Below are 72089 nucleotides of genomic sequence, written 5' to 3' on the forward strand. Positions count from 1 at the left end.
ATTTAGGCCAGTAATAAAATATTAATACATTTATATTATTGAGATGTCCATATCAATTTTTAAGTTGCAGAACAAAGCAGTTCACTATGGTAATAAGGAAAAGGAAATGCATGACATAGCCATAAATAAATATAGGTAAATTATAAGCATTTTTTAATTGAACACAGAATGTTTAAAAATTTACATGTTCTTTTAACATCTCACTTTCTTTGGTCTACTTGCACAGTTCTTCAACAGATTCAGTGGTCTTCTGTATTTAGGTAGAAAGAACAATATAGCTGTTGATAATATGGCAACACACCACAGCAGTGTATATTGCTTTATTTACACAATCAAAATTGCTTTCTAGAAAAAAATTTGGGGGGATTTGGGATGGTTTAATCATCTACCATTTTTCATGCTTAATAGAACAGAGAGAAAACAGATTTGTTCATGGAACATATATTGTATGAATTTTATGTGAATCTGTTATGATTCATTAGCTAAATTATCTTTTGAATATGAACAGAAAAGTGAGCTTGGGACATTGCTGCTACAAAGATTGTTATGAGAATAAATGACCACCAAAAAAATGAACACGATTTCAGAACTGAGATATAAGCCTCCTTCAGTCCATTAACTTAGGTGATTCAAATCCAACATGTACTCACCCTCGAAATGTATCTCGGACTCCATTTTATTCCAAACTACAAGACTGAGAACAATTGTGGTGCCTTGAATGCTGAAAGAGAAGTAATGAACAGACATTATTCTTTTGAGTATATATAGAGGCCTCTGTCAATATAATACATGTTCAAAGAAGTCACTTGTTTCAATACATGTATTACAAAAAGGTGCTCCCCAGTGTGGCTTCCCTACTTCCCCTTCAATGTACATTCAGAGATCTTGCTGGTATGCCAGAATAATCACATGAGCACATGTGAAATATACATGGATACCAATGACATTTGCCCACTCTCACCTCCAGTAAAAAAACCCCACCCACCCCCATACAAACAGAAAAAGAAGTTCCAGATGTTGAACCTCTTCATAAAAATCCAGTCCTTTTACCTCCAAAAGGCTCACTCTAGTGGTGAAACTTACTTACTCTAAGGAGTAATTCCAATTTTCTCTCTCCTCTCCCAAAGCTTGCACTGCTCCTGAGCTAACTGTGGGCAAAGAATTCTCGAGTGGAAAACTCTTTAAAGGAGTCTTTACAGCAAATGTTCACTACATTGTATTACTTGAATTATAGGAACAAAGAATCACTTATCAGGAAAGACCTCATTCTGTTTAGTACTGTACCAACAAAAAACAACAACAACAACAACAACAACAAATCAAAAAAGTGAAACCAAACTAAACAAACAACAAAAAAATCACAAAAAAATGAAAAAAAAAAAGCCAAAATCAACAACACTAGCATGAGATGGATTTTTTCTATGCAAAAGAAAGAATAAAGAAACAAAGAGGTGAAAAAGTAAGATGATTTACATGGGATTATACAACAGGTCAATAATATAACAAGGAATAATTGACAGAATAATTTAGCAAGATATAGCTCATAGAAGCCTCACAAAGTTCAGTGGAGACAACTGAAAAATCCTGCACTTCAATTTGAATAACCCATCCCAAAATACAGTCTGCATGAAAAGCAGCTTAACACATAGGGAACTGAGGGTCGTGGTAGACAGAAAATTGAACCATAGTTTTTCAGTAGGTCAAAGTTATTGTTTTTCCAAAATACTGTGAATATTCTGGAGTAATTCTGATTTTTTGAATGTTCTTTGGATTGAGAAATGAAATACTCTGCAACATACAGATACCTTCACTTGCAGAACAGGGCCTTTTCACCAAACTAAGAAGTCAGAATCTGTCTTATTCTACCATACCTCAAGGACTTTTCACTTGGCTAGTTCTCCAATACATGTAACCTACCAAATCTCTTAAATTTTTTGTGTCTCTTGCCTAAGTTTTTTGTTTGTTTGCTTGTTTGCTTGTTTTTCAGTAGACAGCTGTTTCTCTTTTGCTTTTAAGGAAACTCCTATTTTTCAGGGAATAGCTTCTGAAGAGATTATGAAGAAAAAAGTATTTCTCCAGTAATAAAGACTTTTCTTTTTTTTGTAAATTCTTGCTAGACAGTATCTAGTGAGGACCTAATAGAACTGTGTACATCTATCTGGATCATGAATACATAGATCCTTTTTCTTGACTCTTTAACACAGAATAGTACGCAACAGAAACACTGAAAAAGGCATGCATGAGAAAGAGATGGTAGAATTTTGATAATTTAGACTTTTCTTGCTCACTACTAACAAGTATCAGTGTACGACTATAAGGGCACATTCACATATAGGGCAAAAAGATCTTAAAATTTTCAAAAATCATTTTTCACCTGTGTTTGACCCAAACAGCAATGCATAGGTAGTCAAAATCAATTAAACTACTGCTACTGGTAATAATAATAATAATAATAATAATAATAATAATAATAATCTCTGTAAATAAAAAATATTCTTTTTGCAGTATAATAAAATGTAATTAGAAACAAATGAGGAAAATCAAATACTTTTGCATATAAATTAACCATACTTTTTTATTGGACCTTATCTCCTCCAAGAACATTTTGGAAGGCAAAAGTGGATAAGCAAGTACTTCTAAAGATCAGTAAACATGATGTATATTCTGAGAAATGCAGTATGAATCAGTCTACCTGACAAAGGTTGAGATGATAGTATAAGATACATGAAAGTGGAGAAAAAAGTCTGTTTTCAAAAAAACTCCAACAAACCCTTTAATATTTTACCAGTACAATCATTCATGAGTTTATAGCTGAAGAATAGATTGGATTCTCAGCTTTCTTGAATAGTGTATAACCTTCTTCATCACAGAGATGAAAGTGAGTATTACTGCAATATAATGTATTAATATTTTCACCTGGTTTGTGTGATATAAATGACCACAAAAGCTGACAATATGGTCTGCTGTCCTGAATACTAGAAATAGGGAAAATCTTCCATAGGTCCGATTTTCTCTGTTGCATCCAGTTTTGGCAGCCAGTCCCTAATCAGGGGGTAACAGACTGGACACCTAATGTAATCTGTGTGGACTAAAGAAACATACCGTATACATGAAGGCTGGTATTTATTGTTAGTCTTAACTAAATCACTATGGCTTATTCTTAATAATGAAACAGTTAAAAATAATATACACAAACTTGTTAGTATCTACTCTTTTTTTCTGGTCTCATGCTTACTCTTTCCAACATGTTTTTACAAGAAATCATTAGAACCCGCATTTTTTTCACTGGGAGGGAGTGGTGGTGTTGGTGGGGTGTCTTCCTCTTCACTTTATGGTTTGGTCCACTTGTCTCTAATACATTTTCTACTATTGAGAGCATCTTATTAATTCTTTGCCCTCAATTTTGAAATATATTAGAATGTCCTATATATGCTATATATTACATATGTTGAAGATCTTTCCATTCTTTTGTTCTCCCTAAAGCATCTTACAGCCACCATCCAAGGTTGCATTCCTTTAGTCTTGGACTAACCACTGATCAGTTCCTTATAGCCCTGAGGAGTCCCTTATCATCTTCTGCTTATATTTTCAGGGTCTGTATTAAAATCTTGTAGCTGAACTTTTGAGGGGCCCTGTTATAAGCCCCTGTTTTACTTCAACAGCTTCTGTGTTGTGCATTACTTATAAACTAAAGTTTTGTTACCAGAATTTAGGAAGGTCTTTAATTGTTCGCTTGGGTATGGAAACACACACATGTATATAAATACACAGACACATTGAAATAATGCTGTCATGACCATTTGTAGACAGAATCTACAAATTATGACAATATCAATAGCATGCTATCAAAATAACTTTGAAACAGTGATTGTTTCATTCCCCTTCATTGTCAAGATATACATCTTCTATAGGTTACTAATGGTTATAAGGAGAAAAAAAATCTGCAACTGACTCTCATAGTTAATTAATAATTACAAAGTAACAGACAGTAATGGGTGGAATAAAAGAATTTTAGGCACAGGAACATCACTAAGCAAATCCATTTGGTCTTCAGTGGGGTATTTGTTACAGTACTAGACAGGAAACTAAGATGGATTAATTATGTACATGTCGTGGTTTAACCTCAGTCAGCAACTAAGCACCACGCAGCTGTTCACTCACTTCCACCCCACCCACCACCTGAAAGCAGGACAGTACCCTAGCTAAAAATCATGACAACAGCTTTTGCATCTGTTGTAAAAAGATACATTCAGTGGGAGAAAGTATGTAATGATGTACTTATCAGACTTTGTCCTTGAGACTGAACTCATTCATGCTTTTAACTGACAAATTTAAAAAACAAACAAACAAACAAACAAACACCAAAAAACCCAAGAAAAAAGTAAACGAAAAAAGAAAACAAGAGAAAAGAAAAAGGAAAAAAGAAAAAAGAAAGTGAGCTAATGATGGGAAATTTGAACTACCAATACAGAGAAGAATTGGAATATTATGCAAGAAGAACTGAGTGGCCTTGTATATACACATAGCAGACATAAAATGCTACAGTATAAAATATAAGGTCACGTATTTAGTAAGGACAGACCAAATACACTAGTAAGGAACTTGTTTTCCTATTAAGGACAAAGAAGAATGAGAAAAACTAATGTTTTCATTTGTCATGTTTGTGAATCACCAACACAATAAGGCCATGAAATAGCCAAATAAAAGCTCAAGCTCAATATATGTTAGGTGAGGTATTTCCAAGATGCTGCCCAAAATGCTAGAAAGGTTCAGTTTACAGACTAAGGGGTCTACCTTTAGGTGCTGACACATAGAAGCTTTGCCCATAAATGTTTAAGCTCATGTTGTAGACAATGAGCATCTAGCTAATAGATACAGTAGAGTCCAAAGAGTAATTCAACTCGAAATGGGCAAGATTCAGTTGTATCTATTAATATTTGAGATGCTCTAGAGGATTTGAGACTTCCACGGAAGACTGGCAAATATGAATAAGGGCTCCTGAAAGACCTAGTTCTTTCCAAAGCAGCTGAAAGCAGTGCCTCAGGCACTAGCACATCGCAAATGACACTAGTTGTTAATGTTTAGGTGAATGATTTGTGCTTTAATAGTTTAGTTTAGCTTGAGTCAATTGTTAGGATCCAGTGATTGCATTAACTATATCTCCATTCACTATAATGGGAGCTAGATAGGTGGTTCACCTTCGTATAGACACCTATATTTACATGTGTTATTCTGAAGCTGATTACCACACAGTCTACTTTTGGTGACCATGATAAAAACTAATTCACTCCACAACATCCACAGAGAAGGTCATCATAAGAATGAGCAAGAGAATGAAGAGCTTCTTTCAGATAAGAAAAATCGGGAAAAAACAGCTTTGGAAAGACACTGCTATGACTTTCAGATGGTGCATGAAAAGAGGGAAATTTATTATTTAGGATGAAGAACAGTATTGGCAGAAGAACAGAGAGGTATATTTTGGTCATGAAAAAAAGGGAATTTCCTATCAAAGGAAAGTGTGCAACAATGACATGCTGGCGTACTGTGAATAGGCAACTGATATAATTTTTAGATTGAGTTTGATTACATATGAATATATGTCTTGATACTGCAAGTTGTTGACCAAAAAAGTAACTTCCAGTCCCCTCTCCAGTGTGAGTGAACTGAAGATTTAAAACCTTTTTCCCACCTAAATGATTAGTCATAAGGGTTTGTCTAACCTTCACAGAAACTGACATCAGGAAACCTGCTGAGAATTTTATTACTGAGATCACTGGAGTCACTATGGCACTTGCATTTTGGAGGGCTTTGACAGCTTAAAATTTACCAGGAGAAAAATGGTCATATCTGTGGCAATCTTTTTACATTGACCTGCTGTTTGAACAAAATCCTTCTATTAGTCAAATTTGTGGGTAATTCAGTTAATAAGTAAATTGGTTTTAAATTAAATGTTTTTAAAATCGGCTTATCACTGACTGTGCTCAGATGGTAAAATGTTAATATGAAGTTAGTGCAGCTTAGACATCTATTACTGAGATCATTCTGACTGGTGTCCAATTCAATGACACTTACAGGTTAATGTTAATTCAGAATTAATCACTGAAGTAACACAAGGTCATGCATTGAATGAGTTCGTTAAAATGAACAACTAGGATGCTACTCCTAAGCACTCAGCAAGTCTTTGGATGACCCTTCACTAGGTTAATGTTGCCATCTATTATACACTACATTCTATACTGGTTTCTCTTTTACGGCATGCTTCATTATGAAATTCATTTTCTGTCTATGATTTTACATTAACCTTAACTGTATCTGTGAAACTGTCAGCATTCAAAACAATTACCTTTTTGTTCTGTACTGAAGATAAGTTAGCAATTGCAATTGGTTGGTATTTTGACCAGCTTACGCCAATGAGATTTCTCAAACAACAAATATTGTTAGGCAAAATGGAATTTTATCAGTAATGGTGTAGTGACTGTTATGATGAATTATTCCTTTGATTCTCATCATTTTAGCATTGTCTTTAATGAAGCAGTTCAACGTGGAAAAACAAAGAAGAATGATATAGTCTGCTTTGTAAAATTTCTAATCAAAGAACTCCCTATCAATTATGCTTTAAGGATAATGAATCCTCCGGAAGAAGTGTGTTTTGAGTTATTTAGGGCATAGGCCAGGACCAGGCATGGTCTTTTTATTCTGTGTTTCTGCATTGTAACAGGATCCAGCTCCACAAAGATGGCTTTTAGGTGTCAGTTCAGTACAAATGCTGAGCAAAAATTGTAACAATATAACATTTTATACACATTGACTGACACCGGCCCCCTCCCCCCCATTATTTTCAAAACAACTGTCTATCCTTTACCAAATGAACAGCACAGGTTTTTAAACTTTCTCTTAATAGTAGACCAGAGTTTACCCTACTCTGTGTGATGTTAGGCTGTTAATGTACTGGAGAGTGAGTGGAGTAGATACTAAACCATGTTCTGTCTATAAGATTTATTTGGTACTTAAAACTTATTATTTATTAGCATACTCATGGGAACTTTGCTTCAACAGCTACTTCTTTTAGAAAATATGGGATATGCATCCATCTTATACAAAGAGAATAGAAAAAATATTGAAATGTAAGAATTAAAAGGTTCATGTTCTGAGATTCAAAAGAGAGTTAATGAAAAGAGACCAAAACCACAGGCATAGAAAAAGTAACAGAGATAGAAAAACAACATTCTCAAATTTACCTTCACACTGCTTAATTGTTCTCCCTTAATTTTCTATATTTTTCTAGCTTTTTATTGGCTGCACAATGGTCAGCCTTCCTTTGCTTTTCAGTGAAGAAGCTTTCAGCCTTTTAGTTTTTCAGTTTTCTTTTGGTTTAGATTTGCACCTGCTTTATTAGTAGAGCAATTAAGCATTTTAAAAGTGAAGTATTTGCCTTTGAGGTATCTTCTTATAGACAAATAAGGAAAAAAACCAAACCTTTTAAGAGAGAAGAAAATGTTTAACACTTTGTGAAAGTTTATTTAGATAGCACTTTGGAGGATTCACCTGGCTTAATTTTGTGATCTTAATTAGAAGCCTTGCATAAACTAGGCTCCTTCAACAGTTAATGGTGTCCTAATATTATTCTTTTAATGATTTTTAATATTAAAAGATGGAATTAATGCCTTTTTGTGTTACTTAGAGCCAGTTTTCCCACTATATAAGTCTCTGGGAAAAATATGTTTATTTAAAAGCACAGATTTGCAGTAATGAGACAACATAAAATACCCAAAGGGGAGTACTCTGTCTTTATGTAGATTTTTAAAAAAGAAAAAAACAGTTAATATGAACCTTGATCCTCCCTTCTAACAAGAAGCTGAAGATCTTAATCTTTGATGAGATTTCTGAGTCACAGATTGTGAATTAGCAAAGGTTGTAACCTATATCCTTCCCTCAGATGTCTAAATTCAGAGATGAATGGGATTTTAGCTATTTTGAAACCTAATACCGTTTTTCTTTCTCCATTCACAATATAAGCTTTGTTTGTCCTTCCTGGGTACCTATCCAATCCCAGGCACTGTAAGAACATCTTGTGCCCCAGGAACCTGTAACCATTCTGGGTTATAAAGCATGAGAGTGTATCCATTAATTTAACGTGTTAAAGATTTTATCAAGGGACATGGTATTAGTTCATTGAGTCAAAAATCTTTCTCAAGGTCATATACTAGCTCTTACTTTCCTCTTTTCCCGCAGCATCATGCTTAAAAATGTAAACCTAGATGTAAAAATTTAAAATTAATTCTAGTGTGATGTTTGTTATTACTGTATACATTGTTTTTATGTGTGAGGGAGAGAGAAAAGCTTATAACCATGCAATATTTTTTTCTGTTTTGTATTTCTGCTACTAGCAGCTGCTGCTTATGCTGTAAAAAGGTGCCCTGGTAAAGAAGATAATACTGTATATCTCAGTGGATTTTTTTGAATGAATATGTTTAGACAGATAGATATGAATATGCATGCACATTATAATTAAATCTCAAGGAAATAAGGTTTCATCTGAAAATCTTCATAAATGGAAACTCTAAGTCAAATATTATTTTAATCATTGTAAACATTTTCAGACACTGTTTTAAGTTTAATTACAAGTGTAGCCTGAAACAATGTCATTAACACAATTACTATCTGTGCTTTACATATCTTGACCCTAAGAAATAATGGAGAGTTATCACCAGAATTTAACAGTACTAATCACTATTAGTTAGCTTATACTGCATAGCTTAAGGAAAAACAAAAAATCCCCAAAGATAAAGTAATCCCACATCACAAAAGTCCTCTAGGAAGGTTCAGCCATAAAATTCAGTGCTTTTGGCATTTATAAATTATTTGGTTCATTATAACAAAAACAGTTTGATATTTGCAAACACTACAAAATTCCCATGTCTGATTGGACCAAGTTCATAAGATTGCCAGGGTTTGTATGTTCTTTCCAGAACAGTCTTTTAATTTTTCATGTCTAAGACAGAGTATAGATACAATAGTTTTTTTCACCAAAGAATCACAGTGCTAGTCTTATGTCAGCCACACTGCCATCATGAGTTATGCTAAAGTAACACCAGCCACCTTGCCTTGCATGTGACTGCTTGAACTAGCATGCATGCATATTCACGTTTTTTTAAAGGTTACTACACCATTACGATATTTGGTGCATGTTGGTTGATTATGCCAATTATTTGAAAATATTATATGTGATATTGTATGGGCAATGTGAATTCTGTTTTTTATGACTTGGAAAATGCATGTGTTTCTTCTTACAGAATCATAGCATCATAGAATCATGGAATCATAGAATCATTTACATTCAAAAAGACCCTTAAGATCATCGAGTTCAACTATTAACCTTACACTACCAAGTCTACCACTAAACCATGTCCCTAAGCGCCACCTCTACACATCTTTTAAATACCTCCAGGGATATACATAGCTTATATTTAAAATATAAATAGATTATATTTATTAATGTATTTCTTCAAAACATATTTACAGATGAAAATGAAATAGACTAGAAAAACACTGAGAAAAGACTGGGTTTCAAAAACAAAGTCCTTGATGATTCAGGAATGATTTAACTCCTTATTACCAGAAAGTTGCACTGCTGTCATCCTTTTCTCAAGTCCCACGTCATCTTTTTTAACAAGATAATTACAGCACAGGGTGCAGAGATATGACAGTGTTACCATTTGCAAAGCTGCAATTAAGTCTGAGTTAACCTGTTTTTATAATCCCTTCATCTCAGTTATTTTTTCTCCTCATTTCATCTCACTGGACTGAAAAGACTCATACTGATTCCCAGCCCCAGTATTATCTATTTGTCTCAATTTTATTTTTTATGAAACTTTCTAAAAAAGGTTGTGCTGGTTTTGAATAGCAAACTTGACTGAAATGAAGTTTGTCACAGAATCACAAAAGATTTAGGTTGTAAGGTACATCTGAAGGTTGTCTAGTCCAAACCTGTGCTTGAAGCAGCATTAGCTTCACATTTAGATCAGGTTGGTCAGGGCCTTGACTCATGAAATTTGGAGTATCTCCAAGGATAGAGGGTACACAGGCTCTCCAGGGAACCTCTTCCAGTGCTTAACCACTCTAAATGTGAAGCATAATCTAGTAACATCCAGTCTGAACTTCCCTTGCTGAAGCTTGCGATTGTGGTCTTTTGACCTGCTGTGTGTCTGTCTCTGTGAAGAGACTGGCTCCACCTTCTCTATAGCCCCATTCAGGTAGTGGAAGATGGCAGTTAGATGCCCTGTTAGCAGCCTTTTCTCCAGGCTAAACAAACTCAGTTCCCTCAGCATTACCTCATACATCATATTTCCCAGATGGTCTCTCTCCATTTTTTTGACATCTCTCTTCTACTGGACAGAAACTACCCCAAGCTGAACAGAGGATCCCAGACCATTGAACAGGGGAAAATCAATCACTTTCTGAACCTGCTGTCTACCCTCTTGTGAATGCAGCCTGGTGTGCAATTAGCCCTCATTGCTCTCCTGACTCTGGTTCAGTTTGTTGCCAAGAGGACTCTCAGAGGCCTCTCACTGAGTGCAAAAAAGAACAGTTCCTCTATGCAAAGGCAAGAATTTATTGTTAATTTAATAAGTAAAGTCTTAACATCAAAGAATTATTGTCAGTACAGTTACAATGACACTAACAGTTCAAATAATATACAGTTAAAATTATAAGTGCACAAGCTGTTTACTAACTACCCCTTTTTCTGATGTCATGTTCATTGGACCAGATGATCCTCGAGGTCCCTTTCAGCCTGGTGTTCTATGATTCTATGACCCTTCCACTGCCTTCTGACACCCAAAGGTGGGGTGTGGATGTGGTGCCTTCAATCTGTGTGCATGGGGAGGTGTTCAGGGGAGTCATCAGCGTCTCAAGTCTTCTGCTGGAAGTATGATGCTGACAGTTTCATTCTCTTACCTTCCGATCCACTTTTCTGTGTTTATTGACATGTTTAAATCCTTGCTCTTCCTTCACTGCTCTGCATCTAAATTTACTATTACGTGTTTCACATGTGTTGGATACTGGTTCTTTGTTCCCCGTGTTCCCCTCTCCAAACTGGTTTTACCCGGCTCCCAAGCCTTTACTCCTTTGATGGCAAATAACTGACCAGTAAATGATGACTTGTTTACTGGCATCCTCTATGTTAACCAGTGCAAGTGTTTTCAAGGCCTTTGAGATCATCCTACACCTTTAAACCTCTATGCTACATTTTATTCCAGGGTCACACACAGTTCATTCTACACAGAATGAATGTACCTGTATACATATCTATGTGTACGTACGTGTATATGCATACCTAAATAAAAATAACAATAGCAAGTAGTTTTTCAGTGTAGAATGAACTGTCTGTGACCCTAGATAAATACACATATATACATATATATGTATGTATACATATCCCAATATTACATCAGTTATACCAAGCCAAGCAAAAATTAAAATAAAGTAAACAATAGTCACTTAGCCATTTGATGATTGTTATTACAAGCTACAGAAATCTCCAAGCAGCACAAATCCAGAGTAAACCTAGGGGCCTGGGCCTGCTACAAGCAATGCCAACATCTTATTTCCTGGGGCTACAAGGACACAAAACCCTACCTGTAATCTCTACTCTTTTCATAAAGAAAAAATTTATTTATTTGCAATTTCTGGACACCTAAAAATTATTATATTCTCTTAATTTAATATGGTATCAAGTACCCTGGTCGAAACATGCCCAGATTCATAATCATAGACATTTAGGCCATATCCTTGTTAGGCTGTTGTCTCTGTGACACGTGAGGAGTCACTGGGTAGAAATCTGGCTGGGTTTCTGATTCCCTTTTCTTCTAAAGGAAAAATAGTTGCCTACAGGTTTTTTCTTTCCAAATCGGCTTTTTTCTGTCTTATTGTCAAATATAACTGACCGTACACATTAAAGGCATATAGATGTCTGTTTAGAAAGCTGAACTTCAACAGGTAAGCACTATCAGCTCTTTTGGACAGTTTATCTGCAGTTTCCCATAATGTCTGATAAATGAAAAGTGTGATATAAAGTCTAGATGGACTTCAGTTACAAAGCTAGATATTTATGTTACTGAAATGTCTCTTAGAGCCAGCTGAATTACTAACGCACAAGTTTCAAGCTGTGGTAGCATGCTGCTGCTGCTACTTTGTTCACTTGTATTGTTAGAGGACATCAAAGCTGTAATTGAGAAGACACCTCATCCTCATTTTAATGAGGAAGTCATCAGATTGGATAAAGTAAGTGTGGATATCAGATGCACGCACACACACAGAGACTAGAAAATTATTTTGGTTAATTTACTGTTTACATATCTTTAATTAAAATGCTATCTTTGCAAGACAAATGCTGAACATAATCCTGGGATTATGTGTTACTGATTCTTAGACTTGTTTCTTAATCCTTTTCCTTTATTTATTAAAGAGAAATGTTGATCTATTACTTTGTGACCTAGTAGTTGTTTATTTCACTAAGATGTCTTTGCTTCTCTAGAATCATAAAAATTAAAAAAACCCTTCTTTTTTGTCTGAAAGAAGGATAAGATGTGGGTGTAATATATTTTGCCAGATAAAAAGCCTTATACTTTCTCATTTGAAATTTCCATAAGCAAATAACTAAAATACAGTCTAGATGATATAATGAAGGAGAGGTGCAATTAACTGAGAAAACTCTATTCAAAGTCTAAGCAGCTGTTATAGGATATGTCAGATGGACTTCTACAGAGATCACTTTTGGTCCAGGTAAACTCAATATTTAAATTAGTAAAGTGGAAAAAAGGTTAATACTAAACATGGAAAGGTTACAGGAACTTCAGAAGGCATGACTGGAGATTATCATCATACTGAAAATTTAAACAATGTCTGAAATAAATAGGATGCAAATTAATAATTGCTACTGCAAAATACCCAGAGGACAAAAATCTAGGTTAAAAAAAAAATTAAAAATCTTATTTACCAACATAAAGGTCCCAGCTGGCCCATTGTTTTGGACAATTCTACATGAAAAAAAGATTTTGAAATTGAGCAGTTAGAATAAGTCCCAAATAAATAAAATAACAATGATTTACAAGTCTACAACACATGGTGTAGAGAAAGAATGAAGGGCCAAAATTAGTTTAGTCCAAAGAAGACTATAGGAATGTATGACAGAAGACTTTTTGTATATAAAAAGGAGAAAAAAAAAAATTCCAAAACAACAAACAAAACAGTTTGCTAGGTCTACTGGGAATAAAATAAGAAACAATGTGCTTTTGTTCAGTAAAATGGTTCTATGATACTAATGTTTTAATTTTTTTTTAACAATTTTTTCTATGAAGGTTTAAGGATTTGAAGAAATGCTTTTTATAAATGTAACAGCTATAAACATTTTCTTCTTATTCTACTTTTTATCTGAAAGATTTCCTTGACCATTATATCAGTATTTCATTTTCCATAACTAGAACATACTTTTGGCTATCTTCCAGCTATTACCTCCTAACAAGCTGCATCTGTGTTTTACATAAAAAAGAAATACTGATTTTAAAGATTTCTAGGTGCGGGTTACAGGATTTTTCTTTTCCGCCTTTAAAAATAGAGACATCCAGAGATTCTTTTCAGTCAGATTGTACATATTTTTGAAGTTTTCTCTTTCTTTTTTTTTTTTTTAATAATACTACAGCTTAAATTACATAGATTTCATGACCTGATCATTTTCTATAACAATGAAAATTTTCAAGTAGAATTTGCAATTCCCAGGGTATGTCTTTACCAATATATGACTGTGTATTCATTCTTTTTACAGAATCAATTGCATACAACAACAAAAAAAATTGTGGACCTATATTTCTATTTGCATGTATAATAGTTGGTCTACGTTTGCTAGCTAATGAGACCAGACATTGTATATGGTTAGGAAAATTTAGCTTGTAATGGCAATGCTAGCTGCATCTGGGCTAGCTTAATGCAAGAGTAAAGTTTAAGTCTGTTCAATAAAATTCATACTCTGTGTTAAAGGTGAAAATTACTTGAATTCCAACCAACTTTTAAAGTTACATCAAAGAACTCAGAAAGGAGGTATTTTCTCAAATATAAACACTAAATAGCAAGGTGCACAAAGGTATTGACCCTTGAGTTTTAAAATCTCCAGATATAATACAGTCTTGAGTGAATTATGTTTTTATAGAAAGGGACTGACCTTTTCTAGAAAAACTGAAGTTAGAACACATATTAGTAAAAAGCAGTATCTCTCTTCAAGTTAGGAAGTAAGTATTCTGTTTTCAGTAAACTTAACAGTTACATAGTAAATATTTCAAAAGAAAAAGTTTAATGTTAGTGCTTTTAATCATTCATAGAAAAATATTTTTTGAATGTAATGGCATTAGGTTTTTTGTTACTATAATGAATACTTACATAACTAAAATCTTTTATTTTCCATCCCTAAAAACAAACCTTATCTTATTAAAATGTCACTTCTACTGAATTAACACAGTACTTTTTTCTTTATTTATATTAAATTCAACAGATGTTATTGAGTTGATTCCATTTTTTATATAAGATGATGACAATACAATTAGGATTTTTTCAAAACTGTAATTGTAAAATTGACCTTATTAAAATTCTGCTTCCTCCATAATTAAAAAAACCCTAATTACTTGTAGTAATTGGACCAGAAGTGACATTTTCAGTTCATTAATATTCCACAAATTGTTTTTGAAGATGTTCTTGCATGGTTAGTAGTCAGTCTTCAGCATTTCTCTTCGTTTCTTATTTAAAAGTCATCTGGAATAATAGTTTGCATTTTAATAAGACAAGTCTTTATGAATTGACTTTATTTATAAGGTTTTTAATTGCTAATTAATGTCTGAAAATATCTGTCTTCTGCAATATTTGTAAGACACGAAGTGAAAGGTGAATGTAGTAGAACAACAATTCACACATGCTGCATCACTCTAAATAAGCATGAAAGATACAATATTTCCCATCCATGAATTTTCATTATTCTTTCTAGAAATGTCAAAACCAGGTTTAATATGTCACGGTACTGTGCACCTGAATAAAGAAGTCAATTTATCTAACATCACAAAGTAGAGGCAAATCAAAATAATGATGTATGAATAATTTTATTAACCAGCAAAATACAACTGAGATCATTTCAAGGTGTATGCTGTTTATATTATTTGATGTAATCACATTTGAATTGATATCTTATATGTACTCTAATTCTCTTTATAGATCTTTGAATATATGTGTCTATATTTATAACCTTGAAATGTAATTCCTCTGATGTCCCCGGAACAGTCAGAGCTCAGACAAGCTCAGTCAGAGCTATGAAGAGATTTCCCTTCTGATAAGCCTGAACCATGAGCTGGAGTGATCACTTTTAAGGGTAAGTGTCAAATTGCCAATAAAAACTGTCAGATGAAGTCAAATGTGAAGTCATTTTGAGTGACATGTCTGCATCAGAAGTTGAACTGAAATGATTGTGCACTTTCCTATTGTCAGGCAAATAATCTTCATGTGATTTAGGGGTTTGTATTTCCATAAGTAGATATAAATTTTGGATTATTCTGCTTCTGTTTCTTACACTTCAATATCTTTAGATATTTAACCTGCATGTATCAACAGTGGAAATTCAGCTGCCTAGGAAACTGTAGCTTTTTCAGGAATTTGGGGAGCTTCCAAAGTGAGGTTGCATCCGTGAGAGAATTTTGAGGATGACAATATTGCACTGAAGGCCATTTTTTAAATGTATCCTTCAGAATCTCCTCCAAACTTTTTGTTTTCATGTCCCCTTTTTTCCCAGGGAGTCTTTACTCTTAGAACGTTGCTGTCAGGCCTTTTCAATTTCCCTTAATGCTTTTCCAGACAAAAAGTAGATAAACTCAGGAGATAAACATTTGTTTTTTATCTGGAGGAACCAATGTTGTATAGAACCTACTACTTCAATTAAAACATCACCAACAGTTAGCTGAATTTCTTAAACAGTCATTTCTAGTGTAGCCTGCCATCTCATACAAGCAGAAGCAGAGAGAGTTGACAGCATCCAGGACTAACCAACAGACATGCTGCAACTGAAAGGAAGATTTAGGGCTTGGCTGTTCTAGTTTCTTAGCTTTCAAAATACGACATTTATTAGAACTCAAATTCCAAGTGTGGTGATGTCCAGAGTACATCCACACCTTGCTAGAGGCATCCCAATCATTCTTCAAAGCTCCTGTGCTTTTCAGAAGAAATGTTGTACTTCCTATGCTCACAAGGCCCCTCCCACAGAAGTATTTTGAGTCTGCAGATGATTCAGTTCCTGGTTTAGCAGGTTACTCCATCTGCTAGTTTATAGCCAGTTGAAGAGCATCTTTTTTTTTTTTTTTTTAAATTACAATACCAAATCAACATTTTTCCAGGAATCTGCTGTTTCATTGCAGTTTCTTACAAAAGGGCTGCTAGACATTCCTGGCTACCAGTCACGGTCAGTAGCTTCCAGTAGAATATCAGAGAACGAGGTGTAAACATCACCCTTCAACCTTTGAAATTAATGTCCTGTGAAACAGAGGAGTCTCTGTTCATGCTACCACCATCCCCTCATTCAGGTAGGAATTCATATTCAAGTACTAAAATTGAAGTTCTCAGAAATTTCAGTATGTATGTGACACGCACAGATTTGAATGAGAATGAAACACCTGGATAGTGACTAGACACCCACATTTTGAAAATCTGAACACAATTTGTTTCCTTATTACATATAATTTTCTGACTATCTATTTAATATTCATGGTACTTTAAAAAAGCTCTTAGGTAAGCATATGTTATCACTAGCTTTTCAAGGGTTTATTTTGTTTGTAAAAAGCTGAAAATTCCTTGTTTTTCAAACTTCTCGTGTGTGCACAAGTCTCCCTTCTTTACAAGCACATTAATATAGTCAGCTCATTCTCTGCTTTAGTGAGCGAAATATCCTGGAGATATTTATTAGAATATTCAAACTGATTTGTATGCTGGTATAGTAACTCAGGGGCGGGGGGGGGGAGGGGAGGAGGGAAGGAAAAAAAAAAAGATATCTTCCTTAGCTCTATAGTCACAAAATGGGTCTAAAATTCTAATCCTGTCATGAAACAAGAGAATTACTTCTATCACAGTTTTGAAATAATAATGATTTTTCTTACACAGTTAATTTCCACAGCAATCAATTAAATTAATGATGCTGTGGTTTATGTGCAAGGTATATACTTAAAATTTAGAACTGCATGTTATTTGAATAACATGCAGAAGTAGCCTCTATACATTGCATGCACTGCTTTTGTTGGTAAGAAAAAAAAAATTAATCTACTGCGGTCCTCATACTCTATCAGGAAAAAGTGGGTAGATTTCATAGTCTTCATACTCTAATATTTGTATGACATTTAGAACCACATTTACAACCGGAACTTATGCTGGCATTTTAGAAAAGAAGTCTTAAGATAATAATATAAAGTCACTGAGAAACAAAACAATTAGACAGTATGTCCTAGAACCACTATTCTGTGGAATTAATATGAAAAATTGTGAACTGTGGAAATTATGATTTTCTCCCTTAATCCAATAAGGTAAGAGTGGTGGACTAAATCTTTGAAGGTTTTGAAGGCATAGAAGGAAGCCATAGTTCATCCCCTTATAGTTTCATGAAACACTCTGCTATTTTCAAATATTTTATTGAAATCAGATGTTGCCTAATTTTCTCTTTGTTTTAAAATATGTAAATGTAATATGTCTTACCCAAAAGGTAAGGCTTGCAAGATTTCTAATGCCTATGACTTTAAAGTGCCTGAGGAGAGGCTTATTTACTAGGTTTATAAAGGTTTAAAATAAATTATTAATAATAATAGCAGTAAAGGTAATGGTATGTCTGAAGATGCCTGACATTCTACTAAGAAGCTGGAATGAAAGTTACCCTGTGCAAACCCTGTGCCAAGCAAGAATCCAATTGCCCTTCATGACTGAAGATGTGCTGCTCATTGTAGCAGATCTCAGAATGGTGTTGCATTGCCTTTTTATCACTGTCCTCATTGATGCTTCTTTTTGTGCTACATCATTCTTTGAATCCCTTCCAAAGAACTTGGTAAGTGGGTCTAGTCCATTAGCTCAGATTTACTTTCACTTCTCTTTCTTAACTCATGTTTTTAATGTGTCAAATGCAGTCACAAGCAGTTTTTATTCTGGTCAGTCTCCTGTGACTCCTTTTAAAATTCTGCACTTTACAGAGTAGTTGCAGTTCTACATTCTTACCCATTTCCACTTTGTTATGAGTTATTTACTCTTTCCTCATAACATTTCCATTCTGCAACCCCTGGCCCCAGTTCCATGTAGATATTTTTAGTAATTCCAGATAATCCCTTTGCTTCTTCTTGTGGATGTTTCCATTAACCAACAGATTGCTGACTGGAAAATTATACTGGCCAATACCACACCAACTTGCACAGTGGTGGTCTGCTCTCCACACAGCTTTGGAAACAGAGCTTACACCCCTCTCTGCTTATATCTACTGCTCTACCAGTGTGAATGTATCTTTTATGAATCCATCCCTTTCTGTTGACAGCTGATCTTCAAACGCAGCAGGAAGATTGTCCGGCAAGATTGTCTGAAATAACACCTCAACCCACCTTAGCAAATATTTTCCGTTACTTGTAGGACACTGACCTGCTTCTCAAAGTACAGCATACAACTGATATAAGCAATTACAGCATATATAGTGTATTTCTTCACTACAATATAATTACAATTTACTGTATACATTTATCTTGTTTAGGTCTTTAATTATCCAAATTATTTGCCCATTTCTGTTACATTTTCCCACGAACTTCACTCTAACTGCCCATGGTACAGTACTATGAACTGCACAAACATACCTACTTGAATAGCTTTCTCCAATAAGGAGGTCAATAGGAATAGCACATACTGACCTGTAATTGAATGCAGGAGACTTACTGAAACTGATTAAGCTTCCCGAGTCACGCACAGGCAGCTATGCTCATACATTTCAACCATGCTGTAAGTGCACATCTCCCCTAATACTGACTTGCAGATTTAGCAGTCATGTCCTAGGTCAAAGAATACACTCATGATAGAGCAACCTGAAAGTGCCTGGCTGAATAATAATAATTACAATTAATAAAATACTTTGCACAAGGGATGGCTGATGGCATTGCCAATCTTTCAAAATATGTTGTAGTTGAAAAAGATTGCTTAGGTCTGCAAATCTCTTCTTCATCATGTAGATTAATACTTTAACTTAATTTAAAATGCAAAATCAAACTCAAAGCATGGGGCCAGAACCCATGAAGAAAAACACTATATATGCTGTAATTGCTTAAATCAGTTGTATGCTGTACTTAACTTCCCTGACTTTGAGAAGCAGGTCAGTTTCCTACAAGTAGTGGAAAATACTTGCTATGGTAAGTTGAGGTTTTATTTGAGACAGTCTTGCTGGACCTCCTGCTAGGTCTGAAGAACAGCTGTCAACATCTAATAGTCTGAGTTACAATAACAGCTGTGGTTTATTTCAACCTAAACTATTTCATTATATTTAGAGAAATGATGCAGAACTTTAATAAAGTAGGAAATTAAGGAAAAAAAATCCTGTTATTATATCAGGGTCTTGTAAAGACCCACACTTACAGTGACCAGATATCCTATGTAAATCTGAACTCTGTAGTGCCCCTCTGCCATAGAATTCAAGATATCTAAAAATAGTTAGTGAAGACTATTTGTCTCTCATGTAACTTATTCTGTTATCTATAGTGTGCTGTGCATTTCTTTACGACATCCTTCAAGTTTGCTCAAGCATCTTTTCAACCTGTGATTTTCAAAAGTAATTAAGTTTTGTATAACCTCAGTTTTGATGTAATACATTAGAGAGACCTGACAATTAGGCACCTTTGGATTCAATAGGAAGAGATGTCCCCTGTTACAACCAAACTATCTCAAAATCTTTCATTAAGCAAAAGTGAATTCATCATATATCTGGACCTAAGAATTTATTGTTAGTATAATTAATGTTTTAACAGTTAAATAGTCCAAATTATCTAATTAATACAGGAAACCATCATTAATAATGACAACAACCTCAGCTCACCTATGGCCAAAGTGAGCCCAGACCAGCACTGAGGCCTTGCTCTGTCTGGTCGGTGCAGACCCTGTGGCCTTTTACTAGAAATGTCAAAGATCATATTTACTGGGTTATATACACACAGAAATAATTCCCTTATATTTATGTGGCACTATGCTAAAGGTAATAGATTTTATATTACTCGTGTGTTTCAAGCCAATCTTTCCACACAATACAGTTGTAAGCCTGTAGCTATCTCTTTTTTGCATGATGTAGGCATGTCCTTTTCTTGGATAACAGACAAATGAAGTGTCCTGCTGTCTTGGAAATAGGCCGAATCTTTGATTAACATGAAACCTTTTACAATTACATATGCGTGTTGCAGACATATTTAGCTTCTAAGTTTCAGGGTTAAAAAAATTATATGCTTGGTATGTTATTATTTACACCCACTTCACCTCTTACAGTTTACTGAAGGTAAAATAATCCTCAACAGCGATTTATAGTATTTGCCATAAAAAGGAAGGTATAACATAATGGTAATGAGGAGGCTGTTGACTGTCCTTGCAGCAGGTTCTTTGCTCACACAGTAGGCATGTATTAGCACTTCCACACGGTCTCTCCACCATCATTATGGTTACATCCCATGCTCTGCAATGCCGGATATTTATCACTCATTTTCTTTAAGTTTGAAGTTCTAAGGGGAAAAAAATCATACTTAAAAAAGAAGTAATTTAAAAACATGAGAGATTCAAATTTATTACTGTAATAAATTTTAAAGACCTACTGTAATGTAGGTCTTCCATTTCCTGGATTAGTGTTAAAACATCTGTGCAATCATATGAAAGGTAGCTGTTCACTGTTTTGAGAGAACTTAGTGCTGCCCTTTTGTTAGCAAAACAGAGACATGATCAGAACATGACAGCATGGAACTTAGACTTCAGATCCATTTATATCAACCAGTAATTTCTGGCTACTGTGGTATCTCTCTCTTTACCTCTGCCCTCTGCCTTATGTCCACCTCTAGTCTTTATCATGCCTTTCCCTAAGTGGTTATAACATATAAAATAGTCAACAATGTGGAGATACATATGTATACACATACATATTTTACCAATTTTGTATGACAAATCAGCTCACCACAGGATCTTATCAGTTCCAAAGACAACCCAAGGTAGGTGAAGAAAAATGTGTACTGGGAAAGGGGAAACAAATTAGAGAGGAATTGTTTCAGCTTGTCCTGCTGTGAAACTGCAGGCTTATGCAGCATTCTGCCTAGGTTTTGAATTCCAAGGTAAGAGACTAAGATACAATTTATTTTTCCTTTTTCCTCTTCTTCCTCTTTTTTTCTTGACCTAAAACTTATGTGGGACTGATAAAGTCCAGTATGCATGAAAGATTGTTCAGATTTCTAATAGTAATTTAGTTCAACTTTTATTTTTGACCCTTTTTATTTGATACCGACAAAAAGAAATGAGAGTGTTATTTCCATGATCATAAATATCAGAGAGAGTGGTCCTCAAACATGATCTGTATTAACATGTGAAGATTTGTTAGCAAAACAAACCAGTTGCTCTGTCTTGTTTGTTATTTGTCATTCACCACTCTCCTGAAGCCTTCAGTCAATTATTCAAGAGCAAAAATGCCATGGCACAAAAAAAGCCATGACAAGTCTCAGTGCCTTGCAAGACTGTCTTTAGTGAGGCACCCAAAAGTTAGGTGCTGTCTGGCTAAACTGATCAAGCAATGATGCATGCCAAATACATTAATAAAAATCAAAGCCTATTTATGAACAGAAATAAATAATTCAGTAACTGCAATAAATACTTCAACCTGCCCAAGTTTAAAGACTGAACTACACCCTCACCTTTAGAAGCAGTCCCACCACACCAGTACTCAGGCACAATGACAGAAACAATTTGGGCAGCTTTGCCTGGTGTTGCTCCTGAGCTATCTGATCTGCAGCAAGAAGCAGCTTTGAAGCCTTTAAGACATTTAACATTTTTCATGAGAACTAAAATGCACTTTATTTTAAAAGTTGTTATTATTAATATTAATTGCATAGCTATGGAGGCCAAGTTCTACTCTGTTTCAGTGATGCAATCCTTTGACTTTAATGGGCTTTACAGGTAGGAGTGAGGGCAGAATTTGGTCTCTTTTGACTAGAACTCTTTCCCTATCCACATACAGGAGCATCCCGCTCCCCACTAGGAATAGAAAGTGTAATTAGCTAAATTTTGCTTAAGTGAGTTTCCTTTTTTTAGGACAAACAGGAGAGCGGTGACCAATTTGAATCTTTTTTGGAAAGAGATTTCTTAATATACATATACATATATATTTTATATGTATGTCTTTATATCATATATATTATATATATTGCCCTCAAAAACTATATGTAACCCATTGTTACACTCACAATGTTGTTATGGGTGAAGGGAGAATACCACACATGGAGCTAAGACTTTATTGTTGGTGCAATCAACGTTCTAAGAGTCTAGTAGTCCAAATTATCTCCTTAATACAGGAAAGCATCAACAGTACTCTTAAAATTGTTATACAAAACCAACCTTCCCAGTACCTACTGCTGTTCTCTGGTGCTGCGCTCACCTATCCATGTCCCTCTGGGTCTTAAGTCAACAACCTTTCTCAAGAAGAATGGAAGTGGGAAGGCTTTTGACAAGTCATATGACATCCTGATGTCTGTTCTGGGGAACTGTGTTCATGGTGGGGGTTTCTTCCTCAATAGTCTAGCAGTCTACTTTGATGCATCTTTGAATGCTTCCTCACCTCTGACTACTGCTTTCTGTTTGCTCCCAGCTGAGATGTGAGTGTGAAATTTTAAAGGTGACATAGTTTACTCTGCTTCCAAGGCTGTGTTTGGTGAGGTAGCTCCTACAGCTGTATACTTCAGTCATCCGTTTCCTGCTTTCCCATGAAGAATGTTTGTGAGATTAGAAATAAGACCCAAATAGGAAAAAAAAAAAAAAAAAAAAAAAAAGAGGAATAGCTCAATCCTGTTACTTTCTAGTATTATCAAAATACAAATAATCATGTGTATTTTGCACAATATGGATAAAGGTTAAAAATCTGCACATTTCTATAAGACAAATATCCTATTTGAAGTTCTACATGAGCATCTGGAAGAATAATATGGATCTGGGTCACATCCTAATATTTATCTGAGGCCAGACCAGAATATATACCTAAAGGATGACAATACACAATGGAGATCATCCATCTGCGGTAGGTATAGACCTACTGGTGGGTCTGATGTTCATAGTGTACGTCCAGCAGCACAAGCTTATGGCCTCCAGTAGATTTACATATCAAAATGTAAGGTAGGATAATATCTGTCTAAAAATTTTGAAAAACAAAGTCATTGCAACTTAGTGTCAACAGTCTAATCTCATCAACATGAAAAAAAGAAACAAACTATTGAGAGTTAATAATGTATTCTGTTAAGCTGATGGAGGAGAGGAAAAGCAAGAAAACGTTGATTCCTATGTAGGTATCTTAAGAATTAAATATAAAAGTGGAAATAACATTGGGGTTTCAAGGGGTTTGTATTTGATTTGTTGTCTTCTTCAACTCTCCTTGTTGACTTTGTTTCTGCATGTAATATGGATTTGAAAAAATTCTGATGAGAATTAGAATATTTTCTATTTTACTAATAATGGGTCAAAATGTTTCAGGAGTTTTATAATTTTATTATTATTCTAGTCAGGTTCAGCCCTATCAAGCTTGATTTTGGTGTGCTTGATTTGATGTACAGCCATCTAAGTGATTTTAAGCAGTATTACATGTGTTTCTTACAGACTATTTCAATGCATATTGTAGTTTGTGTTTTACTGCATAGCACATCTACATGACCCAGTGGTTAAAATCTAATTTATTCTTTTTAATTTAGATGTATCTACTGGTGAAGACATAGCTGATTGAATTCTTTCTCCCCTGCTGCTGAACTCTGTTAACAATCTGCTCATCTTGGCTTAAGCAAATATTCCTACCATTTAGATTAATGGGATCTTTATGGATCATCTTTGTTTTACTTCAAAACCATAGGTACAATTCTGATTTGTTTAAACGTTTTGAGTTCTTTTCTAATCTTCAGCATAAAATACAGAAGATATATAAAGGTTATTTTCCTGTGAGTTCTGATTGACTTCTGAGTTTTGGATAGGTTATACTATTACTAATGGAAGCAAAGGAAACCATACTTTTTTTAGCTCCAGACAGCAATTATTTAAACTACCTTTTCCTCAACATCGGGAAATGTCATGAAAATATTTATAACTCTTAATCTTTCTTTTTGATTCCTAAAGTTCATTTAAATAGCTGTACTGATGTATTTGCTACTTTACTGTACACAGTTACGAAACAAACAAGAAAACAAAATTTAAAAATCCCACAAAAACCAAAACAGGTTTGAAAAATAATATTTCATGGGAGATTTTGTTATTTTACAGTTATTTAAACTCTGATAACCAGTTTTCAGTTGCAGACAACATTTACAGGGAGCAACTTATCTCACTATTCTTCTACCAAAATGTTCAGAAGCCCTAGTCTGTCAAGAGCTCTTGAGATCTTCTGTGCACACACATGCAGACACACTTGTATGAGTGGACATGTCTGTTCAAGTATACAAATGACACTTTTTCCTCCTTAATATGAATTGAAACCTGTAATAAATAATATAGTAGAATACTGTGAAAATATTATTGTTTCATAGTAAAATCTTTGTGGTAGGTATAATCAGTATCAGGGAACTAGTATCAACCTGTCCATTGAAGGCAAACCTCCTGAAGCATCTTTACAAGAATAAATTCCTAAATGGTCATTTCTATATCTAATGTATCTAAACATCGTTTTATAAATCTCTTATAATCAGGAGGCATATCTAAGCACTGAATAAATGTTTTGATGAGTTGCAGCACACCTGTCTTGTCTATTAACAACTCCTCCTGGTTTTGTATCATCTGCAAACTTGCTGAGGGTGCATCCTGTCCTAGTGTCCAGATCATTAAAGAAGAGTTTAAACAGAATTGGCCTCAGTATCAGCCCCTGGGACACACCATGAGTATCTCGCCTCCAGATGGACTTGGTGTTGCTGATCACAAACCTTTGGGCCCACAATTCAGCCAGTTTTCAGTCTATCTCACTGAGTACTTACCTAGTCCATACTTCAACAGTACTTATTCCTCTTGAATAGTCAAAATCCAGCATTTCTTGTTGCCTTTTCTGTTCAACTACCTGTAAAACAACACATTTCCCATTAACTATTCTTTTTCCACACAAGCTGTAAAAAAACCCAAACAACAAACCCAAAAGGACAGGTTGTAAAGTGAATTAAAAGTCTTAAAAACTGAGTAATCTTTATTGACAGGATGCAGCAAAGACTACTTATCAAGCATTTAGTTTCCACTCTGTCACCTCACTGAAGTGAACTGCAACTGACTTTCTCATCCCATCGTTAACTTCAACAGCACAAGGCTTTTAAGGATATGTATACTGGCCATACTTATTTATCTTCAAAATCCAGTGTGAAAATATATGATTTTATTTAAACATGATGATTTAGAAACTATTTTTTTTGCCTTAGGAATGACATAAATCTCAGAAAATATTACCCATAATGAATACAGGACATATACAGGAAACTTCTGCTGCTTAAGACAAAAGTATTTTACTATTTAAAGATGATCTCTGTCCATAGGTGGGAAATCAGAAGTACCAAAGTACAATATTATACATCACATAATATGTTCCTTAACTCAGAAGAACAAAATTGCTGTTGAAGTTATTTGTGTAAGATGAGATTTCTCTGTTATTAAAGATGTAGTATGAGTATTACCTACAGAAAATAGAGCCCAGAAATAAATAAAATAATAGGAGTAGAAATTTGATGTTAGGGAAAAAAAAAAACCAAAACACCACCCAAACTACCAAGAACTCAAAATGGATAATTGACTTAATAATCTGTTTCACAATGGTACCAGAAATAGGATTTGCAGACTCAGCTGGGATTCATTGTACAAGATCTAGCTTCTTTTAGAGTCAGTGTTAAAATGAATGAATGGAAAACCACTGTAGCAATGCAGAAGCATTGAAATGATTGTGAAAAGAAGTGAAATGATTAAATATTATTGTGATAACATCTGAGTATCTCCCTTGTCAAAGCAGATAATACTAATGATCAGTGTCAGGTGTCGAGTTGGGTGATTGCATCTGTTCTACCTCTGTCCAGGGAAGACAAGAAATGACAAAATAAGCACAACCCAAACACACTTTCTTTGTCTGCAGAAGTCTGGCCCTTAAAATGTGAGTCATCACCTGTATGGCCGCCTAAGAAGATGTGTGTCTATTACAGGCACATTTCTTCATCCCAGGTGGGATCAGAAACTTCTTGATCATGGGTTTGACAAAGAGGACCCCAAGGATGGGTTATGATCTCCATGACTTTTGAGATTGTGCCAACTCAGCAGATCATAAAACTAAATTGTCTTGATACAGAGTGAGCATGGAAAGGAAAGAATAATTATAAGTAGGTAAGAACTGGTTTTATATTAATACAGAAATCCATAGACTCTGCCATGAATTCCAGCTAGCATGGAGAATTCTATTCCACCTTATGAAGAAAAACATAAAAGACTCTTTAAAAAAAAAAAAATTAATGAGAATTTATTTCTAAGACTTTGGTCTGTACTTAAGTGAAGCAGAATCTGGGTCTATTTTTGAGTTTTGGGGAAAGAGCGTTGAGGAGAATGCAAAAGGCTTTTGCAGAAAAGTATGCAAGTAGAAAACAAATTGAGAAAACAGCCTTGTACCAAGAAGTTTTGAACAGAATCAGGTAGCTACAAATGCAAATCCGGAGTATTTTTTCATTTGCATTCACATATAAGTGAAGAATGGCAGGTGTTGCTATTATCAGTGTAATCTATACCTGTAAAGAGGCCAGTTTGCTCTAGGCTAGGCTTTGGTCACAGCTGGCATAAAATTGAGAGATGTTTTCTTTTCTTTTGAATTTTGCTTTCTGTAAATCTGACAAGTAAATTATTTAATAAGTCTGATTAAATAGATCTATATTAGGTAAAATTACAGTATTTTTGTTTTGTTTTATGAACTCTCACATTCTTCAATGGACTTTCAGCTTTGTTGTAAACTATTGCTTAGTTGTTTATCTGATCCTTTCTGAGTATTAGTGCAACTAATGCCAGGCAAATTGTTACCTGGTGTGATGTATTCTTCCACTAGGCTAAGGATTTGGAACCATTATTACAGTTTTGTGACTGATATGAAGGGCATATGCTACCCTGTGGTCAGATCATAAAGAAAAGCACTTTGGAATGCGATGGAGGAGACAAAAAAGAAGGGAAAAGAAAGACAATTTGTGATGGCAATTTTACATGTAGTAAAAGAGGAAAGAGAACAAATATAAAGAATAATTATGGAAGTAGAAGGAAAGCAAGAGAGAAAGGACTGTAGAAAAACTTGCACACCAGAGAAAAAGTCTACTATTAAACTATTTCTAAACACTTGAAAAAGAACTGACTGATTTAAAACATTATCAAGAAATGGTTTGTGATCATCAATTACTTAACAGAACCAAAGTACAAATTGTGTGTTTCAGTCAATTACTGCTAAGATAGCATAAAAGCATTTTAATTGTAATCAGAACTTACACTATTCAACACGGATATTAAAGGAAATAATGAGCAGTCATAAATACAGTGACCCATTTATCTCTTTATCTGTCTGCTTACCAAACATAAGCATTAAATTCAAGCAAACTGAATCAAAAAGCAGAACGAAGTTAATTAGCTTTACTGAATTAGCAGAGCATATAATCTGGGGCCTACTTCAAGGTTGCTGAAATTTGTCTTACCTTAAAGCTGATTTTTAATTCAATGTATAGAAATGAACTAACAAAAAATTGTCACTCAAAATCAGAATATAAAATAATTTTTTGATACTCATACACTAACATTTTTTCCAGAAAACAATACGTGCATCATAAGGATGTTGTTGAAGGCAATGACTTCTCAGCAGAAGCTAAGTTGTGAGATCTGGAAATCTCACATCACAAGAACCCTTCTGAGGGAAGTTCCCTGTGGGATTTACTAGGTTAGTATGTTCTACTTACTTACACCTCACAATACCCAAACTCTAAACAGCATCACTATGGACAGGTCCAACAACCAAATGCAACATTTCTCTAGCTGGAATAGATGCTATGAAGAATATGCTTTGTTATTATATATTTTTATTGCACGATTATAAGAGCTACCAACAGGCTTTACTTTAACAGACGTTGTGGCTTGGGTTAGCTTTTAATATCCACTGCATAAGTATGGGTTACTTTAAGAAAACTAAAATAAACATCCATAGAGAATGGCAGGCTTTATATAACATTACTGATTTTATACATTTCTAATGTTAATAATTTTCTCCAAACACTAATTTTACTTTCTTACTTTTTCCTAACTCTCTCTGGATTTGTTGCTAGCCTTTGGATTTTCCTCTTTCTGCTTTTCAGTATCTTCTTGCTTACCTTCTATGTAAGAAAACACACACAAGATTTTTAAACCACTTTTTGTCCGTCAAGAGTGATTATAAAAGCTGTATAACTACCTTGCCTTTTTCTAGGGAGCTGGTTTTACTAGAAAGGAAAATATCTTTATTCTAGCTATTGCCAGTTTGAATGAACAATGTGTATCCACAGGAGGAGTTTTCACTATGAAAGGTAAAAGAACTCACCAGGTATAGAGGGATATGAATTTGGGACTTCAATAGGAAGACGAAGGAATTGATGGAGTTGGACTAGAAACAGACGAAAAATGTAAGACTTCTGTCACAGTGTAAAAAACAGGGATGTAAAGGCAAGAACAGGTGAGGCAAATGAAGAATAAGAAGGTGCAAAGGTAGGAACTTTGCAGACCCAGCTGTAATATCAGAGCTAAATTATCCAGTTAACAAAATGCTAATAAAGCTAAAAAGTGGCATGTGTTATTTATATTTCTCAATTCATAATTATGTTTATGTTATTTATAATTTAATTAAAGGGAGCACAAAGAATAACATGGAGTAGCATCTTAGTCATTCAAAGACCTGGGTGTCACCTTGTTCCTGCTCATTCTAGCCTCACCAGCACCACTTCCTTCCCACATGAGCATTACCCCAGGTTAATAGTAAAAGTAGGACTCATTTAACAATTTTAGGATGGTTAGAAAAGCATTGAATTGCTGAAAGAATTATCAATGCCTGTGTAGACCAACACAATATCCCTCCCATTTCTCTTGATATAACACCTAGCCATTTGCATCAGTTTGAACCTTCTTCAAAACTGACCTTTATTTTCAGATTTTTAAGAAGTTTGTTATGAAGTGACAGTTTTAATATTATATTTATTATTTATTTAATATTATCAATAATCAGAACTGGGAGGTGGATAAATGAAAACACAAAATAAACTTGCAAATATAAATAGAGGGGGTAGCTGCTGAATATGGGAGACAAATATATTTGGTTTGGAAAAATAATCTATTCTAGCCTCATCCTCTTATAATGGCAGTTGATTTTTTGTTATTTAGTTTTCAGGTAATTTGTTCTGGTTTTGAGCTAGTTTAACTACTGATATAAATTCACCTAAAGAAGGTAGTGTTGATATTAAAAAAAAAAATTTATAAGGTTGATAGGAGCACAATTTTTACAGAAATGATGATTGCTAACTGCAGCCAACATGATAGTCACAAGGGTGAGATGGAGAGCTAAGCAGAAACATCTCAAAAGAGCCATTCAATTAAAAAAACCCAACTTGTGAAATATCAACTAGTGTAAAGTGGTGTACATGTCTTCAGTGATATTTTTTTTGCCTGCTTCTTGCATTTCACTGCATAAGTACAATCAGTTTCACTTCATCTCTGCATTATCAGTTAGATACACATGGCTTTTTGTGTGGCTGGAAACACTCGCCCTCCTCCTACCTTCCTGCCCTCCTACCTCCCCTCATTTTTCAGGAGTTCAAGTATTACAAAGACTTCTGTAGCATAATAGAAAAGAAAAACTGAACAGATGAATGTTTACAGAGCGTTTATAAGGTGGGATGTGATCTTTCCCAAGTATTCTAAAATTGAAATATTGCTAGAAAACACAATTCTGGAACATAGCTCAGTGAATGCCTGTAGATTATTTTAAAAGTTGGGTGAAAATGTATATAAATGTATATAAACCAATACGATGATTACTATTCAAAAGTCTGCATCTGATACTTTCCTCTCAAGGCAGTTTAATTACAATAGAAAATAAATCTGGTAATTCAAGTTCTTCTTTAAAATTAAAAAGAAAATGTAAAGAATTGCTACATGGTACAACATGGACAACTGAGCTATATGTACAGCAAGCAAGAACAAGATGGATGCCCAGGGACTAAAGACACTTTAACTGCTGTATGCGGTGTCTGTGGCAAGGTGTTGGCAGTGGAGGGCTGCAGGGGTGGCCTATGTGAGAAGCAGCAGGGGCTGCCCTGTATCAGACACAGCCAGTTCTAGGTGGTTCTATCCGGCTCCAATGGATCCACCATAGGATGCAGCTGAGCCCATCAGCCATGCTGATGGCACCTCTGGGAAAACATATTTAAGAAAGGGCAGAAAACACCACACAGGCAGAGGAAGAGCGAACAACAGTAGTGAGAAACAACAGTAGGCACAACAAAGGCAGAGGCAGAGGAAGTCCTCTATGGTCCCGGTGCAGGTATTCACAGCAGGCCATGCCAAACCCATGGTGCAGCAGAGAAAATGTGTGAGGAGGAAGGAGCTGCAGAGAGAAATCCCTGTTTACTGACCATGCTCTCCCCATCCCTCCTGCACTTCTCGGGGCAGGGGACGGTAGTGATGGAGTAAAGCTGAGTCTGGGAAAAGGGTGAGGAAAGTTCTTGGTTTATTGTTTGTCTTTTTGTTTCTCACCAGCCAAATCTATTTAAATTGGCAATAAATTAAATTTATTTTTGCCAAGTTCAGTCTATTTTGCCCACACTTCTAAACGATAAGCAGCCTCCCTGTCTTTATCTCAACTTATGAGATTTCTCATTACTGTTTTTTCCTATTTTATCTCCCTTTCTGCTGAGTGGAGGGAAGTGAGTGGCTGAGTGGGAGTCTGGCTGTTAGCCAAGGCTAGCCCACCAAGACCATTTCAGTTGGTAACCAAAACCGTAAGCCATTATGCACATATGAAATATATTCACTGCCCCTAAAAGCTTGTAATCTGCAAGAGGAAAATCAGTTCTAACAATGACACTAGAACTTCAGCGAGTATGTTCTCAATTTCCTGATCACGAGCAACAGAGTCTAATTCTGTATTAGCTTAAAAATATAAGCTTAAAAAATTTCAACTTTTATAAAGCTTAGACGTTAATAGTTACTTATGTAGTCAGTATCTCATTTTAGCTCCTTTGTTCACTGCTTCTTTTTCATTCCTACAACCCATGAGAAATGTGTTCTGTTGAAGCTAATTGTAATCTGTTACGAATATATAAATACAATAATTTAGGAGTACAAACTTCATCTTTATTGGAAAATACAGAGGGTTTGACCTAAACTGACCTACCCAGGATATTTATAAGCAGAAAGACATATTTTAGAACCTCAAGACCTGTGTGCAAGTCATATTAAAAAAATGCATTTTCTCTGTTTTATAAATGAACTGATTCATTCTCTGTGAGCATGGTTTTCAATGGTACTCTGTGGAGACCTCTACTGTGTTTGTCTGGGTGAAAACTGATCTGTGTGTCAATTCCTTTTCATTTTCTTTTCAGAGTTAATTAGGAAGTATTAAGTATGGAGGAGGACAGGGGGTAAAGAATTTTATGAGACATATGCCAAACAGTTCTACAGCTATTCTAATTAGATTTAACTTCCAAAGGCATATAAAAAGGAGCCAACAGAGGGAGGTTATTAGAAGAACTGTGCTAAACAATTTAACAGTCATTTGGAAGCTGAAGAAATAAAGTGCATATTCCAGTGTTTTTTATTTAAAAAAATAACACAACTCTGTTTTGCCTCTCTTTATTTCTAAAGAAAAGTTGACCAAATGTTTGTGAAGCGTGAGTAGAGAGTTCTTGTTTTATTTTTAGCAGACAAAATATAGGAGACTGAGAAATGCTTACTGTCCAGTAATGGGTGTACTTCCCTAGTACTTCCCTAGGCTTGGAAATTAACACATAGGTGACACTGCAAAATAGTAAGCAAAAAAGGATAAGCTAAACCCAAACTCTCTACAGTGCCTTGAAGAGTGCAGAGACTCAGCTAGACTCAACCATTATCAGGATTTGGTCCAATATACCTGATCTGTTTTGCAGAAGTACTGAACGATTCAGTCCCTTTTTATTGCAACATTATGAATGGCAGGGGCTTGATGAAGACTGACAGAAGTATTAGATTTTTGCCAAATGTAACCAAGCGAATGCAATTTTATTATATGTTTATTAACAAACAAGGTAATTTCCAGAGACCACCTGTCCTGGCAGCAGGGAGAGAGAGAAGAGAACAGCTGCCTTGAGCTATTGCCAGCTGTCTCCCCATTTTAATGCTCAGATCCAGAGTCAAATGACTGTGCAGAGCCCTAATGGATTTACAGAGCAACCTGCTTAGGACAGACTACTCCCAAGGTAACTCTTGTCTCACCTCAAGACTTTCCCTTAGGAATCATTTCACGGACAATGATGGTCAAAAGAATTGAAGCTTCGTTAATTTCTGAACATCCTATGGCACTGAGATGGCAGATAGGACTCTCTGTGAAGCTATAACCCCATACTGAGACAGTAAGACAGAAGATTTTCTTCAATTTGGCAAAGCCATGACAAGAGAAAAGCAAGGTGAGGCGAGGCGAGGCAAGGCAAGGCAAGGGAAAAGCACATGCTACTGTATGAAAAAGAAGAGGGTAAATGGTAAGGCCTCAATATCACCATTTCTCCAGTGGTAAATTTACATGGCGACATGTATTCAAGATTTGTTTTCGAATATGTAGGTGCCATGGTTTCATTCTACAAGCAGCTTCGCAGGCATGGTATTCTTGTACCTAACCCAGTCATACTATAGTTGTGATTTCCAAGATATCAAGGTCTATAAATAATATCTAAGAAAAGAATAATGAAAAAGCAATGCAAAATGTCCTATTGTGCTGGAGCAATCGGCTGTGTGGTGCTTAGTTGCTGGCTGAGGTTAAACCACGACACCTATATATTATCCTACTAGTCCTGGGATTCTTTTTTACTGTCTATTGTGAGGAGCAGGGTTTAAGGAATAGGAAGCTAAGACTATCTGAAAAGGTCAAAGGCCTGCCTAGCCTTCTATCCTATCTGAAACTCTGGCATGTACTTAGGAAAAACAGACAGCTAGAAGAGAAGTATAATCCCTCAGCTTCCAAAAAGCCTTTTCTTCCATGATTTTTTAAACATTTTTGAACCTCTTTACATTCTCAGTGAGTTCCACAGATTTTTATATCTTGTATGAAAATACACCAACTAAACCTGCTGCCTAATCCTTTATTCATCTGCCTCAGTTCTCTAGTAAAACTGGGTAATAAACATGTGTAGTTCATCTTTTTAATGCCATCTGTGATTTTAGAAACCTGTATCTTTCTGTCTTTCAGTTTTCTCTTTCCCAGGAGGAAGAATGATTGCCTTTTAATCTCTCCTCATACAGCAACCTTTTCTTATCTTTGATCATTTTCTGGCTTTCCTTTCTTTCTTTTTTTGTTCTATGCATCATTTTTTAGATGGGAGGACGAGACCTGCATGCAATGCTAAAGATAGTGAAAAAAAAAGGGTTTCCACAGTGGCATAATGGAATTTTCTGTTTTGTTCTTTATTTCTTTCTTAATAATTCCTGATGTCCAGTTTGACTTTTTGAGCACTGATGTTCTCTTAGCTAATATTTTCAGAAAACAATCTGCAATGACTCCAAGATCTTTGGACTCATCACAGTCTTTGGATAACTGGGATTATTTTCCCTATGTGAACAACAGACATTGCATTTTATTTGACATTTTACTGCCCTTGCCCTTTCCTCTGGATCCCTCATCAAACTCATAGTTCAAATGAAAATATAAATAAACAACTTCTGTCTACACAGGATTTGTGCTTTTCTATCCATCTAAAATTCTTCACTGGTTTTCACTCTTCAGTAGAAGGCCAACCTAAAGGCAACATCCTGTATCTTTCCAACCGTGCTCCTTCTGTTTTTTTTCTAATCAAAGCCCTATGCCTGTGGTGGGTCTCCTGCTCTCAGCTGTACTCAATTTTCTCTCACTAATGAACATGTTGTTTGTGTGTTCAACACAGAGCAGTGTCTCAGTGCATACGCTGAGCCTTTGCCCTTCCTATCTTCAAAAAGTCAGAAGATTCAGATCAGCTGTGCACTGGCTGATCAACAGCTTACATTTTAGGCACTGTGCACTGGCTGTGTCATCTGTTCTGAAATGGGATTTTGGGTGGCAGGCCTACGGTTTATATTCATGCTTCCAACTCAGGTTTCCCATGACCTGATGTATCATTTAAGTGTTATGTGGTAGAGCAAACAGAACTTTCTGCTTTAAGTTATCTTCTTGACTGCAGCAGGGTTTACATAGTATAACCCAAGGGAGTTCTTTCTGGAATTCTGCAAGGAATAAAATATCAAAAATACAAACATGAAATTACCAGTTCTGACTTGCTGTCTTGAGAGTTAAGGTCACTGTGATTCTGCTAAAACTGTTCTCTCTCAACCTGCCATTCTTTAAAAGTATCTGTGTGCTGCAGTACAGGTGACATTTTAGATTCATAGCAGAGTTTGAAAAGGGTTTTTTTTGTGCACAAATCAGCTTCTGAGGGCTGCAGAATTTCTATAGGAATTTGTCTATGACAGAACTAGGAAAACACAACTGCGCTTGCCTTTAATAGACGCAAAATAACGTTGTGTGGGAATGAAGAACACTGTTTCACTTATGTTTGTCTTAGGTTTGACCATTGCTATTACCAAATGCCAGAGAGTGGAACATTATTTTCTGTCAGCAGCATCTGTCTCCTTGGCAAATTCCTCAGCCAATTATACTGGCAGCTTTGGAGTATCCTCCATGTCTGTCATGTAGCTACCCTTGTCCTTGCAACGCTGTTTTATAGTGATTCAATTTGTTTCTGAATAATGTCTGCAATTTTTATGTGATTAAGCTCCAACACAAATCACTTATGAGATCTCTAAGCCAGTCTTTTTATGGCAATATGCAGTACTTATTAACTATTGACATTCCCCCTACCAAGCATTTATCAAAATAAATAAGAATTGCAACACAAATTGCTCCTTTGCCAGCCTGGAAATATTCCAGCCTTTACATTGATACAGTCCTTTGTGAATATTCCTAGTTTCTACTTAGAGTTACACAGTCATTTTTCAGTTGTTGCACTCAAGTTTAAGTCATGATAGTCTCATTTCCTATCTGTTAACCTATGCAATTAAAATCCCCTGCAACATGCTTGATGTTATGTCTAACCAGATGACTCTGTGTAACTCGTTAGATAATAGTTTGCTTTTATATCCAGCATCTACCTATTCTTGGAGATTAACCATTTAAAAGATGCTTGCAAAAGCTTTGCATCCCAGATTAAAAACTGAATCCTCACTGGTGATAAATATGTAGAGCTCAATTTTGTATTCATTTAAAAATCTGTCATTTAAATATTAAAACCAATTATAAGTTATTTCCTTGTGTTCACATATAGCAATACATTTTATAAGTAAAATATAGATTTGTGAAAGATCTAGAGTATTACACAAAGATTTCCTGACAATCAGGATTAGAGTTTTAGAAGAGCACAGGCCTAAAATAACTTAAAACCCTACTTTCTACTGGTCTCGATAGGTTGATTTGAAACTCTTTTTGTTCTTTTAGTAAATAAATTCCCAATAAAAATAACGTTTCCCATGGAATACTGCCAGATATTTTTTTAAATATTTCTGTATGTGAATGTAGGAGGGAACCCTTTGTCAGCCTCAAATAATCCAACATCTCATCAAAATTCCTACTGATGTCATGGAGAATTAAGTACTTTAATTCTTTTGAAATCCTGTCAAACAACTATTGCATAGTTATATACCTAAACACTTGTAAAATAGTTGTTCAGATTTTAAAGGTTTTTTAATTAAAATATCTGAATTACTAAATAAAAAATCCATAATTTTAAAAATTTAACATATTCATAAATCAATTTTTTTTCAACATCAAATGGGATGATGAAGTTACATATTGTTGAATTATGGGCCACTATTTTCCATATATTAAAACATTTTTGAAAATTAAAGAATACCCATTTTTCTTGTATTAAGGGTCTTAGAAATAATAGTTATGCAGCATGTATAAAAAGAAATCAGACAATTTGAAAAATTTTAGTTCTTATAAAAGGAATAAGGATAACAGCAGTATAAGACCTCAAGCATAATGTGTTAGTTGTAATGTTAAGGAAGATATATTTATGTTAACTGACTCATTAGTTTGAAGGGAATGTAGGAGCAAAATTAAGGATGTCTTAGCATTAAAATATGTAAGATGTTTACAATTTTATTTTTTTATGACAGATTTTTGAAGTAATCATGTAAAATCAAAATAAGATTACTATTCTCTCTCTATTACTATTATCTTACTATTACTATTATCTATTACTATTATCTATTACTATTATGATCAAGTAATAGAAAGCATACCAAACATATAATGGAGAATAATACATCCTATGAGTAATGCTTACAAATATTTAGGTGAAGTAGATGTTCTCTGGGGGTAGGCACATTTGTGGATGCTATTGCTTCCAAAATTTAAGGTGCATGATATGAGATATTTGCCTCACTCTTGCTAAGGTGGTGAGATTATGATGATAAATGGTAATATCTTTAAGGTATTTAAGTTATTATGATATGCAATTAATTTGCACAATAAAAAAATTTTATTTTTGTTATGTTTATTTTTAGTGGAAATATCCAATTTTTAAAATTTGATCGAAGGAATTAGAAAAAAACTGAGTCTTAATTACCACAATCAATTGGTCACCAGTGGCCTACAGACCGTACTTTAGGACATGCAAATTTAGGTGTCCCAAATTCAGCCTCTCAGAACAAAATTTAAAAGTTGTCTTTTGTAATGGATCAGTAGTTGTAAATCAATACATTCCTCATTAAATTCATTGCTACATTTATTTATGCTAGCAAAGCTTAACCCTAAAGTATTTAAAAATCAACTAGTTAATGTCTGGATCCAATGTCAAAGTGTGTTTAAGGGTGAATGCTGACTTAGATCTCACTTGAGTTGTTATCTCTGTATCCTACTGCAGCTTTGTTCTTTCCCCATCCTGACTCCATCCTGTAGGAGTCATTTGCACTGCTGGATTGCTGTGGCAACAGAGGGACCCTAAAATGGGTGCACTCTGGAGATAAGCCTCCGACCTTTTTCTCACCCACATCCTTGTCTTCCTCCCCCAAAGTGCATCCCAGGCTGCTGAGCAGGAAAGCATTTTTCATCGCATGGGACTTCCGTGTTAAAAAAAAAAAAAAATCACAGAAAACATTTAGTGCCTTGAAAACATTTTAGGTAGTAGCATTTGCTTACCTGCCATACCTCCTGTATGATTCAGATACAGCAACAAATTCCAGGATGACTTAGTTGGAGTCCTAAACAGGTATATGAGAATTTCACACATGCTTGCTGTTTGTTATTTGGTTAGGCTGCCTTTTAGATATTTCAGATTAATCTACAAACATCGCAAAAAGACAGGAAAAACAAATGCATCGTTTTCAAAATGTGCAGCAAGAAAGCAGTAAATATCTGCTTAGTTGGTTAGAAATGATAAAATTTTATCCCCCTCCCTGCCCCCCAAGTGATTGACATCTGCAAGGTAACCATGTGCTTGACCCACTTTATCAACTTCTGTCTGGATACAGAATTTCTCTGCCACAAACCAGAACAGTTTTCAGTAGTGAGAAATCTGGTTATTACTATTTTTAAGGTTACACTTTCATTGGGTAGAGCAAAAGGCCAACAGCTTGTAACACTGTTTGAAAACATTGCTTGCAGATGGCATCTCTTGCAAATTGCTATTGTATCAGTATGTAATGCTCTTAAAGTTCTCTGTTAAAATTATTGAATAGTTTTGCTGTGATTAATCAAACTGATCAAATAAATGTACAGTTTAAAAAAGATTTGGACTACATATCAAGAAGTGAAAACTGAACAAAATTAATTCATAGAAATGTGTCTGAGCAAGTGGAGAGAGAAACAAGCTGCGTGTAATATAGAGAGAGGGAAAGAAGCAGGGGAAGAGACAGAAAAAAAACAGAGAAAATCTTGCTCAAACATAATTTCATAAAGACATATCAGTACCAGAAAACAACCAATAGCCAACCAATTTGTCTTTCAAGTGACTAAGAACATATCCTTTCCAATTCTTCTTTGTTTGTTCATGTGAAGAAAAAAGATTCTGCTACATGATTTAACTGTGAAAAATGTCATCTTTGTGGTTGGTAGAGTACTTTTTACTTGAGAAAAAAATAACATGTTTTTCTGTTTCCAGTTCATCATTTGTGTTTCTGACTTCAGATTTCATTTCCTTAAGAAGATTTGTGTGTGTTGCATATGATTTTGCTACAGCTTGCTCATACACTTGATAAAAGAAGTGAAGAATTACATAGATACTTACCAGCACGTAAATGAAACAGAGGAAAGAGTATATAGAATTTAAATGTGGGGATAAGAAACAAGCCCTTGTGTGCTCATACTCCCAGTAATTGCATTAGCAACAGCCTGAATTCAGAAAGTGCTTTATGTAAAAAGGTATAAAGGACCACCTTTGTAATGCACTCACTAAGAAGAAACTAAATGAAAGGACTGTAGAGAATTGTCATGGCATGCATGAGTTCAGACTGTTCTCCCAAACAGGGATTTAATACCTCTTTTTCCTCATTCACCCAGCAGCAACAAATACAATTCACTGTTCAGCCAGACACCCTTTTACTTAAGTACTTTTCTTTGATTTCATAGGCTGTTGCAATTAGTATTTCTGGTCTGTGAAATGGATATTGGGGTAAGTAGTCCTTGCTTTTTTCATCATTTATGTAATCTATGTACTTCCCTGAAGAAAGTAACTGTCCTAAGCATTTAAATACAAAGTTTTTGAAAATGAATGTCTAAAGAAAAAAAAAAATCTGTAATTGTTCCTATTATCATTCTCATTTCTGTTCCTACAGCTGAGGTACTAAGGTCCCAGGCCTCAAAAGTATTTCAATACATGATGCATTATTTTCCTTTATCATAACCCAAACCAGAAATGAAAGCTCTCTGTTATTTGCCTGAAACTTCCATTCAAATATTGCTCCGTAGGATCCAAAATCCAAATATAAGATTTTCATTTTTTACTCCAGCAGGTAAACCTTATTGATGACAACTGCCTCTCCTGACAGCTTAGTCTGTGGGATGGCCATAGGTCAGCTTGCCTCTTCTCCAGCTCACTTTCTTCTCACTTCCCTGCAGTTCCCACCCCTGTAACCCATGACCTGGGACAGGCCTGCAGGCCACCCATCAGGACAGGTTCTCCCTGTGTACGGCAAGTCTTCAGCATTACAGAGAGTGTACTCTAGCCTAAGGTTTCCAGCTTACTGTCTTTCTGTGACCTTATAGCTACCTTTAGCCATCGATATGTTATTATATTTTTAAATCCATATTTGTGCCCTAATTTACTGCTCAGAATCACAGAATAATGTAGGCTGGAATAAATCTCTGAGGATCACCTAGTTTCTTCATCGTAGGAACTACCCTGTATTTGAGCAGATACTCATTACAGCTTCCAAACTCTTTGGTTTAGGGCAGGGTTAGCTCAGAAAGGTGCAGTGGAATTTACGTCTTTATACAGCATAGGCAGACATGAGAGGCACTGGAGGTGCTATATGCTACCTGAGACAGGTACCAGCTGTGGATGTCAGAGTACAGCTGTTTGCCAGTACTCTTGGCAGTGTCAGTGCCTGTCTTAGTGAAACCTGCTCTCCTGATCCACTGCTTCAGGTCCACTTCAGGTACCACGAAGGGACTGGGGTGCAGTAAAAAGGAGGGGAAGCAACCTTATCGCCAGATTCACAGATGTCAAGTGCCTGTCTCAGATGTAAGAATGTGTTGCAAGTTTTCACCCAGAGTAAATCACATAAACTATCTGTGGTTTAAACTGGCCTACGTGACTTTGCATTGGAACACATTGCTGGAGAAATCTTTTTTAAATATCCAATTTTATTGGACTCACGTGGGAAGAAACTGAACGTCAAATCCAGTGACTATGCTTCTTTATTCAGGTAGAATAGTGCCAAACTAAAGCCCAGAGCTCAAGTGGTGTCTTATATTCAAAGGTAAGTACCTTGGAATATCTGATTCTTTGCTCTTCTGAAATGATTGTTTCAAACTTTAATTAGAATCAAAAACGCTGGGCCACCTGCAGAGGAATGTTTCCAGCAAGTCAAGGGAAGTGGTCCTTCCCATCTACTCAGCACTGGTGAGGCCAAACGCGGAGCACTGTGTCCAGTTCTGGGCTCCTCACTACAAGAGAGCCATGGACATACTGGAGAGAGCCCAACGAAGGGCCACTAAGATGATGAAGGCACTGGAGCATGTCTCCTACGAGGAAAGGCTGAGAGAGCTGGAACTGTTTAGCCTGGAGAAGGCTCAGGGTGGATCTCATCAATGTATATAAATACCTGAAGGGAGGGTGCAGAGAAGATGGAGCCAGGCTCTTCTCAGTGGAGCCCAGTGACAGGACCAGAGGCAAAGAGCACAAACTGAAACACAGGAGGTGTTGTCTGAAAATCAGGAAACACTTTTTTACTTTGAGAATGATGGAAAACTGGCATGGGTTGCCCAGAGAGGTTGTGGAATCTCCCTCCTCGGAGATATTCAGAAGCCATCTGGACATGGTCCTGGGTAACTGGCTGTAGGTGGCCCTGCTTGAGCAGTGGGGTTGGACCAGATGACCTCCAGAGTTCCCTGCCAACCTCAACCGCTCTGTGATTCTGTGACACAAGAATAAAATCTGTGTCTTTGCTGTATCCAACAAAAAACAGATCTCCTTCAAAATTCAGCAATTACCAAATTGACTGCCAGCTCTTTCATTCTGTTTTCATTCCTTCCCATCAGGCCCCTCATATCTGCATGCAGTATGCATATCTTATACATACTTCAGTATCAGCAGGTGTATCAGATATGTATTTTGTCAGCTCAAAATTTTGCTTCAGGACTTTTCATCTTTTGTGTCACAAAAAGTGAAAGACTTTTTTCTGAATTTGACAAACCAGTGCTACAATTTACTGGAGCACCTCTCCTGTGAAGACAGACTGAGCAAGTTGGGGTTGTGTAGCCTGGAGAAGAGAAGGCTCTGAGGAGATCTTATAGCAGCCTTCCAGTACTTAAAAAGGGCCTACAGGAGAGACGGTGAGGGACGCTTTAACAGAGAGTGTAGTGATAGGACAAGGGGTAACAGTGTTAAACTGAAAGAGGGTAGATTTAGATTAGATATAAGGGAGAAGTTCTTCACTGTGAGGGTGGTGAGGCACTGGAACAGGTTGCCCAGAGAAGCTGTGGATGCCCCCTCCGTGGAGGTGTTCAAGGCCAGGTTGGATGGGGCTTTGAGCAACCTGGTCTAGTGGAAGGTGTCCCTGCCCATGGCAGGGGGGTTGGAATTAGATGATCTTTAAGGTCCCTTCCAACCCAAACCATTCTAGGATTCTATAAGCCATTGAATAGGGAATTTTCTACAAATAACGAAACATATACAATTGACTTGAGAAGATTTAATTTTATTAGTTTAAAAAAGTAATTGTAAGAAAGCTGAGGTTCATTACTATAATCCTCTTCTTCCTTCCCCAACCAAATCAAAACTGAAGAAACAGTAAAACCTCGAAGTAAGACAGTACTGACTTCAGTTTGGATTTATAGGCATGACCAAAATCAGTTTAACTTAAGTGGTTAACAGGATAACTCAAGGAAATCAAAAGAAATTATATGAGATCAGTGAAAAGCATCTATCACCAAAATATATCAGAAGCAGCTCTTATTACCAGCACCAGAATGGTACAAACTGGGTTGATTGCTAATGTCATATCAGCTGTGCACAAAATATCACCACTACCCCACCTAGAAAAAAAGATTTTAGTTTTTATTTTGGAGAGTTCCAAATCAATATGTGATAGGTATCTTGGATGCTGGTAATTTATTTTAAAAATTATAAAGTATTTTTGACAAAAATAAGTTCAAGATTTTTGAAAAATAAACAGAAAATAAGGATATCTTTCATATTATCTCTCAAGTAGAGTAACTGACAGTGTTATTCTGTATTCTCTGTAGACTAAGCTACACAAAGACTTATTCTATGAAATGTATAGGTTACCTTTGCAAGATGTTTAATAGTTTCGGCTGTGAACAGCTGTTCCACTGTTTCTCCAAACTAGATTTCTAGACCCAGTCACTGGGCTGATCTATCATTCACAGTTTTGCATATGCTTGTTGGTTAATTTGCTAGATTTTGTCACTTAACATTTTTTACCTTCTACATTTTCACCTTTATAATAAAACTTCCACAGTCAACACACCCTTGTTAGGCTTTTAGGGACTTTTGTTGCTCATTTTAAATAAATATGCATTTAACATCTAATCTTTTTTGTTAGCCTTCACTTTTGTGTTATGGATAAAGAAAATAAGCCATTTCTCTCTATATACCCAAGTTAAGACAGGGCTTTAGAGCTTGAATTTTAGATCCCTTGAACAATTCCAATATTGGATTAAGATCCTAAGCTATTTTACATTAAATAAATCACCCTAATCCTTTTTAAAAAAAAATAAAATCCGGGAAATTGAAAGAATGAGGTACACCCATATTTACAACTGAAATTGTTGGCTTTTTGATGCTTTTTATAAAATAGAATCAGCTGAAGCTTAGAGAAAATTTAGCATAAATTTGCTTCTGTTCTAAACAACAAAGGTTTTCTGACCTTAAAAATACAGATTGTAGTTTAAAAAAGATGGCAACTGGGAAACTGGTATAAAAGAGATCCGAGAAAAATATTACAAGTTCCCTACCTTTCCCCACCACAATACATATTAATGGAAGAGTAATTTAAATATGTAAAGAAGTCATATTTATAAAAAGAACAGTATTGGTGAAAAAGACCTCAGTTTTTAACTACCAGTTTGAAAAACAAATAAGTTGTTTTAACCAGCCTCATTAAAAAATTTTCTGAAACTAGAAAAAATGCCAAGTGAGAGATATGTTAATTGCTTTTAAGTTGTTGATGGTTAAGTTTATATTATCAGTAATACCAAATAGCCCAGGTGAAATTAGAGATGCATTTGCATTGAAAAAAAAATTGAAGAGAAAATAAAAGGATGAAAAAAATGCCTACCAAAAATCAATATGTACTAACTCCTGTTAATGCAAAACTAATGCTAATTTCAAAACACAAACAATGATTATGCTGAATTTCGTTACTGTGCAGAAACAAAATATTAATGTATGCAGGGCATCATCTAAATGGTAACGAATGTTAACCCAGAGGAAACTAATCCCCTACAGTATCTTAGAGAGGCTTTATCTTTTTTTTTAACTTTGCATCTTTAGTGGTGAGGTTATTCTCTGTATTACTTTTTCAGAGCAATTAAAACATAATTATTAGATGCGCTCTGCATACTACCTGTAACTCAAAATAAATTAAAGGAAGATACTTAAAGGAAGATACTTTTATCTTTTTTCATTTTGTATTAAGTGTATATATTGATCCTGTGATCATTGCAGCGAAATGTGACTGATGCTTTTTTTTTTTCCCAATACTGTTTTGTGAGCTGTAGGAGCAAGACATTTCATTGGTTATATGTCATCTCCTTGGAACACCTTTGTTGTGAAGATATTTCAGCTTGATTTAGCTTTTAAATCCGGGAAGAAAGCTTAGTTTCTTGATGTAGCTGTAACTGTTCATTGAATTAATGTCAGAGATGTTACTTCCAGGTGTATTTCTTTGGTTTGATTAGTTTTATTATGTTATGATGCCCAAGCGGTGCAGTAAAAAAGCTGATGGTATACAACAGTGTCTGGGCCAAAGTAGACAAAAAGCACACAGAACATTCTGCTATTTTTTTGAGCACTCAGTCCTAGAAATGCACATAAAAACTACATGAGTATCAGTCCAAATATTACATACAGCTATTTAAAAAAAAAAAAGTAGTCTTTCTGCTCTTATTGCTTTCCTAATTAGTTTCAGTCCCAAGGCAACCAATTAATTATATCCTTTGAAAATGAACTTCTCCCCTTCTAAATTCATTCAAGCCCTCACTTTCCCCAGTCTTCAGGCTTTACATGCCCAGTTTCAAATTTTAAATCACTTGTAACTATTACAAATAGAAAATGTCCTTATATTTTTTAATGCTTTTAATTTTAAAAGTTTTAAAACAAACCAAAAAAATTGTTTTCAGTTTTCCTTCAAAGTCCTCATTCTATCTAGGGAAATATATATATAGATACCTATCTCATGAAAAAGCAAACTACAAAGAAGTTTGAAGTTAAAAGCAAAGGAAAAAAAATGTTATTTTCCTATGGAATTTTTGTGTGTGTGTGTGTCTGTAGGTTTCAGCTCAGTAAATAATAGCAAAAAAAAAATCAGGCTTTGAAACAAATTCATTTCTAGGCAGTTAATAATATTTCACTTTTTTGCATACCTTAGACACATATGAACTTTAGAGAAAAACAGGGAAATGAAATTAAGTCCTCTAATGTATGTGTATCTGCATGCAGTCTCTGATTCCATCATTTACTATTTCTGTTTCCAAAGCGTCACTATGTGGAAGCCTGAAGTGAGGTGTAATAACAGGTACATAGCATTCAGTTTCAACAGTCATATCACTGCTTTATGTGTAACTCTCATAAGACCAAGGATACAAATTACTGTAAGATTGTCTATAAGTGAAGACTGCAGCGACTCCAATGCTATAGAGCCCAGCACTGGCAAAACAGTTTTGAATCTAGTTTGTGGCTTGACAAAAAGTGCTGCAATATTTTTATGAATAAAAAAAAATAAAGCATGAAGACTTAGCCATTATGTTCTAAAACTAATGATGCCATGCTCTATGCTATATAATCCTAATATACAGGAAGCTTTTTTGATGTTTACAAGTTCAGAGTACACTTCATATAAAAAAGAACAATTAGGCAAGAAACTTTTGTTTTACAGTTCAGATGAAATGGCTAGTATGCATACAAATGCACTATTTTAGACTATGCGTAGTAATGAAGTCAAGAGATAAATAATCTAGATCTTTTCAGTTTAGACGTGGAAAATCCCATGAGCCTTTGTGTTTGATTTCCAGCACTTCCTAGTTTGTCTGCAGGAATAGAACCATGACATATCAGAGTTCTCCAATCTGTAACAATTCTGAAACCAAGAAGGAAAGTATGATTTCACTCCTCCCTGCTTTCTCTCCTTCTTTTTCTATTTTTTTTTTTTTTGTGTAAGTAAAACAATTCTAGTTGAGAACTCAATATAAGTCCTACCTTGCAACACATTTAGTACCACATTAATACTGGATCTTCTTTTCTCCAATTACCTTGCAAACAGTTTTCATGCAGTTATTGAACTTTGTCACGATGTAGAATAACATTAATTGTGTGTATGTATGTGTGCATCTATATACGTCACTACTAAAATACTGTTTGGCATGCCTAGACTTCTTGACCTTCTCAGTGTTGTATATATGCACAGTAAAATATTATTCTTGCACCAAAGTGTTTACAAGTTCTATTTAATAAATAAAAGAAACAAAAGAGAATATGACGGACTAGCAATAAGTCTATGATGTCTTCAGAGAATCATTTGTTTGCACAGAGAAATTTTTGATAATTCTGATAAACGGGCAACTCACCTTGCCAACATCATCACAAAGAGAGCTTTATTTTTTTCTTACATCTCATAGATATATTCTTCACAGACTAGTTAATATGGTTAAGATTCATTATTTATTCATACTGACTGTGTGAATATAACCCAACATCTATAAATTACACACAGGCAAAGATATTCAAATCAGAATCAGGAGAGTATTCAAACATTGGAGAACACACTTTTTTCCTCACTTCTATGTGAAATTAGATTGAAATTGGCTGAACATGAAGAGTATTGAATTTTTAGTTTCTTTTACACAGACAAAAACGCACACATATGTTATTTTTAAATTCCTCTTAAAAAAAAAAAGTTAAACTATTTTAAACTCCTCACATTCTAATTCTGTAAGGAGACTCTGGAAACATTGTGATAATTAAGCTATGGTAACACTGTGGGAAATTCCTGATACTTTTCTTGAAGCTCTCATATAAAGACAAAACAGTGTAGCCATAGAATCTCCCTATAAATCTTATTTCCCACTGATTTTAACTCAGACTCATGAAATTAAGAGAACTCTATTATATTTAAACAGAATGGACTAGAACATACATTATGAGAAAAAAATTAATAACCTCTTTTGTTCTCCTTAATTTGATATTAGTGTATACTATGTAATATAGTTAATATATTACTCTAATAGCCTCCTGTGTTTCAATATTGGTTCTGGAGTACATACTTTTACTAAGTATGGGTTCATTTCAGCATGTTAGTGAGCAAAGTACTCAGGTTTGTGTTTATAGATGTGAATGATTAGTCCCATTGAATTTGTAGGAGTTTTAGTAACATTCAGTGTGAAAAAACATAAAATTTATATTAAAGTGTCTTTACCAGAATCTTATTGCATTTAAATGTAGCTGAACATATAAAAGATATGAATTCTCATTAAAATCTTGAGGAATCAAGAATTTAATTACCACTAGAGATAGGCAGAACTCTAAAGGCTGATACCATTGTTCAACTGTCCAGTCTTTTGACCAATATAGGAATTAATTCTTGAATATTTTCTGTTTATAAATCATCTCTCAGTCTGTTTTTCTACATACCTGTGTGCTGTGCAGGTATGTTTTCAGAGGATTTAATTTCCATTTCTATACAGTGGGCCTGATTTCATATATATATATATACATATATATATATTCTTACGAAAAAAAGTGTAAGGAAAGTGCGATGTCTTTGTCCCCTTTGAAATCCTTTAGTGACAATCTCAAGTACATTTAGGATCTAAAATTCAACTGTTAAGGAATCATGATGGTACTTTAAATCACAGTCATAGAAAACTTACCTTTAAAAATGAGATTAAGCTTCCCAGAAACTGCTTCATGTAGTATGAACAATGCTTAGATTCTTACTTATTTTTCCTTGTCATAATAAAAAGAATGGTCAAAAGTTAAAAAAAAAAAAAATTAATGAAAGACAGACTTCTATGGGTAGTAGTCTTGGACTTCCTGTCATAATCTGGTTCAGAAATTTCATGTTTTCCAAAATAGGGATGTCAAATCTTATTGGCTGCTTAATAGAAGTCTCACAAGTTGCACACACTTTAGAGGTCTTCATCTTAATGTCACCTGTGGTACCATGACTTCAAGCCCTCTAGGTACAAAGGAAGGGTAGATCCTGGGCTGATCAAAATCTCACCTAGCTCTCTTCATGTGTACTCAACATATACTTCAAAGGCGTCTCACTGCTTCAACCAATTCACTATTAAAATAGTAACTAAACTGAACTAAAGGTGATATCTTTGTATTTAGTAGGTATGGTTCTTCCATTAATCTTCAAAACCACCTTTTACATTCATAGGTGTTCTTTGTCAAGGAATCCCAAAGCTTAACTACATACTCTCTGATTTAACTTTGCTTGTTTGTTTTTTTCCTGTTTTCTGCTTTAATTTGCTTGAGTTTAATTTGATACATACTGATCTTTGGGTTTCAGTGTTTTTGGTTTGGGTTTGGGGTTTTTTTGTTTGTTTGGTTGGTCGGTTTGGTTTGGTTTGGTTTAAGATAGAGAAGCCTTCTTCTAACTTGTGTTTTATAGACCCTAAGCAGATTGCCTTCCCTTTTCCAGGCCTTAGATTTCCAGTTAATTTAATTTTCTTCTCATGTGAAAACAACTCCATACTTCTGATCATTTTTTTTGAGGACAAGAACAAGAGCTACAAAGTTTGAAATAAAGTTGCCTGGTGGATTTATGCTGTGTCATAATGATGTTTTCTATTTTATTCCTATCATTTTCCCAACAGTTCCTAATATTTGATTCAAAAAGTAGAAAGTATATAACATTGAACTGCAGGTGGATCTGATCTGAACCCAAGAAAGATCTCTAAATTTAATTTCCCATGTTGTAACAATGACTGTAAACTAAAATACCAAAGAACATAAAAGAAGACATTGCTAATATACAAAAGAAAAATTGGAAAAGATTGAATCCCCACCAGTGACAAAGACTGATGTCAGGTAATGTGATGCACTTGATAGGCATCAGTGGGAATGTAGAAAGACTGTAAAGAAAATTACAGATGTTACTGATCCAAAAAACTGAAGATGAAGATCAAGGAATATGATGAAAAAAAGCTTCCCACATCTTCCTCCACCATTTGATAATATTTTCTGCTTTATTTTGAATGTACTTATTATATGAAAAAAAATCAATATAATTTAAAGATATCATTTGAACTATTGAGATATCATATAGACTTTGAAATGAATGCACAGTTGGTATAAAATGAGACTAATCCATGGGAATATGGAACTACATGTACAAATCTAGGAGATACCACCCTTGTGTAGAAAAGCTATGGTTGTGAAGGACTAGGTCCACTAGTTTTCATCAAAGGATACTTTGAAAACCAGTCATCATAATTACTAATTATTTTTCATTCACAGAATATGATTGGTCATATTATTCAGGTTCCATGACTGATTCTTTTAACAACAGGCTAGGACTAAAGCAAAAAATTTCCTTGTAGTATAAATTCATCGTATTGTCTGGAGTTCCAAATATGTTAATAAGCATTTTTTGTTGTTGTTCTTGATTCATGTATAACTCATAAAGGCTAATAAACTCAATTGAGCAGTCAATCCATTTTGACTTGTGTCCTCAATAAGATGTAATTGTGTCCATGTTTTATTTTATTTAGTTAGTTCTAAATAAGGTGATAAAATTGAAAGCAGTTATGAGTCAAGCAGTGTAATAAAATAAGAAATTTTTAACTGTAAGAGAGAAAATCCCTTCTTAGTTTTAGCCATAATTGTAGCCAATAAAAATGCAGTCCATTTGTATTTTCACTGAAGCATGAAGATACAGATCACCTGGACATTAATTAAGTTTGTGGCAATTCTGTGGTCAAACAAAGGAAGGGAGGTGCAAGAAAAGAAGTTGAACATTACATCTGATCTTCGGTACCTAACTGAGATGCTGGAAACATCTTTTCCTAGAATACCATCTACATTCCAACTCTAGTTCATATACAGGGATGTAAACCTAAGAAGTTGTTCTATCGATTTCATATTTGAAACCACACTCTGAGAAAAGCAAGGTTTCTTCATGAAGTAACAATCTCAATTTCTGTACTTTCCATGTAAAATTCTTTGGGATGTTTAAATTGCTCTTTAGACAAAAAAATCAGTTTTTCTGAAAGGAGATTTATATCATCTGAGTAACCAATATACCTTAAAATTGCACAATGAAAGATTGCTCTGAAAAGACTCTTATTGGAAGTAAGAACAGGAAGTGGGAAGCAGGAAAGAGTGAAGCAAGTGGATCATATCACTGTAACTAGCATTTGTGAAATCACGCTTGTTGGGTTTTTCTTTTTTTTTCCCCTTTATAATCATATATACAAAAAATTGACACTGAAGCTTTCAGACCCAGGATTAAAGGTCAATGTACTCAACTGTTTCAGCTTGAGATCAGAAACCGCTGCCCTTCAGTATTTACAGACAGCTTTCATGCTCTTTAACCTGCTTTGTTAAGAAAAGCAAATGCAATTAATCTGAAAACACAGTACATGCTTGAAATATCTTCCAGATTGCCAACAGGATCTAACTGTCAGTTTGCAGATGCACTGATTGCATACATAGAGGAGTGTTATATTCTGCCAAATAATCCCAAACCTATAAAGTTGATGTTTTAGCTTAAGAAAAGAATACTTTTCCCCTTGAGATAAAGTGTCATCAAATACCATCTGTGCTGCCTGTAAATTTAGTCATCAATCCTTGTTGTATTTATCAGAGATTTGTTTTTCAAAATAGCTAATTTTCATCTCAGATTCAGCCACACACTAATTTCCTTGCTTCTTTCTTGCTGAGAAGTCTGATATAACAGCCTCTCACAGAAAGGGTTTGGCATTTGCCCAAAACAAAATAGGCTCATCTCCTTGCATGGAATTAGTTTCCTTAATAGGGTTAGAACTCAGAATCATTAAATACAGTAATTAAAAAAAAATAAAATCTCTTCATATAACAGAAACTATTAAAAGGCCTGTGGGAGGTAACATGACAAAGTTCAAAATGAAATTAATATTAAAACTAATAAAGCTCTGTTTTTGAAGCCCAGAGTTAGGAAACTCATGAGAAAAATCAAGAATTCATACTAGATTTCTTACTTCTAGAATGTTACTAATTTTTTGCATTAAAGTATGTTTCACTTACTACCAAAGATGGAATACCTTCAATAGAATGAACAGAGAAATGCCCTAAGCTAGTGTCCTCAAACAATGCCGGTTTAATCTTTTATCTTACATTCAATTGACATTTATGAATTTAGTCTAACATTCTAATTTTAGTTAAGCCAAATCAAATTTTCTACACATTTCTCCTGTAATAGCTTCTTATTGAAACTGATACTGTGGTGAGTTAACATACACAACACCCTGAACTGCCCCAGAACTCCAGAACCTGGAGTTGACACTAAATGCAGAATCACAGAATCACAGAATGGCTGAAATTAGAAGGTACCTTTGAAGATCATCTAGTCCAAACCCCTGCTCACAGCAGGGTCAGCTAAAGCAGGTTTCCCAGGGCTGTGTCCAGTCATGTTTTGAATATCTCCAAAGATGGAGGTACTACAGTCTCTCTGGGCAACCTGTTCCACTATTTTACCACCCTCATAATAAATAAGTTCAAATAGAATATTAATTTGTGCCCATTGCCTCCTCTTCTTTTACTGGACACCACTGGGATGAGTCTGGCTCTGTCTTCTTTGCTCCTTCCATCAGGTATTTATCCACATTGATAAAAACACCCTGAGCCTTCCCTTCGCCAGGCTGAACAGTCTTAGGTCTCTCAGCCTCTCCTCATACAACACATACTCCAATATTTTAATATCTTCTTTGCCCTTCATTGAACTTGCTCCAGTATGTCCATGTCTCTCTTGTCAGGGGGAGCTCAGCATTGGACACAACACTCCAGTGACATGATTTAACCCCAGCTGGCAACTAAGCACCACACAGCTGCTCATTCACTCCCCCAAGGTAGGATGGGGAAGACAATCGGAAGAATAAAAGTGAGAAAACTCGTGTGTTGAAATAAAGACAGTTTAATAGGTAAAGCAAAAGCATCTTTGCTAGTCTTCCTTTGGCTGCTGCTTCACCTGTAGAAGCCCTCCTTGCTGCCCTCCACATCCATTGACAGATTCAGTTCCAGGTGGGCTTTAGTTGTCCTGACCCCAACCCTGCATGCTTGGACAGAGCCTCTATATTCCTCCTGGGCCTCTTGTCCTTACTCCACCTCTTATAAGTTACTTCTCATATGGAAGTTTTTTTCAGGAGCTCCTTGTTCATCCATGCAGGCCTTCTGCCACCTTTGCTTGATTTCCTGCTCATCAGGATGGACCATACTATAGTTTGGAGCAGGTGATTCTTGCAAATCGACCAGCTTTCCGGGATCATCTCCCATGAGATTCTTGCAAGCAGAGTCCTGAACAAGCCAAATGATTCTCTCCTCAAGTCCAAGGTTATGATCCTTCTATTTGCTATTTTCTCCCCTGAACTCCACCATCTCATGGTCACCACAGCCAAGACTGCTCCCAGCCTGCACATCTCAGACCAGTTCTGCCTTGTCTGTATCAGGTCCAGCAGACCAGTTCTTCCTTGTCTGTAAGTATCACGTCCAGCAGAGCATCCTGTCTCTTCAGCTCCTTGACCACCCATATCAGGAAGTTACTATCAGCATTCCTGGTGCACAAAATTAATAAAATCTGATCTCTGAAGGGATTGTGTCTTGTGGTTGATTTTGAGCAGCAATCAAATTTCCTTTGACTTCAACACTTATAACTGCATTCTCAGAGATAGTATTCAGTTCAAGACAAGGACAGCAACTGAGGTGCCTACCTGTACTATAAGTATCTATTTTGGGAATAAGTGAATTCTTGTTTACGTATAAATTAATGTATGGAATATGTTTCCATGGACTATGACAATAATTTATACATCTAGAATATATGAAGATTTCCATATGCAAGCATCTACATTTAGACATCCTAATCTCAAACTGATGTCAGAAAAGATATGAATTTCCACTGTGCCTTTTCCCTCAACTGACTTAACAGGATCTTGGTTTATATTTTAGACCCTCTGTTGAATACAGCTGGGAAAAAAAAAAACCCAAACCAACCCCACAACAAAACCCCAAAACTTAATAAATAGTCAATCAGGTCAAAAAGTAATGAAAAAAACAGATACATTCATACATATTAGAGGACAGAATTATCCAAAAACTTTTACATTAGAAAACCAGGTTAATGACTTTATGAAATGAGGTTATTCAGTAAGCAACATCTGGGTGCTAAAATCAGATGGGAAAGAATGAAGATAATTCTGATTAAGCAATTAAAACAAAATACAAAGCAATGAGTGACACAAAAGAAAAATCCACAAAAGCTACACTGTTATTTTTGTGTAGATCATGCACACAAAATCATGACAGCACTTTGCTAGGCATAGGAGAAAAAAGGAAAGAGTAATGATCATAAGAGTCATGAAAAGTGATCTACAAGAAGTCTATAGAGGCAAACAGCAGTTTCTGCTCTGTAGGATCAATAAACATGAAGTTAAGGGAGCAAAGAGAAAGCAAATTAACCATGGCAAGTTCTTTTTTTTCTCATCTCATATCTTTCAGTGTAAATAAGGAGTTTGGAACCTTGTGAAAGTACTGTGAGATCAGAATTTGGCAGAAGAGGTGGGCAAAGTGCAGAACAAGCGGTGAACAATATTGCACCAAAAGTCAAGAACTGTCAAAGAAAATAATAAACTAATCATTAGCAACATCACACAGCATAACAAAAGCTGCTATTCCTTTCCTTATTTCTTTTTTTTTGCCTTATTACTGTACTTGATTTGAATTTTCTGAAAGCCAGACACCAAATTAGGCAGCTGTTCAAAACACATGGAGACAGAACAAGTGGTTCCAATGGGAATCTCGTGAAAGCTCTTAGTGCTCCTTTCTCCCTGATGAACACTTCATTGCAGAGGAAAATACACTACTACCTTGCACGAGCAGCAAATAGGCAGGTACATATTATCTATTTCAGTATCCTGGCAAATTGAAAAGTCTTGCAAAGACATGAAGAAAAGTCCTTATTACATTATAGGATATGTGTTGCTGGGTGAGCTTATACATATTCCTTGCATCTATATGCAGACAATGCTTCAGATGCTTAAAGCAAAAAGAAAAAAATTAAAGGGTGTTTGCCAGAGGGCTTACAGTGTAAGCTCAGTTTTACTTGCACGGGAGGCACAGAACCTAACAGTCTCACAACTGGGAGGAAAGAAGATGCTCAAGATGGTGAAGGTGAATACCAGTCACATAACCTGCCACTTGAAAGCCTCAGAGAAAATAGAAATGAACAAAAATTGACTTGTGAACCAGAGAAAGGAAGAGTTAAAAAAATCCAAACAAACCCAAAACCAACAAACAAACAAGATGAGCACCAATGACAGGCCCAAACAACAAACCATCAGAGACATATTCCCTATGCTAGTTTTCTTTATTTAAAATATTACTGAAGGAAGACTAATTCAAACCAGAACAAACAAATCAGATGTTAGAGGTGTGATACTTAAACAGAGTCAAAGTTTAGAATTATGTCCCAAATCAGCTAGTACCACAGTACTCACAGAATCACAAAATCACAGAATGGTTGAAGTTGGAAGGGAACTCATCTTGTTCAAGGAGGGAAACTCCACAACCTCACAGTAAAAAAAGTGTTTCCTTATGTTCAGAGGGAACCTCCTGCGTTTCAGTTTGTGCCCATTGCCTCTGGTCCTGTCACTGGGCACCACTGAAAAGAACCTGACTCCATCCTCTTTACATCCTTCCTTCAGGTATTTATGTACATTGATGAGATCTACCCTGAGCCTTCTCTTCTCCAGGCTGAACAGTCCCAAGTCTCTCAGCCATAGGATAGATGCTCCAGTCCTTTCATCATCTTAGTGGCCCTTTGTTGGGCTCTCTCCACTATGTCCGTGGCTCTCTTGTAGTGGGGAGCCCAGAACTGGATACAGTGCTCCGTGTTTGGCCTCACCAGTGATGAGTAGAGGGGAAAAATTGAGACAAATTATGTTACTTATTACTTCTTTCTCCATCTTAATCCTTTGTTCTCTGTCTCTTTTTATGCTGTATTATCTTTATTTTGGTCCCCTTGTATACATTTGTTATGATAAGTTCTCTGTCATTTTGTTCTACTATTAGTTAATTTAACCATCAATCTGATCAGTCATCATTCAGATTAGAGCTGTATTTTAACCTACATTTCAGATTTATTGAAACTGAAACATTTTAGTATGAAATATGCCTAAATAATATACATAGACATTGTATGCACATAAAACCTGCTGCCACTTTCAGAATCAAGGTGGAAGACAGTTTTGGAGAGATAATTGTTGCTATTTATGGGAAATGGGTTCTCATTAAAAATAAAGGTTAAATGAGGAAGTTAGTTCCTTCCTGGGAGGGAAATTTACATTTCTTTGTAAAGTGACAGCTTTCAATAGCAACAAAATCTAAATTAACCTTGCTACATAATAGACCTCCTTGTTTATTAAACTTTTTTTGGACTTAATAAAACAAACTTTTCTTAAAGTTTATTTTTGTTCATGCTTGGCTTCCTTCCTAAAGCAAATATTTCTCAAACATTAGAGGAAAAACCCTTCAACTATTTCATAGTTATAAGATTATGAACTAAAAATTCCTATATAAATACTAAATTCTGACTACCAGCTTCTTGGTGGAATAGATCATTGAAAACCAGTTGAACTTTGTGACTTCCAACTTGGATATGCAAATGCTCCAAGGGTGAAAATAAAATAATAAAAAACCCCACAAACCTAAGAACAAGGTAAATGGGGGATCTTCTCTCAGTACATGTGTCCTAAAATATTTTTTTTTTCCTCCAGCTTAGACCTTGAGGTAAATGTTATAATGCAGAGATACTTTTATAAGGAAAAGTATTAAAGTAGAAGTTGCAGTGAGGCCAGATTAAGATGCATTATATTGTGACACAACCACTGCTGAAGGAAGTTTCTGCTCAGTGGCAGAGCAAACCCACATCTACCTGCAACAGAATGGTAGCCAGGCCCAATGACAGGTTAGATATTAAACAAAGAAAAAAATGCTTTTTCTCAAACATATGCAAAGTATTTCCTTAAGAATATTTTAATAGGTAAAGTTTATTACCACTAAAGTTACTAACTTTAAATTGGAATATTCTTGACAGAAATAATCCATTAAGTTCTTGGTTACAGGTGTGCAGAAGGAATCACTTTTCTGACTAATATCTTGGCAAATGGTTAAAAGAAAGATTCCCAGTATAATGGACCTTCTGTTTTAAATCTAATTGTTAGCTGATACTATTTTTGAAATACATTTTTTGGATGATAATTTCAAATTGTGTGTTCTGAATCAAACTGAGGGTCAACTTTGCAGAGACAGTAGCTGAGGAGATAATCTTCATGCAGTTCCAAATACCAATTTCTACATTGACAATTCTTGTTATAGAGGAGTCCTGAAACAGAACATTTAATTTGGCAGGAATGTAAATCATATCAAAGGCATATAGAAGCTGTGTAAAGAACTGAAACATGGTAAGAAATAATCATTAATTAAAAAGTCCTCTAGTAAAAAGCATACTTTTGCTGAAGCACTTGCCTTAGAATTGCTAAGACAACCACAAATACAGCACTGCATTAAAAGAGTCTTGAAGAAAGTTCATGATTGAACTTCTCTGTTTCCTATTCTTTAGATATTAAATGAGTACCTATTTTTCATTCTGTGATACTAACATATTTTACTTTTCTGTAGCTGTTTAAGTCTGGGTGGAACATTCTGTTTGGATGTTTCTAGACTGATTCTTTTTTTTCAGGAAAAAAAAGAAAAGAGCTAAAAAAAAATCCGTGAAAAATAGCTTACAAATTGGTGACAGCAGGTTGCTTAACATAATGGAGCAAAAGTGACTGAGGTAAAAAAGAATAAAACTGTCCAAACTACAGCAAAGCCAGCCCTCCCTGCATGAGATCTACCTAGAGAGCAAATCTTCTAAACCTAGCAATTCATTCTCTTCCATCTTTCTCAGTGCATGTGTTACCTTCAAAACAATTCTGCCCAAGAGAGATACAATTTCTGCTTTAATTACAACTCACAAAAGAGAAAGCAACAGATGTATAAACATATTTTAGGTATTTATTAAATATCTGCTGAATTGTTATAGTCCTGTTAGCTCATTAATGAAATCTCCATGGATTAACCACTGATTCCCAACACCTTCATCTACAAAGACGCAAGAAAGATTTGCATTTTCACCTTATGTACACTCATTATAATTTCTTTTATATGTTACTAATTATAAGCCTTTATATTTCTTTGCTCTTTTCTTCTTGGTAAGGGCTGACAGAATTGCTGACTGTATTAAGAAACAAAAGGATATATAAAGGAATCCACTGAATAAATACACCTAACTATAACGTTCTTTTTCAAACTGATCAAGGTTAAGAAGTATCAACTAACAAATAAAGCAAAAACAAAGGAAAAAAAGCAAAGAAAAAAAGAAAAAACAAAAAGCCTCAGTTCTTGGAAAATGAAAAGACTATGAGGATTTTGCTCGTAATGTCAAGGTTAATTTTGGTCCCACACCATGTAGGTTTAGAATTTCCTGGAAGAGTTTTCTTCCTTCCATATTATATCTCTGAATATAATTTGAGACTGACAAACACTTAGAGACCATGATTTCTTAATATGCATAAATCAGGAATATCTGCTGTACATTTTGCATAATAATATGTAAACTTTTCAGAGGCCACATTGCAAATTCCACTTTCTGGACTCATGAGAGTTTGTGTTTAAAGTGTATGACCCTTGGAAGGGGAAGACATAACTTCCTCCCATCCAGTTTCCACAGCATTCCGCAGAATGTGCCAAAGGTAATAAAAGAATTTTATCTATATTCCAATCTCTCCCTGTGCTTCATATCAAGAGAAATTAGTAGCTCTATCCCTTAACCTTCACCCAAATGTCACAACTAGTCAATATGTTTCCTGTTTCCCTCTATTATTAAAGGATTCTGCTCCACAGTTTCGTACTTGAACCATCAATGCAGAGACATGTCTATCCAGAAGAAGATCCTAAACAGGAGTGACTGAGATAAATTGAGACAAATAAGGATATTCCTTGTGTTACACAGCAACTACACCAGGATTTGTCTGCATTTGGATTTTTCATTTATGAGATAAAAAGAAAGTTTCATGTTAAGTAAACATATTGGGCATTACTCAGTTTCCTAAATAAATGACTACAATTTCATTTTAGGTGCTGGAAAAGTATTCTCTCTGGCCCTCACTGCTGAAGAACACTGACAATGTCTCTTGGTCATCTCAGCTCCATGAAGATGCCTATGATACAAAAAAGCATTTCCAATGGTACGAGTTAGCTTTATCTGGGTAACAGAAACAAGTCTATAGGGTAGGATTACTTTAGAGATTAGGACTGCTACATTTAAGGGTTTATATAGAGATATTTACATGTGTTTGGGAGTCTAAACTTCACTGGAGATCTAATCTGTACAGGTGATACAGACTAAAGAGAAATGCAGATGGCCAGCTACAAGTTTTCTACTTTAGGGTGAGTAGTCACATCCTCTAGGCTACAATGACTCTGCTAATCAATTTTTTTTTTTTTTACTGTGGGTTTTAGGCACTTTGCTTATAAGTAGATGCACAGATAGGTATGTTTTTTAAGGAGAATTAACATAACAGAGTTGACATTGTTAAAGCCTATGGGAAAAAATAGACAGGTAGTTACACTTCTGGAATAATCAGGAATTGTCAGAAGACAACATGTGGAGGAAGTCGCAATGGGTTATAAAAACAGTGTTTTATTGAATCCATGATTTTCAGAACAAAGTGGGGCTATGAATTACAATTCCTAGGCTCAGCAGTTGAAGCTATTTTGTTGATCTTCCTTGAGGACTGAGAGATTGTCCTAGTTTCATCTAGGATAGACTTAATTTTCTTTCTATTAGCTGGTATGGTGTTATGTTTTGGGTTCGGTATGAGAAGAATGTTGATAACACACTGATGTTTTCAGTTGTTGCTAAGTAGTGTTTATACTAGAAGTCAGGGATTTTTCAGCTTCTCATGCCCAGCCAGCAAGAAAGCTGGAGGGGCACAAGGAGTTGGGAGGGGACACAGCCAGGGCAGCTGACCCAAAGTCACCAAAGGGGTATTCCATACCATGTGATGTCATGCCTAGTATATAAACTGGGGGGATTTCGCCTGGGGGGGGCGCAGATCGCTGCTCAGGGAGTAACTGGGCATTAGTCGGTGAGTGGTGAGTGTTTTAGGGTGGTTTCAAGGATTCCTGAGAAGACGAACACACACACACACTGACTATAAGGGAAAAAGCAAGCATTTATTAACTACAGACATGCGTTATGCTAAGGGTATCTTGTAAAGCAGATTAACATACTGACCTGAGGACCGTGAGGAAGATGGACCATCCGTACATTCTTGTGCCATCTTGCACTGCGAGCTCAGCCCAGCAATTGGTAGGTGCCAGCTTTACGTGGGCATCCCCACAGATGCAACGGTGGTCTTGCCGTACACCAGTCCGATGCTCTTTGGGAAATCCCCATATTTATGCATTTGCGGAGGAACAGGTTTCGGCACACGTGGCCAGAGAGTGCCAAAACACGCCTCGGTTGTAACATAGGGAGCCTATGACGCATGCGCTCGCTGGCCAGGCGTGCTGCATGAGCCATAGCCATCCTGTCTATTGGTTAATGGGCTTTGTATGCATGACATATGGTCATAATCCAGCAGTCACGCACCGACCATGCTCACAGCTGTACTGTGCAACAGCCCGCTGCACGTCCTCCCCCAGTATTGCTCAGCTCTCTTATCTCCGTGGTTAGCATTCCAAGCAACGGGTAAAAAAACCATCCGTTTTCTGTGCTGACTGCGTTTTTCTTGGCTATCTATTTCTCCCACAGCGTTCATCCACGGACCAAAATTCCATCTTTTAACCCCTCCGTATACAGTGAGCAATTGCATTGTGCATCACTTGTTTGTATATTCCAATTCTTTTATCATTATTATTATCACTGTCATTTTATTACTGTTATTTTTATCACTATTATTTTCTTCCTTTCTGTCCTGTTAAACTGTCTTTATTGCAACCCACGAGTTTTACTGCCCCACCCCTGGTTCTCTTCCCCATCCCACTGGGTGGGAGGGGGAGTGAGTGAGTGGCTGCGTGATGCTTAGTTGCTGACTGGGATTAAATGACAACAGAGATCTAGGGTGGAGTATTTGTTTTGTGAAAAATATTCTTTTAATGATAGCTGGATATTTCTGTCCTTCATTGGTTGTCTGAGTTCCTTCTTGAGGACTCACTTTCCTTAGGGCTCTATAAGACTTCCAGTAGTGGATTAGAAGTGGATGACTGAGGCTGTTGCACCTCCCACCTTAAAGTGTGCTTAAACTGAGTTTACAATGGGCTGAAAACTGCTGCAGTTTTTGAGCTGATTTAGGAGCGGATCAGACTGGTTTTATGTTAGGTGTAGTAACAGTGTCTAGCAAAAGATAGGTAGGACAAGTGAAAGTCTGAGAGTATCAGACTTCATTCTATATCACGTCTGCCATATCTTTTTTTTGTCCTTAATCTTTCTTCCAAAGTGCGTGAATTCCACCTGGTTTATTTCCAACAGATTTCACTGTCTTATCAAATGCTTTTAGACAGAGCTCTAATAAATAGATTTTCATTTCTGCCCATAAGAAGTACTTTCTTTTTTCAATCAAAGAAGCTTGGAAGGCATGACACCAGGTCAACAACACATTCAAGTAGTTTTGTTCTATATATTCCTGGCCAAAAATATTTGAAAATATCACATCTCACCCAATTTGTCTTCACGATTTTAAGATAGTTTAATACATTGACTGATTTTTATTCATGTAAAGGACGCTGTCATAATTGGTAGACACTCCTGGGATTAAAATCCAGGATTAATCTCCCAGGATTAAAAAAAAGGGAAGAGTATTCATTCAAAATAATAATAAACTACCATGTGAAGCAGTATAAAATGGTAAAAAATCAGATTCACTATTTTGCACTACTGGATTTGATCAAAGAGTTACTTTCAAAGATCCACTGTTCATGTTCAAAAATGTGGTTCACAGGAAAGCATCTCTGTGAAAGCTTTGAGGAATAACAGAACATACTTTGCTTATGGTAGGTTAAAAAAAAATCTTTTCTTGTATTTGCTAGTTCACAGTTGTTGATTTTGCTTTACTTTTGCTTGCAGCACTGAATGACAAAGTAGGAAAGCAACTCAAATGTGGGTTGTTGAAGCAAAGAAACATGGGAGACTGTAAAGAAATAATTTGCAATCAATATATTGAATGAGAATATAGAAAAAGTGGCACAGGCAAGAACCTGAGTCAATCTCCATTGAATTCCAAGTCAAGGCTCCATTGACCAGAACTCAACCACCCCAAAGAGAAAGGTTAAGTGGATTCTGACTCATAAAGAAATAACACATGTGCTGAATGAGCAGAAGTGATGAATTGCACGGAAAAGATACGTAAGAACTCCAGCAGCTGACATGAACCTACATGGGTAGCTGAATGAAAGATACAGGGAAGGAATTCAGTATGGCTACACTTTTATTAACTTCTGTCTTCTCTCCATATTAGACATTTAACTAGAGATACCACAAGACCATTGGGCTCATTAAATAACCAAAGACTTGTGGAAAGATTGGTTTAGACTGTGTCCTCCTGATACTTCTTTTTCTCCATTCAGGATATATGCAAGAAGAATCCAAAGAACTTTGATGCAGTAAAAAAGTTCAAGCTTTCCCTTCTCCTCAGGGAGAAAAGCTCTGACAGTGTGTATCTCATTTCTTTAGATGGAAATAGATCAGTACCAGAACAACCCAAAACCCAGCAACACTGACTCCTGTGCTCATGAAAGGCTCTGCAGGCTAAGACTTGTTACTTCAGTTAATTTCATCACAGTTAAAAGAGAAAACTGATATTTACAGAACAAGAATTAAGGAAATTATAAAGACTAGACTTTGAATTAATTCATCCCAAAGAATACTGGGTAATACAATGAATCTGTGATTCTCTTACCTAAATTCCCCTTTCCTCAGAGGTAACCAGCTTATACTCTCTGAATTTCTGATAACTAACTCCATTGTGTTTTGACATTAATATGCTTACTTCCTTTCTTTATAACACCATCTTCTATGTGCAATAAAAACGATGAAAATGCTCTCCAGACACTGACAAATTGGTCTCAATTAAATAAAAAATTCTTCTTAATCCTGGAGCCTTTCCTCTGGATATAAGGTATTCTGAAATGCCATGAACTCCTCTATGGATGAAGTGTCACTGTGTGACAGCATAGGACAGTTGGACAATGGAAAAATGGTTTCCAAGTGCCTAGAAAGACTTTCAGTTGAGATGGACTCATGGAGGTCTGTATGAGGTATGACAAGTTTGAGGTGTGAAAAGCGGAGCTGAATGATTCCTTGCTGTTGAGGGGAACAGCCTCTTCATAAACTCTGAAGAGGCATGAAGAAGATCTAGGATCCAGTGAAATTTTTCTCTTCCTTATCCACCATTTATTATTCCCCACTAGTTTTGGTTGGAATCCCATTCAAAGATCATTTGAAAAACCACCTGTTTCTCATGTTTTCTTATTTTTCATACTATGGTACATGTGCTGCTTCCTACCAAAGCTGGTGATGGCAACAAAAAAAAAAAAAAAAGAAACCAAAGAGGTTTTCATTAAAGAGCACTAAACTGAATTTGTGAACAGTTTGGGGCTAAAGCAAAGGTTTTTCTCAAGGCTATCAGCTCTGACAATTTTTTTCAGCTAAGGACCATGCTCATTCACCTGCCATTCATGGCTGTTTTCTGGACAGAATTCTGGCACAGACCACATAGCTAGTGGTCAGGTTTTAGTCAGTCATCACCTCATCTTTAAATCACTGCCATGTCTGGTGGTGATACACTGCTAATTTATTTTGTTAATAGAATTTAGGATGAGAATGAAGACTTGTCCCATCCCATACACAAATACTAGAGCTTCACTGCTAGTCTTTCATTCTAGTACTCATCTAGATTCTCTTGGTTTGGCATAGCTGGATCTGGAAATTATGCATCCAATGCAGGAAGAACAAGAGGGAAAAAAAAAATCTTGTTATTTCTGTTACATTTAATTTTGTTTTAAGATGTGTAAGAGGCAACACTGGAAACAATGATCATCCAAAGGAGATAGAGGAAGTCCTATAACTTTTATATATGTCAAATTTTAGTAGAAATCAGTTCTGTAGATGAATTGTGCTCTGACAGGGAAATAGAGTAGAGGAATACTGATTTTTTTGTGTGTCTCTATAGACTTAGAAATTAAACACAATCAAGTCTGTTGAACATAATGAGAACATTATATAACAGAACCAAGGATGGCTGAAGTCAGAAAGCACCTCTGAGATCCTCTAGTCCAAACATCTGCTCAAATCAGGATCCACTAGAGCAGGTTGCCCAGGACTGTGTCCAGTCATGTTTTAAATATCTTCAAAGATGGAGTTTCTACAGTCTTCCTGGGCAACCTGTTCCTGTGGTTGATCACAATTACAGCGTTGGGGTTTTTTTCTTATGTATAAATGGAATTTCCTGTATTTCAGTTTGTGTCCTTTGCTTCCACTGTTTTCCCTGGTCACCACTGAGATGAGTCTGGCTCTGTCTTCTTTACTTCTCCCATCAGGTATTCATCCACATCAATAAAGCACCCTGAGCCTCCTCTTCTCCACACTGAACAGACCCAGCCCTCTCAGCTTTGCCTTGTATGATGTGCTCCAGTCCTTTATTCATCTTTGTGGTCCTTTGTTGACTTGCTCCAGTATGTATATGTCTCTCTTGTACTGGGGAGACCAGAACTGGACATAGCACCCAGATGTGTCTCACCAGTGATGAGCAGAGGGGAAGGGTCACCTCTTTTGACCTGCTGTCAATGCTCTGCCTAATGCAGCTCAGGAGGCTGCTTTCCAGCTGGTCAGTCCCCAGTCTGTACTGGTGCATGGAGTTATTGCTCCACAGGTGCAGCATCTTGCATTTTGTTGTGTAGATCTCCTTGATGTTTCTGTTTTTTCCATTTTCTTAGCCTGTAGAGGTCCCTCTGAATGGGACCTGAGCACAACCTCCTGGGGTACCAACTACTCCTCACACTTTGTCCTCGGTGTTCTTGATTTCTATGAAGTATTATACACATTAATAATGTGACTGAAATACGGTACTTTAAGAGAGTGTGGTGGGTTGACCTTGGCTGGATGCCAGGTGTCCACCAAAGCTGCTCTATCTCTCCCCCTCCTAAGCTGGACAGGGGAGAGAAAATATAACAAAAGGCTCATGGGTTGAGATAAGGACAGGGAGATCACTCAGCGGTTACCATCATGGGCAAAACAGACTTGACTTGAGGAAATTAGCTTAATTTATTACCAATCAAATCAGAGTAGGATAATGAGAAATAAAAACTAAATCTTAAAACACCTTCCCCCCACCTGTCCCTTCTTCCTGGGCTTAACTTTACTCCTGAATTCGCTACCTCCTTCCCCCTGAGAAGCACAGAGGGACGGGGAATGGGGGTTGCAATCAGTTCATCACATGTTGTTTCCACCACTCCTTCATCCTCAGGGGGAAGACTCCTCACACTCTTTCCCTGCTCCAGCGTGGGGTCTCTCCCACAGGAGACAGTCCTTCACAAACTTTTCCAACGTGGGTCCTTCCCATGGGCTGCAGTTCTTCAGGCACAGACTACTCCAGCACAGGCTTCCCACGGGGTCACAGCCTCCTTTGGGCATCCCCCTGCTCCAGCCTGGCGTCCTCCCCGGGCTGCAGGTGGATATCTGCTCCACCGTGGACCTCCCTGGGCTGTAGGGGAACAGCCTGCCTCACCATGGTCTTCCCCACGGGCTGCAGGGGAATCTCTGCTCCAGCGCCTGGAGCATCTCCTCCCCCTCCTTCTTCATTGACCCGGGGGTCTGTAGAGTTGTTTCTCCAACATATTCTCACTCCTCTCTCTGGCTGCTGCTGTGCAGCAATTTTTTTACCCCTTCTTAAATCTGTTCTCCCAAAGGCGCTACAACTGTCGCTGACGGGCTCGGCCTTGGCCAGCGACGGGTCCGACTTGGAGCCAGCTGGCATTGGGTCTACTGGACATAGGGGAAGCTTCTAGCAGTTTCTCACAGTAGCCACCCCTGTAGCTCCCCCCCACCCCCCACCCCAAAACCTTTCCATGCAAACCCAATACCCAGACTTACATTTAATCATGCTTCTTTGGTGTCAGCAAAAACTGTACTAGAATGAAACTTCATGATTGTACTTAAAGACCACATTTGTACCTTGATGTCTACAATACCCATGCATATTGATTAGTTTATGTGTCAAAATCAGAATTTTAGGGTATTTGCATATATCTGTTAAGATCTAAAGCAGTGTAAAATCTACTTTATACAGAGAGACTAAAAGGACTGAATATTTAATTTATCCAAGGGATGGCTAAGGCTTGATCACAGTCAAGACACACAGAAGGAAAGATTTCTGATAGTAGAGGACTGTTTAATTTGCCCCTAGAAGACATAACAATGTTCAGTGTCTATAGCGTAAAGGAAGCTCATTCAGATGATGAAACAAGACATGCAATTTTGGCAGTATATGTAGTTAACCAGTAGGTCAATATGCCTTCTGATATAATAGCTTCTCCAGTTACTAAAAAATCCCCAAACCCTGGCTGCCTTTTTCTAAACAAGTGCTTTCGGTCCACCAGAAGTTATAGTTTCATGGAGAAATCTTTGGCATTTCAGTCTTTCCTACTGAGGAGGACATATTGCCAAACACTGCTTCATTCCAGTCATCTCTGTCTGGTAAAACATTTCATTGTGCTCCATTACTGACCAGCATCATTCACAGCAGCCATTTGGGTGCTCTGATAGACACTGCAGGATACACTGGCCCCCAGCTGCTATGACTAGTAAAATGCTCAGCTAGACTAGATATCAGCGGCTAAGTAATTAAAAATTACCAACTTCCTTTGGCTTGGTGAATTAAATTAATTTGGGATAATGGGAAGAAGTTCACAGCTGCAAATACATTTTTATCATGGGACTCATTTTTGCTGTCCACCACATGGGATGATATCTTACTGCTTCATCAATATTCAGTAAAACTGGCAGAAGACTCTCAGTCATTTCATTGCCAGAAGTACTGATTCATTTTCTGCAATGCAGCATTCCCAGATGTATTATTTACTACAGGAATTGCTTTGGGGAATAATTTTAATAATGGCATGACATGTGGCTAGGGGAATAATATAACTAGATAGGCAGAAAAATTTTATACTCAACAATCCAAAACAATTGTGACTAATGAATGGTAAATGTAAGCAAAAATGGGCCTGAACCTCCTCTGCTTGGTAATTCCATGTAGTAAAGCACGCACAAAAGTGGTTTCCAGCTTGGCATGTTTTAGATTTCCAGAGGTTAGAAACTACATAAGACAACAGAGGGTTATGGAATATTGCCCTCTAACATGGACAACAGGAGAATACACACTGGTCTGAATGGGTATCACATTTCTACCAGAGAATGTTCAAGGATGAAAAAAACTGCTGGCTTTGCAAGCTTCTTGAAGTACTCTTGATGATATTTTTTTGTTTATAAAACAGGTGACAAACTTAATTAGGTCTCCAATTCATGTATACAAACTACATCACTGCACTAACTTTTGGTGCCTGCATCTTCCCTATTCAGAACAGAAGCTGAAAGCAAGTTAGACTCCATTTACTCTGCATGATGGAAAGACCAAGGATGCCCAGCATGCAGAATTTCAAACTTTTTTTGAGAAAGGATTAAAGCACTGGAACATGTTCTGTTTGTGCTATTGAAGATGGACATAAAGAATGCAAGGTTTGAAAGCAGAGCAAATGAGTAGACTTAGGTTTGCAGCTCAGTGATACCAAAGCTTTTCTCAGATATGGAAATCCTTAACTCTAGTCTCTTCCTCTTGGATGTGAACAAAAATCTACCCTAAACTGTTACTAGATAAAAATTGAGATAATACAAGGGAGAATTGTAATGTCCAGTCTCATATGAATGTCCTAATCTTCTGGATGTGCTTCTCTTGGCTCCAGAGAAGACAGGAATACCTACAGCTGTCAGTGTTTGAAGCTGCTAATGACAGAACTGTCATTGACTGACTTCTCCCAGGCAGTGAAAAAAAGCAAATGATCAACATATTTATGCCCCCATTTAAATCACTGCAGAGTTTCGAACCTTGACTATACTTAGCCTGGGGGAAATTTCATACAGTTGATGAGTCTGTATCATTTATCCCCTGTGGTCAAATGAATTAAATCTAAGTTTTGTCTAGATGACCCACCTATTTGTTCTGTTTCACTACCAAATTAATTAATTTTTATACAGCCAATCATATCTCACTGAAATTAATGAGACTGGTCAGGAGCAAAGACTCCTTCATGCTGTATAATTTCAAGAGGCATCCTATTATAGAGACCAAACTAGTAAATACATACTTTTAAAGTGTTTTAAATGTGAAAAGAACCACATAAGTACTCATCCTTCTTATTCACCTTATTATTAAATTATTGTATCAAGAAGACTCCTTTAAAGATGCATCATCTTTTAATGTTATCTCATCTTTTCTGTTTCTCTTTCCTTTTCCCTTGCTAACTTGTGCCAAAAGAGATGAAACGGAAATGGAATTGCTAACACAGAATACCTAATGTCACTTCCTTAGGTTTTATAAAACAGATCTATGTTCCTAACCTTCAACATATTTGAAGATCTTCACCTTCATACTAGAAAGTATGAGCTATAGAATAGAATAGAAGTTGGAAGGGACCTACAACAATCATCTAGTCCAACTGCCTGACCAATTCAGGGCTGACCAAGAGTTAAAGCATGTTATTAAGGGCATTGTCCAAATGCCTCTTAAACACTGACAGGCTTGGGGCATCAACCACCTCTTTAGCAATCCTGTTCCAGTGTTTGATTACCCTCTCAATAAAGAAATGCTTCCTAATGTCCAGTCTAAACCTTCCCTGATGTAGCCTTGAGCCATTCCCACACGTCCTGTCACAGGATCCCAGGGAGAAGAGCTCAGCACCTCCCTCTCCACTTCCCCTCCTCAGGAAGCTGTAGAGAGCAATGAGGTTGCCCCACAGACTCCTTTTCTCCAAACTAGACAAGCCCAAAGTCCTTAGCCACTCCTCATATGACATGCCTTCCAGCCTTTTCACCACCTTTGTTGCCCTCTTCTGGAGGCATTCAAGGACCTTCACATCCTTCTTAAATTGTGGGGCCCAGAACTGCACACAGTATTCAAGGTGAGGCCACACTAACAATGAATACAGCGGAATAATCACTCTTTTGACCAGCTGCTTATACTGTGTTTGATGCACCCCAGGATGGGATTTGCCTGCTTGGCTGCCAGGGCACACTGCTGACATATTGAGCCTGCAGTCAACCAACATCCCCAATTCCCCTTCTGCAGGGTTGTTCTCCAGCCACTCCTCTCCCAGTTTATACTTGTGCCTGGTGTTACTCCATCCCAGTTGCAGAATCTGGTATTTGGACTTGTTAAATTTAACCCCGTTAGTCATTGCCCAATGCTCCAATCTATCTAGATGCCTGTGCAAGGCATCTTGTCCTTCAAGAGAGTCAACAGCACCTCCCAGTTTGGTATCATCAGCAAACTTGCTAATGGTGCATTCAACTCCTGCATCCAGATCATTGATAAACGTATTGAATAGAACTGGCCCTAGAATTGAACCCTGAGGAACACTGCTGGTGACCAGTCATGAGCCAGATGTAGCCCCATTCACTACAACTGCCATTCAGCCGGTTCTTCACTGAGAGCACCATGAACCTGCTCATCCCACAGGTGGACAACTTGTCCAGAAGGATGTTGTGAGGGACAGTATCAAAAGCCTTACTAAAATCCAGAAAAACTACATCCACTGTCCTCCCTTCATCCACCAGGCAGATGACCTTACCATAGAAGGATATCAAATTAATTAAACAGGACTTGCCCTTTGTGAACCCTTGTTGACTGTGCCTGATGATTGCATTATCCTTCAAATGCCTTTCAGTAGTACCCAGCATAATCTTCTCCATAATTTTTCCAGGAACTGAGATTAGGCTAACAGGTCTGTTGTTCCTTGGTCTTCCCTCATGCCTTTTTTGTTGATTAGAATAATATTGGCTAGCTTCCAGTCAGCAGGGACCTCCCCAGACTCCCAAGACCTTGGTAGATGACCAAGAGGGGTCCTGCAATAACATCTGCTAGCTCGTTCAGTACTCTGGGATGAATCCCATCAGGCACCATAGACTTATGAACATTCAGCTGATGCAACTGGTCCCTTACAATTTCAGTGTCCACAAAAGGAAAGTCATTGTTTCCATACTCATGGTATCGGGCAGCCCAAGGTCTATCAGTGTTATTAAAGACTGAGGCAAAAAAAGCCATGTTACGTGATTAGCACTAAAGACTAACCATTCAAATTTTAATATCTTTTTTTAGATTTCTTACCATCAGTAACACTATATACAGAACTATTTTTACTACTTTTGAACAAAACTAATGCTATACTCAAAATTCTGAGACAAAGAATCTTCGATTTCTTTTCTCTTTTTCTAAACACGTCATTCCACTTATAAGTAATTTTTAGGAAAATAGTTAAAATAAATGAGATAAGGTGTTTTTTTCTCTTTCTTTTTCTTCTAAAGAATGAAGATCAGAATGAAAAAGATTTAATCCCACTATCAGTAACGTCCTGATGAGATATCAGAGCAGATACACTGCAAGCAAGAAAGCAATAAATTGAAAAATAAATAAAATGAAAGGAAATAAATTCATTAAATTCTGATATGCCTGAAAAGCTATTGATGTTATAGCTCTAAAGAACTACATCAAAGCTCCTTACAGACTGAATCCTGAGCAGCTCATCTGTGAAACTTTAAGTTGTACTAACTGTTTAATTCTTTTGTGTCACAGTCTTACTACACTGGGTGATCATTTCAAAAACAGACTTTGATAATTTCAAAGGTGTCCTGGATGATTACATCAGGTAGCAATATGCTTTTTAACATTCCAGACTTCCTGATGTCAAATGAGTGCACACTTATCTTATTCTTCATGTTAGGAACAAGAATTAGCTTTAATCAACTGTTGAGGAACATTTAAAGAAAAAAATACTGAAGACACTCAAAACAATCTTCAGTTGGTCTTTGGAGCTGCAAAATCCAGACAGATCTCTTTTATAAGTATAAATAAACAATTTGGAATTCCTCAGTGGCTATCTTCTGCAAAAACAACTAAGGAATTCTGCTCCACTACTGACAGGTAGTGGAAGACCGACCTGAATATTGTAAAATAAAGACTGAACTCATATATACTTGTTTGAACATTAGGTTAGAAAACTTTATAGTATCTCTTGTATCATTTTTAATTGGGGCAATATAGCACAGCCTAATTTTAATGTAATAGCATAAATACCTCCCAATATTTTATCTCCCTGCAGTGTTTATAATAAATTAAATTAGACATTCCACAGCTTTGGATTATAAACACAGTGAAAAGAAGCTGTATGTATTTGAAAAAAAAGATTCCTACAATGTATTGGTTGTGGTTTGCTTAATTTGTTTGGTAAAGCACATTGTGTTGCACTATCTTTTTTAGAACTCAACAAGAATGCTGGTCAAGGATACTAAAGATCAGAAGTTCAGAGCAAGGGTAAGAGCCATAGGGATCATACTTCTCAAGAAAGTTCATTATTTGGTTAGCTATGAAATCATTTTGGCTTTTTCCTAGCCATCATCCCTGCAAAATATCAAGATCTCTTCAGCACCAAGCAGTTCTCTGTGTGACACCAGGTCAACAAAATACTGTATTTAATAAGAAAATAGTCTGTTGCTGAGCATGAAGAGATGAGATTAAAGTTAGGCTTTAAAACTGGTGACATTAAAGGAAAATATTTCTCTGATGAAATATGAAGCTCATATCTCGTTCCAATCTGAAGTGACTTTTTCCTAGACTGTGCTTTAGATTCTTTCAGGTGTTCCGACTGGGGGAAGCTGTAGCTGTGAAAACTAAAGCAAGGTACTTTTTTTTTTTTTTTTTTTTAAGTAAAATCTATATTCTTTTACTAAGCATAGTAACACCAACATTAATCTACCATGTTTCTGACCCACAAGACCACCTGGACCAGCCAACTTCTCAGATTACATACAGACTTAAGAATTTTCTTGGAAAAAGGTCTCTTATTCAGAAGAGAGAATTTTCTATCCAGGACTAGCCAAACAGCTATCACTGACCATAAAAAGAATTATTTGCACATCTAAGAGGAACCACAGGCTAAGATCCACTTGTCAAGAGCAACATTAGTGCAATTAGATATAGTGTCCTTGTTAGAGCAACAAAGAAATCCACTGCAGATGTACCCACCTGTTCTGTCACCTGAAAGTGAGAGAACTTGTTAAAAAATAGGTAAAGCAGTAGCAAAAACATTTAAATCCTTACATATGGTATGGACCTTATTGAAAGGAACCATACTAGAAGCACAGGGCCAACATATATTGCTTGTTAAATACTAAGTATTGCTTCCAAGTAATGAAAGGAAGACAGCATAGAAACCATGAGGTAAGAGAAACTGGGAGAGAGAAGCTATCCTTTGAAAACCTAATGATGTGTTCAAATGAAAAAAATAGAAAGGTTTGTAAAGTTTAGCAGATTAAAGGTAAAAAACATAATAATACATCCCAGAGAAGTGTTGAGAAAAAAATAGCAAAAAGAATCAAAACAAGTACTAAATCATTTTTTCAAACAGATGAGGTATAAGAATTTGCAAGGGAATCTGTAAATTCAGATAATAGTTTGGCTATAAAACAATCTTTAAAAGAAGTCAAAGCCACCACAGAGAAGCCAAATGACTTTTTTGCATCAGTGTTCACTGTGGAAAAATCAGGGAGGTTCTTCCACTGGAACTCTTTTTTTATTGGAGACTCAGGAGAGGTTGTGCCTGAAATTGAAGTGGCTATAAAAGGGGTTATGGAGAAGACTGACAAAGTAAATAATAACAAATTGGTAGGACTACATGGCATTCACTCAAATGTTCTAAGATAACTCAGGGATTAAATAGATAAATTACTAATGGTAGTGTGCAACTTCTCTTTTCAAAACTGCTGTTTGCCATTGTGTAAGTTCACGTTTCTCTTACATTTTGAATACTCTACACAACTCTAGTCCCCACACCTCAAAAAGATACAGTAGAATTGGAAAAAGTTCAAGAAAGTATAAAGCATGTGATCAAAAGTGTGTAAATGTTTCCATACAAGTAATGATTTAACAAGATGGAACTGAACAGGAACCCTTAATGGAAAAATGAGGTGGTGGGATATGATAACATCCACAAAATCATGAATGACATAGAGAGTTTAACAGGGATCAGTCATTCACATTT

Source organism: Harpia harpyja, chromosome 6 (genome assembly GCF_026419915.1).
Source record: "Harpia harpyja isolate bHarHar1 chromosome 6, bHarHar1 primary haplotype, whole genome shotgun sequence".
NCBI lineage: Eukaryota > Metazoa > Chordata > Aves > Accipitriformes > Accipitridae > Harpia > Harpia harpyja.